Raw genomic sequence first — 72,089 nt, forward strand, 5'->3', positions numbered from 1 at the left:
AAAGAGGAAAGCTCTCAAATAAGCAGACTAACTACTGACTCTATACAATAAGAAAAAGAGCAAATTAAACCAAAAGCAAAAGGAAGGAAGATATAATAATGAAAGTAAAAGAAGCCAATTTAATTAAAAATAGAAAAGACAATAATGAAAATCAATGAAAGTAAAAGCTTCTGTTTTGAAAAATTCAATGATTAGTGAAATTCTATCTGGACTAACAAAAGAAACGAGACAAGAAACTAAATTTAATATCAAGAAGGAAAAGGAAACGTCACCATAGTCACCAGGAATATTAAAATGGTGATAAGAGAATATTGCAAGTAAATCTCTGCCCATAAATTGATAAACTGAAGTGAAAGGGACCAATTTCTTGAAGAACACAGACTACCAAAACACATCGAAGAAGAAACAAAACATCTGGATAGCCTCTTATCTATTAAGGAAATTGAATTTGTAGTTAAAAAATTTTCCCACAATGGCAACTTCAAGTCTTGATGGCTTTGTAGGTAAATTCCATCAAATATTTATAAGATAGATAATATGAATTCTTCTCCATCTCTTCCAGAATTGTTTTTCTTTTTAAAAATTAAATTACATTTAAAAATTTAAAATTGACACAGAATCATACATATTTATAGGGTATATAGTGGTATTTCAATACATAGAACATCTAGTGATCCGATCAGGGTAATTAGCATATCCATCATCTCAAACATTTATCATTTCTTTGTGTTGAGAACCTTCAGTATCCTCTTTCTAGCTATGTGAAACTATAGAATATGTTATTGTTCACTATAGTCATCCTGGAGTGGTATAGTACACTAGAATGTATTGCTCCTATCTAGCTGTAATTTTGTACCCTTTAACAAATCTCTTCCTATCCTTCCCTCCCCCCTACCCTTCTCAGCCTCTAGTATCCTCCATTCTACTTATTACTTCTATGAAAACTACTTTCTTAAGCTTCCACATGTGAGTGAGAAGATGCTGTGTTTATTTTTCTGTTACTGGCTTATTTTACTTAACATAATGTCCTTCCGGGAGATTCTTGGTCAAATTCTCCTTTGTAGGCCTAATATTCCCTTAACTCCTATCGTGTATTTGATGATTCAGTCACCCCTTCTTGGGGGAAAAAGAAGAAAGTAATATATCGATTGAGTTAGCTATTGTTTTCAAGTTAAGGCACGTCAAAATTTGTGTATGCTTTTCCCAAAAGATAAATTTTATATTATTACGACATATGGAATATATAATGCTTGTTAAGTATTCAAAAACTGTGGAAGCTTGATCTTTGAGGTTAGTTTATAAAATCTACTTCAAAGGAGAGAGTGGAACTGTCATTGGTTGTCTTCATTGCCAAATGTTTCTTTCTCAGGAAATTGTATAAAGAATGAGAGCACACCCACCTGCTGCCCTACTTTGTAGCAGTTGTCTGGTTATAGGCCAGACCTCTATGCCTGCTCCCCTCAAAACCAAGGGAGTCCAGGCTGTTTTGGGTGCTTGAAATCATTCATCTCACAAGCAAATGGCTAAAACCCATGAGTAATATCTCAATGTTCAGTCATCTATGTAGAGTCAAGGCCAAAGCAGTGGTAATAAACCAATTATTGACTGATCTGTAGGTCAGTCAATGGTTCAGGCCTGTAGAGACTGGTCTGTCACAGGATTTCTTAGAAACCACAGGATGTCTAAGTCTCTTAGAAGTGAGATGGTCTGAAACATCTGCCTCCTTGATTATTTTAAAAGAAACACAGTACAATCTTGTCCCAAAGATTTTGGCAAGCATCTAAAATACTGGGCTAGACTAATGGGAAAGGAAAAAGCAAATATAGTCAGGCGTATTGCTTGTCAATAGGAGAGTAAGAGAATTACCAGATCAGGGGAGGGACTGGGCACAAAGAGCTCCAAAAGAGGAAGACAGGCAAGGTCTCAGAGAACAAATGAGAATGATTATCCCTGAGGGATGTGAGAAGCCCCAATTGTGAGGGGTGTATTTAATGCCAGGATAACGAGTCAAAATAAAAGCCATTGGGAAAGCTTGGAGATTGAGATAGCTGTGTCCAATGTGCTATCATTTTGCACAGATTTAAGTTAGGAAGACCAGGGAGATGGGAGATGAAAAATTTAACTAGAATTAGATGAGTTTTGGGGTAGCCCAGAAATTGTAGGTGGGAATGTAGCCATTGTGTATCCCCTGAGAGAAGGTTCCTGGGAAATACAGTCTTGTGCCATCTAACAATGTTTTGGTCAATCACGGACCGTGGATATGATGGTGGTCCCATGAGATTATAATACTGTATTTTCACTGTATCTTTTCTATGTTTAGATATATTTACCATTGTGTTACATTTGCCTGCAGTATTTAGTACAGTAACATGCTGTCCAGGTTTGTAGCCCAGAAGCAACAGACCATCCCATATAGCCTCGGGCTCCAGGAGAATATGCAAGAATAGGTTAAGAGAGATGAGTATCTGGGGCAGAATGAGAAAGAGAAGCAAAAGGAAAGAAGACTCTGGGATCTAGTCCTACATGTGGAAGAGGAGGAATGGACTCAGCTTAAGGATTAGGCTGCAATGGGAATGACGCAGCTCACATGCCTGTTGCAATGAGGACAGCAGAGGGAAATGAAGCTCTAGCAGCAGATCCCAATACCACTAGTGGGAGGAGGAGCAAGGGGTGTTTCTTTTTGTTGCTGAAATAGTAAATGCTATTCTCCCTTTTGTGGATCTCAAGGTGTTGGTTGGTTTGAAGTTATGAGGAGTAGAAGGCCCAATTTGGCCCTAAATCCAGTCCAGTTTCCCCAATTACAAAACTAACATTTGATCCATTTTGAAGGCCTGAGTCCATTTCCCAGTTTGCTTAGAATTCAGCATGGTCAGTGATCCACTAACCTCAAAAATACCTAAGCTTTCTGTGTAAAAGACTTTATCCTAAGTTCTCTCTCTATATCCTTTCATTTACACTTCCCAAAGCCCTGTGAGGGGATTTCATCCCCATTTCACAGATGAGCAATATGAGACTCAAAGAGCTTCAGTCACTTGCCCATGGTTCATGTGTCAGAACTGGAATGAGAACATGGGTATGTGTAACTCCAGTGCCCTTCTACTCTCAATGCCTCTGTGAAATCACTTCATTGACATGTGATTAGCTTGAGCTCAGTGGTCTATTCTGTGATGGGAACTTCTATACAGACAGCTAGCCTTTCTATGGTTTCTCTTCTTCTTGTGGTAGTTTTGGGAGGAGCCATAGATAGTGCTGCTGATATGTGCTTCCTCTTCCCCAACCTTCCATCCCAGTATGAGCATCCTTGAAAATAATCATCAGGAACAGCTTGGATTATTTATTCCCTTCAAATTCACAGGCTCGTTAGAGTGGAAGACAATAGACTTTTAAAAAATCACACTTCTAGGTGGGCACAGTGGCTCACTCATGTAATTCCAGCACTTTGGGAGGCCAAGGCAAGAGAATTGCTTGGGGCCAAGAGTTTGTGACCTGAATGGACAACATAGCGAGGCCCTGTCTCTACAAAAAATACAAAACAGCCAGGCATGGTGGTGCATGCCTGTAGTCCCAGCTCCAGGGAAGGTAGGAAGGCTAAGATGGGAGGATTGCTTGAGCCCAAGAGTTTGAGGCTGTAGTGAGCTATGATCATGCCACTGCACTCCAGCCTGGGTGACAGAGCAAAACTCTGTCTCTAAAAAAAACATAATAATAATAAAGAAAGAAAATCTCGTTTATGTTGCTATCCTCTTTTGTTGGGTTGTGTTTGGCAGTTGACCTTGAGAGTTGAGAGGTACAGAATGCAGCAGATGAAATGATGTGACCCAAACCTCCTTATTTCTTGGCATAGGGTGAATGATGATTGGGATGGAGCAACTCAGGATAGAAAGCTGCTTGTCACTTAAAGCAGTCATCCATTCAGTCATTTATTCAGTCAGTCAGCTGGTCACAGAACATATTCTGAACTTTTTTGTGTACCAGGCACTGTTAGATTCTGAGGATAAAAAACAAGAGTGCTAATAACAATAGCAATAATAATAACAACATCATCAGCTAACAGTTTTTGGAGGCTTGTTTTGTACTGGGCATTTCTGCTAAGAGATTTTATAGGCATTAGCATCATCCTAACTTTTAAATGAGGAATTGCTGCACAGAGTGGTAGTAACTTGCCCAAGGTCACACAGCATTGTAAATGGGGAAATAAACAAACATCTTATTTATCCTTGAGGGATTCATAAAATATAGATTAAGATGTGAAAAAGAAATTTGTAGTGAAAAGTATATTTTTGTAAACAAAAAGAAGGGAAAGATAATACCAAAAATTCCCAGGAGAAATGGAGGATGTTTATCCTGCAGCATCTAAGAAAGAGGCCCAGGTACATTGACTGTTGGCAAATCTGATGAAAATTAAACATAAAGGACCTTATATGTGTTACAGGTGACGTGGTGGCTTGAATTACCCATTGAGTTCCAAGCTCACATCAGGTTGTACTGGCCTAGGGAATGGATCCAACCCAGCACACCTTGGTAATCTGGAGCAGGTAGACTCGCTGCATTGGGGGAAGAAAAGGAGCAGCCATTTACTCTCTCCTCTGTGCCAGGAACATCCATTACCATGTCCTGCCTGCACAGGCCAGAGCCAATGCAGCTGCTAAGAGAATGGCAGATGACTTCCAATGTAACCTCTCCTAACCAGTGCAAAAGCATTTTGCTGGCTGTTTACTGGTTTGCCAGGTCTGAATTGGGTCAAGGCACAAGTAGCCTCCTTCTTGTTGAATTTCTTTTAATTAGTTGCCTAATAGCCACTGTTTCTTTTTCTTGTTACTGCAGCATTCAGGAGCCCCGATTTCCTGTAAAGCAGCATATTTTAAGTTCAGCCTCAGTAGTGGCTGTCCCCTTGAAATGCTTCTGCATCTCCAGGGTGGGCAAACCAGCCTCCTGTTTGTGTAGGCTGGGCGGCTGTCTGTGCAAATTGATTGCTAAGTGCTCATTTTCCCACTGTGGGTTTCTGAAATTGCAAATATGGAGGTAGGATGGCAGTGTGTGGGTGAATGAGGAGTGAATTGGTGTGTGCTGCATATGACAAGTGCTTCCCATGTGTCTGCTTTTGAATGTGCCATCCTGGAGCTAATGACACTTCTCAATTAAATTGCAGTTTTGCTCTCAGTAGCTTTGCCCTATTGTCCAGGCCACTTGACCTGTCAGGCAAAGAGGAGAGGGTGTGTGGGAAAAGAAAATTCCCTCCCTGCTCACAGAGAGAGAAGCCTGTTCACATTCTGAGGGTCTCTCAACTTTTCAGAGCTGGAATGGCCTATCTCAAGACATCATCGGATGCAAATAAAACAAAGCCTTTCAGCTCTGGCTGTGCAGTATTCTCTATCTGCACTGTGAGTCACAGTGCTCATAGTAATGGCTTGCCTTGTGAGCCGCTATCAAGTGTGTGCGTGTTTTTCTTTCTGAGAGATGACAGTTCCCAAGTGAAAGGACACTTCAGCTCTGATAAAACTTTCCTTCTATTGTTTGAGTTTTGTGTTTGTTTTCTGGCAAAGTCCACTGCTGCCTGAGCATTGTGTGCAGTGGAACATTTTCCATTTTCGTATGGTGAGGCCAGCCAGGGTCTTTAGGGGGTTCTTACTAGTATTGCCTGAAGCGAATACCACAGCTCAATAGCAATTTAATATTGTAATCAGGGAGCAAACTGTGCAGTTTTGGCACATTGTGATAATTATTAACTACATCTATTAGTGTTATGGTTCTAGTAAGTAATATTTACAAAAGGTTCCCTGTGTAGGGGAGACCTTGCCCAGACACAAATGTCTGAGTTATTCCTAAGTGATTGTCAGAGGCCCTTTGAGTCAATGTTCATGTTCACTGTTTAAAGATAAAGCATCAATCCTGAGAAATCAGACTTCAAAAGGCCTGGCTCATGAATAACAAATTCTCAGGGTGTAAACCTTAGCTGAGGTTCGGAACATTTTTTGATGAGTTTTTGGGAAAGTTGTCCTGGGGTAAAAATCTCAAAGATAAATTGAGAAATAGAGAGAGAGAGAGAGAGAGAGAGCCAGAAGATAAAACAAGGAAATACTTCTATTTAATTGGTATAAGCCAGGAAAAGATTAGTGCAGGTTCCCCTTTATGTGACAGCAGAGTAGCTTTGGAATATCAGTGTTTTTGTTCTCCTGGTGTGCTAACTGGGTACAGTGGGCATTGATGGCTGGCTTTTGGGGATGGGAAGCTGTTTTATGCTACCAACACCACTCTTTGGCACTGAGATCCAACAAACTGGGTCACACAGGGTCAGTGAAGAAGCTGCCCAAAAGACAGACGCTTCCTCAAAGCTCCATAATTCTGCTATTGTTCAAATGATGTTCCCAAACAACATCGATGCCTCATATTTGTCAAGTTACAAAATAGCATCATATTTTTCCCTCATGAATTTTCTTCAATGGCTGTATTTAATGAATAGAGTTTACTGTTAAGTAGTATTCTTGGCTACAAGAATAATTTGATTTCATTTTCTGAATATTCTACTCTCAAACTTCAAAGAAAATACTATTTAATGATTATCCTTATTTGTGACTAATAATGAAGTTTTGTTTATTTGCATAGTTTGATTTTCAGACAGACACACAGACACACATGCCACACACACACACACCCCTCCCTGGCATATTTGTTAAAGGTTTTGGTTATGTGTATAGAGGATTGAGAAGTTGTCTGAAAAGTTTTGAAAAAAAAAATCTCAAAGAGGAAGCCTAATCATGGAATTGAAGTGATTGAAATAATATATGGTTGCAGGGAGGGTCTCACTTCACTCAGAGAGGTAGAGATTTGGGGTAGTTTTACATATTTGCAGTCAAGATAAGCTCATTGACATCAGGTTTTCCCCACTTCTGAAATGAAGCTGAGTGACATTTCTTTTTTACCCTTTCCAATGAAAATCTTGCTGTCTGAGTGCTGTTGGTGCAGCCCAGAGCTCCTTCCCCAGGTCCCCCATCCCTTGGCTACTGTGAGTAGTGGGTGCTCCTCACCACTGCCCCCTTCTCAGGAGGACTGCCCTGCACTGAGGAGGACTGGGGATTCTGCCTCCCACAGCGGGAAGCCCTGCAGCCAAGGATGGGCTGCCTCAAGGCAGAGATGACTCTGTAGGGTGTATTGTATTCCAGGCTCTTTGTGGATCAGGCCAAGGGAGGACTTGATCTGGTACCACATCCTTGCTTGCCTTTACATACTCCCCTGCAGGTGCTTTCAGAAGAGCACTCCCTCCACAAATCACATGGACCAAATCCCTGTCTCAGGCTCTGCTTCTGGGGAATCTAACCTACAACACTTGCCTAATATTGTTGCATATGGCTCCAGCTTTGGTCCTGAGGGTGTATGTCAGAAAGTTATAAACAAAATGGAATGACATTTCCATGAACTGTGTGCCAGACAAACTATCCAGCCATTCATCTGTCCACTCATTCACTCACTCACTCACTCACTCACTCACTCACTCACTCACTCACTCAGTATTTATGATGACCTAAGATGTGGCAGGAACAGGGGTATGCATTATGAAAGTACAAAGGATCATAAGCCATGGTCCCTGCCTTCAAGGAGCTTACAGTAGATGCGGGAAGACATGCATATGTGTGTAATAGAAAAAGCATAGACTTTGGGGTTGGAGAGGTCTGGGTTCAAATCCTGATTCTTGCCATTTATTACTGTGGAAACTTGGAGAAGTCACCAAAGCCCCATGAACCTCAGCTTTCTTACCTGCTAAATGGAAATAAAAATACCTACCTTGTAAGGTGGTTGGGAGAATTAACTCAGTGTTTGGCACAGTATTCACTCAATAAATGGTTGGCTAATACTAAAACAGAAAAGTAGAATGATGTTTCATAAGAAAGCTACAGCTACAATATTCAAGTATATGGTATTCTGAAGAGGTAGGTGATTTTTAGCTGAATATATCAGTTAAGATAAGGTTTGGCTTCTAATTTTAAAAAAGTGAATAATGGCTTAAACAAATTAAAAGTTTATTTCTCCTCCAGGTAAAGTCCAGAGGTCAGTAGGTGAACTGGTGTGGGAGTTCTGTTTTGCTGGGTCTTCAGGAACTTGGGCTCCTTCTGGCTCACAATTATGCCACCCTTAGGCTCTGACCTGCATCCTCATGGTTCAAGATAGTACCTAGAGCTCCAGCCATCACAACGGATTTCAGGAAGCTGGATAGAGAAAGAGATGAAAAAGGGAGGTAGGGTATACAAAAGCTTTTTATTAAAATGGAATCCATCTGAAAGCTGACACTACATTTCTGCTTACATTCCATTGATTAGAAATTAGCCACATGACCACATTTAGCTGCAGGGAAAATTGAGAAATGTAGCTGTTTTTCTGAAGGATTATGTGCCTAACAGCTCAAAGCTGGAGCTCTGTTTCTATGGGAGAAGGAAAGAATGGCTACTGAAGGACAGCTAGCAAACTGGCCATACTTCAAGAGTGTCTTCTTGGCGGAGGAGACATTTTAGTTAGAACTGAAGACTGGGTAAGATTTGGAACTGTGGAGGTTGGGAGGAAGATATTTTCAGTTGAAAGGAAAACTAGAATGAAGGGTAAAGCTAAAGGGTTTTATGAGCTAAAGAAAATTATTCATTCACAAACTTGTTCATGCACCCAGTATTTATTTACTGTGTAACTACTATGGTATTGCTCTAGGTATTGGGAATAGAGCAATAACAAGAAAATCCCCTGCCCCCATGAAGCTTGCATTGCTCTAGAAGACCCAAATAATTAGCAAATGAATGAATACAAAAATATACAATAATTATAGAGCCATAGCTGCTAGAAAGGCATAAAGCAGCCTTGGAGAGTAACTACCATGGCCATGGAAATCCTCTCTGAGAAGATGACATTAGTTCAGAAACCTGAAATGAGAATGAGCCAGACATGCCCCTCTTTGGAAAGTGCTTCTTGTAAATCATCGATAGTTGTGCATTGCTTAACGATGGGGATACACTCTGAGAAATGCACCATTAGGTGATTTCATCCTGTGAACATCATAGAGTGTACTTATACAAACCTTGATGGTATTGCTTATGATACACCTGGGCTAGACGGTATAGCCTGTTGCTTCTAGGCTACAAACCTATGCAGTAGGTTACTGCATTGACTACTGTAGGCCATTTTAACACAATGGTAAACATTTGTGTATCTAAACATAGAAAAGTACAATAAAAATACCATAGAGAGGCTGGCGTGGTGGCTCACGCCTGTAATCCCAGCACTTTGGGAGGCAGAGGTGGGTGGATCACCTGAGGTCAGCAGTTAGAGACCTGGCCAACGTGGTGAAACCCTGCCTCTACTAATAATACAAAAATTAGCTGGGCGTGGTGGCGGGTGCCTGTAATCCCAGCTGCCTGGGGGGGCTGAGGCAGGAGAATCGCTTGAATCTGAGAGGTTGCAGTGAGCTGAAATTGCGCCATTGCACTCCAGCTGGGTGACAAAAGTGTAACTCCGTCTCAAAAAAAAAAAAAAAAAAATACTGTAGAGGAGATAAAAAAATGGCACACCTATATAGGGCACTTACCTTGAATGGAGCTTGCAGGACTGGAAATTGCTCTGGTGAGTCAGTGAGTGAGTGGCGAGTGAATGTGAAGGCGTAGGACATTACTGTACACCACTGTAGACTTTAGAAACACTGTATGCTTAGGCTACACTAACTTTATAAAAAGATATTTTTCTTTCTTCAGTAATAAATTAACCTTAGCTTTCTGTAAATTTTTTACTTTATCAACTTTTACATTATCTTTAACTTTAACATCACTTGGCTTAAAACATAAACACATTGAACAGTCGTTAAAAAAGGTTTTCTTTCTTTACATCCTTATACTATAAGTTTTTTCTATTTTTAAAATTTTCAGTTTGACTTTTTTACTTTTAAAATTTTTTGTTAGAAATAAAGACACAAACACACACATTAGCCTAGACCTACACAGCGTCAGGATCATCAATATCCCTGTCTTTGCCTATGAATATCAATATCACATTTTGCCCCACTGGAAGGTCTTCAGGGGGAATAACACACATGGAGCTGTTGTCTCCTATGATAACAATGCCTTCCTCTGGAATACCCCCTGAGGGACCTGCCTGAGCCTGTTTTACAGTTAACCTTTTTTTTTTTAGTTTAATAATTAGAAGGAGTATATTGTAAAATAATGATAAAAAGTATAGTATAGTAAATACATAAACCATAACATAGTCATTTATTACCAAGTATTATGCACTGTACATAATTGTATGTGCTATACTTTCATACACCTGGCAGCGCAATATGATTAGTTTATATCCACATCACTCCAAATGCGTGTAATGCACTGTGCTATATTAGGACAGCTCCGACATCACTAGGCAAGAGGAATTCTTGAGCTCCATCATAATCTCATGTGACCACTGTCATATATGTGATCTGTGATGGACCCAAACATCGTTACATGGTGCATGACTGTACATGTGTAATATCTATTTATATAACATTTTACAACATATAAATTACATACACGTATATCATTATATAACATTTTATACACAAATAAAATGTTAGGTAGTGGTAAGTGCTATGGAGAAAAATAAAGCAGACAAGGGGAATGAAGGATACCAGGTTCTGTTTTTGCAGACAGCTTCTCCATGGAAGTGGCATTTAAGTAGAACCTGAAGGAAATGAGGCAATAAGCCATGTGGCTATCTCCATGGCAGGAGACCCAGAGGAGACTTCTGGTTGAAATGCTAACCAGTAATAAAGAGTGAAACTACGTAGTGAGACATCTAGGCCATACGTTTCTTGGAAACCAAGCGAGAATGAAGAACAGCTTCATGAAGATGCAGGGCTTCCAGATGACGACCACCCCATATTCAGGCATAACCAAAGTCTGGGAATTGTGAGACAAGCATCTAGACCCAAGATGCTGTGTGATTAGCTGAACGTGAACTAGCCACGAGTTATCTTCAGGTATACAATAATGGCTCATATTTTTGAGTGTTTGCTATGTTCATGGCACTATTTTAAGTGCTTTACAAATGTAGGCTTTATTTGATCATCACAATAATACTTTGAAGCAGTTTATTATATGCTCCAGTTCACAGACAAGGAAACTGAAGCACAGAGTGGTTAAGTAACTTGTCCAAAATTACATGCCAGTAAATGGCAGAAGTGGGATTCAAACCTAGGTAGTCTGACTCCGGAACTCTAAGTTCTCTTGTTTCTCAGCTTTACTGTATAGTATCCTGGAGTCTTAATCTTCATGCTTTTATTTCTGCACCTCATGGTGTATAACTCATTCTCTGGTTTGTCACAGGTAGCTGCATTTCCTTGAAGAGACAGCATTGCAATAGCAGAAGACAGACTCAATACTTGATCTATTTGGCTTTCAATACAGGCTCTTGAGAATCAAAAGAGAAGGAAAGCTGAGGATGGATTTTATGCCATCACAATACACAATAGATTGGAAAAAGAATACAGGAGAAATCAGGTCACCTTGGAGGACTTGTTGTGGGCAAGGCTGAGAAGGTAGGGTTGGAAATGTCAGGAAGCCATTCTTGAGCTAAGTAAGAAGTAGTAAGTTCATGGAGAGACTGCTGAGGCCCATGGGTAACATTATCAGAGATGCCTATGGAAGCAGAGCCAATCCTCTAGAAGGTCCCTGCATGTAAGAGAGCATGGCCAGTGGCCTGGGTGGAGCAACTGGGAAGGACTGGACTTGGTCTTCTTGGGACTATCAGCTGAGGATCACCCTCTGCTAGCTGCATGCACAGTGTGTATTGCCTATGGATCCTGCAGTAGAAGGAAGTGTACCTGTGCCCAGAAAATGTGTTAAATTGTGCTCAAATGGCATTGAGGGGACAGTCACACTGTCTCCTACTCTTCAGTGACACAAGCAGTGGGGATGTAGAAGAGAAGGTCCAAGTACTGGTGTTTGACGTGGTATGGGCAGGGGCACATGTGTGTCAGGGCTAGTATGGTGAAGGGCAGGCCTCTGCAATTACAGAAGACAGTATCATCTGTGGCAGAGTGGGGGCTCAGTTTCTTGCAGTGACATCACATGGCAGAAAGAAGCAAATGTAGGTACTTGTGTTCTGGGGTTTGGACAATGTAGAGGGAGGGTTGGAGTCCCAAGAGCTACTGGATTTTCCACAATCATGGGAAGTAGATTATCAATAAATATAAAAATATTCCATTTCATTTTTTTGTTTGCTTATTTATTGAGCACCATTAGATTGTCAGTGGGACCACAGCTGCAGGCATTGCCTGTCTTATACTCAAGGGAGCGGCCCCTTTGTTAAGTGTGGGCCTAGAACCTAGTAGCCATTAAATAATATTTGTTGAATGCATGAAGGCTGAGCCTTATATTAACAAATAAAAATACTATAAAATATTTTTAAAATTAAAACTTTTTTTGATTAGATGTTGTTTTCCTGGGTTGGTTGTTTCAAATCCTGTATCCTTTCAGAAAATTATTAATTGAACAAAATTAGAAAATGCAGTGGTACAAAAATATGTCACTTATAGTATGAATAAAACTATGAAATATTTAATAATTTATATGAATAATATGCATAATACCTTATAGAAGAATCTTATGAAAATTGAGGGCTGAATAGAATGAAATGCAAATTTAAACAGGAAGATCTAGAAGACTAGCAAAAATAAAACTATCTCAACTATACCAAGTACTGATTAAGGAATGGTGAAATACAAACTGGCATACATAACTTATGAGAAAGAAAAGCAGTATAACCACTTTAGAGTATAACTGGCATTATTGTAATAGTGATGAATTGTAAATAGCCTATGTCCATTAATGAACAGGGAAATGTAGAAATAATCTCTAGCTGTATTTATACAACAGATTAATACCACAAGGCAGTTAAACAGGAATAAACTAGACCTGTATGTATCATATTATGTCTCAAAATATAATAGTAAGTGAAAAAAAATCAAGTTATGTAGAGATAAACATACCACCATTTATGTAAACTAAAAACACAGAATATAATACATTCTTTATGATCAAATATATATACATATATACACATGTTTATAAATCTATTATCTATCTATTATCTATCTATCTGTCTGTCTGTCTATCTATCTATCTATCTATCTATCTATCTATCTATCTATCTGTAATTCAAGTATATAAAGGCAGGCTGGGACAAGCATGGTGGCTCACACCTATAATCCCAGCACTTTGGGAGGCCAAGGTAGGAACATCGCTTGAGCTGAGGAGTTTGAGACCAGCCTGGACCACACAGTGAGAGCTTGTGTCTATTTAAAGTTTTTTTTCTGAGGTAGGATTAAGGGAAATAAGACCAGGGAAGGAACTGAGGCACTTGGGCTGTTTTGTTTCTTTTATAGATTAAGAAATAGAAACATTGGGTGATGGTTACTCAGGTATTTGTTACATTTTTCTTTCTAGTAGATAATTTTACAGAACCTTTTCAAATTAAAACACACACATACATAGTTATCTAACCCGCTGTAATTTCTTATAACAAAAAAATTGATCTTGTCAGTTTTCTCTTTGTGTATCACATGATGGATTAAGGTCCTTTGGCAAGGTCTCCTCAACATGAAATCACAATTTACATAAATATATAAAATAGTATGACTGATTAGCAAGGTCGAAATAAAAAATATATACCTAGGAAGCATAATAGAAAATAAGAAAAGATATTCTTTAAATATTTTGTTCATCAAAAATGGACACTTAGACAATTTTACCTTATAATTGACAGATAAATATTCCCTGTCTGTCTCAAAGGGTAAAACTCGGGTCAGTGTGAGAGGACTGCAGGGAGAGAGATTTTAGATCAACATAAAGAAAACTTCCTATTAGCTAGTGGTTTAACAGTACCAGAGTGCATCTCTTATTTATGTCACAGCTCAGTGCAAGTCAGGTAATACTCTAGGGCAGCCTTCCTGAGTGTTCTCCATGTGTCCAATCTCCCTTCTCTTGTCTTGGTCCTGCATCAACATGCACTGACCACATTGTTACCAAAGGAGAAGAGAAAATATGGAAGATCATGCAGAGAGTTTGTGTTCAGGCCAGAAAGTGGTGTGCATCATTCTTTCCATCATTAGATTGGCTCAAACCCAATACATGAGCCCAATTTAATGCAAAGGAGGCTGGGAAATGCAGTCTTCCGGGATGGCCAAGAAGAGGAAAAGGAAATGGGATCTGGATGCATGACATAGTCTCTGCCCGACATGCTAAAGCAGAAGAGAGAGTAAAAAGTAAAGCTTTTTATTTTATTTATTTTATTTTTTTACAATGTCATCCTCACTCCCCTCCCCCAGGGGGAAGATAATAACACCTATAAATTGCTGCCTGGAATAAGTCCCAATTGTAATAGGAGGACAGAAGGCCAAAAGGACTGCATAGTTAGAAAACTTAGAAAAACCTAATATGTTCAAGTCAGCAGGACCTGATGGCTTGCCCTGTAGGATACTGAATGAATTTTCAACTTTCATCTTAGGACTATTAGACAGTGCTTCCCCCAAATCACAGAGGATTGGAAAATCCCCTAAGGATAGCAAAAGGGTAAATGAGGTGCCCATTTTCGAGAGAGAAAGACAGGATGACCCTGAAAATTTCAGACCTGCGAGCTTAACATTGATACCTGGGAAGATCTTGAAATAAATCATCAAATAATCAATTGAATAGCACCTGAAAGGACATAAAATACTAAGTAGCAATCAGTAAAGCTCTGTAAAGAGCAAATAGTGCCAGACCAATTTAATTTCCTCCCATGATTGTGAGAGGCTATGTAGACCAGTGGAATTGATCGATGGGATCTATCTCAATTTTAGTAAAGATTTTGATTTCTTAACCAAGGCACTGTCTTTGATACGTTATTAAAGTATATTTCTGTCTACACTTCTGCTAGAGGATAGAAGCCTTCACCCCAAGGGGAGTTATCAATCTAGGGGGACATATTGAGTGCTATCTCAGAGGTATTGGGGCCAGGATCTATCCTACTCAATAGCTATTTTGATGGGCTGGATGAAGGAATTAAGATTATCCTCCTGAAATTTGCAGCAGGCACTAAATTAGGTGGAGTTGTTGCTGCTCAGCAAGACAGAAATAAAATTCAGAATGGCCTTCACTCATTGAGAAAATGGCTCCACAAAACTGGGATAAATTTCAATGGGGACAAGTGTAAAGTAGCACGGGCGCCCCCACAGCCCAAGAATAGTGGTTTGGGCATACTCGGCACTCAGCAAATATCTGCAGCACCTTCCTTGCGGTGTTGTTGTGAAGATCAAAGTGTGATAATGATGCGGAAGTGCTCTGTAAACCACAAAGTGCCTTATAAATGGTAAAGGTCTGCCCCAATAAGAGGAAACTTATTATTAAAGGCAAGGAAATATGTCCTGTGAGGAAATGTTAAAGGAAGTGGAGCTGTTTAATCAACAGAAGAGAAGAATAAGAGAAGATTTCATGAATGTAACCATTTTATAAGGGTTTGAACAAAAGAAATGATTTTCTCATCTCTATTTGTGTGAAGAAAAAATGAACTTGAATAACGCAAGACATATTTCAGTTAGGCATGAGGAGGAACTTCTTATCTAGGTTGGGTCCCCTATGGGGACACCATGCTTCTCTCTCCTTGTAGATGTTACACTTGGTCAGCGTTGGCCAGCTCACTGCATAGGATCTCTGCAGGCCCTTGTTATGTCTGTACTATCTGGAATAGGACGCGACATCTAGTATATACACAGTAAATATTAATAATGGTTGAATGTGTGAATGTCAGGGGTATAAAATAATGGCTAAAAACTTGGGGAGTCAACTTTCTTAGAGATCTTTAAAGAATAAGGGTGATTTATTCTAGGAGACAAAATCTTTCCGAACATTGATTTCATGAGTGTATGTATTTTAAAAAGAAGTGAAAATACTTACGATACATTCTCATCCTAGTCTTAGCTTTGGCCCTCATGGATAGGACTACTAGCAAAAGAGGAAAGGAGGCAAAATTTTACGATCTCAGTCCCATCAATACCTTGTTTCTAGCTGCAGAACCCTCATGAGGAAAAAGAAAGAGTAAGGAAAGTACAGCTGGCTATTCATGGTATCTGCTAAAATTGGATCCGTTTTCTATATCTTAACTGTTCATTTCCACATCTGTTTTTCTAGAACCTCTGGTCCAGGCCACAGAAGACATAATCAGTGGGTTGATGCTGGAGTATTCTCTTCCCAGCTTTGCCCTAAGGCTTGGGAGGTGACAGGATGGGCCAGGAAGGTCTCTGCTCCCACTGTTGGGGTACTTATTGGTATTTATTCCCAGTTGGGATTGTAGACTAATCTCTCCCCAGTCCTTCCACTAAAACCTATTTTAAATGGATTATTGCATAATTAAGATGTATCTTTTTAAAATGACATGCATTATTTAGTTTCTAAGTAAAGCCATAAATTTTACACATGAGTGTTCTGGAATTATGCCCAGAAGGGGTCATTCTTTGAGGCAGTCAATCCAGATGGCTGCCTTGCAGCATCTACAGTTGCCATCAGTGGCTTGGACCTGGGGGTGGGTGTCCATGACCCTTCTTGGTTTCTGGGTAGGCAAGATGAACTGAGTGTGTGTTGAGCTGTATGTATCAAAGGCAGGGATTTCTAATCTGGAGTTCATGCATTGGCCTCTGATGGGTCAGTGAATCCCTGTGGCTAAAATACATTTCCCTGTGTAAATGGGTGTGTGCTTTTTACTGGGGAGATGACTCATTGGTTAAGAAAGAGTGTACTAGGTTTTTAGGAGAAAATCAAGTGGCAAGAGGGTTGGGTTGTCCCTACGAAGATGGAAGGAATGGCAGAGAAAGTGTTTTGGTACAGTTTGTACCATAGGGAGGAGGTGCTGAAACTGGCTGTTCAGCCACTGGAGTCAGGTGGGGAGTCACTTACCATCGGAGAGTTCTGTCCATTGGCAGCATCATGCCAGCCAGCAGGGACCACAGCAGGCCCATCCCAGGAGGATGGATGCTGGCAAAATGGCGGGGATTTGGACTGCAGCTCCAAACTCAGAGAGGCATGTAAAATTATTTTATTTTCTAAAATATAATTCTATTAGAACCTCTATCACTCTGTGCTTGTAGAGAATTTAATCTCAATTATTTCAGAGTTCCCCCCTCTCTAGGGCCATTAGATGGTTCTAGAGGGTTGACACAATTTCAAGGGCTAGAGAGACCTTGTGGATATTGGTCACATGTCTCCCTAAGCCACTGTTGAGATGGCCATTGTCCAGTGTGTGCCTGGGCAACTAGGAAAGTAACTGGTAAGAGTGATGGGACTCTTGGGGAGTATGCATGGGAGGCGGGCATGGGGTTGATGGCAGGGAAAGCTGACCCTGAGGAGTTTGGGAATCTAGGAACTGGATATGATAAATGAACAGCAAGGGAATTTGGAGGAAAGGTGTGAACTCAGCAGTTGTATCTGGGCCTATTGCTAGTTCGAGGTGATGCCCTGTGTGTTCAGGGTGGCCTGAGACAATGGATAGACTTTTGGCTTGAGGTAGAACTGGCTCAGGAATTGGAGTGGAATTGAATCTGAAAATGAGGGTCATTACAAACCTCCCTGTGAAGGACCAGAGACATGATTGCACACACCAGGAAGAGCCTGTACATGCATAAAAAGCTTGGGTGTCCATCAAATCATAAATTTACATTTATCTTGAATGGTGATGGCCTATTTCAGAAAAAAGTTAACTTGCCTCAAACTTCAGTTCTATCTTTCCTCCAACTATTGGATAGACATATCACACTTTGGGATCTTTTAAAACAGCATGAATAAAGTTTCTGTCTAAAGTAGGAAGGCTTTTTGACTGTAAATTCCTTGGAGCCAACAGTCATTACCAAGGGTAACAAAATGTAGAGCAAAAATAGCAAAAACCTTGAGAGTAATGATGGTGTCTATAGACACCTTGAGCCCCTTGGATGTTATGTTACATCAGTACTGATCATTGCTACCTTCATCATCGTTTATTATATTTAGAAAATGAAAACCAGCTGAATGAAAATGATGCCTTTACTCCAGCCACCTGCCACTTAAGGAACCTGGAGGATCAGACATTAGGGAAATTTCATGACATCCCAGGATAAACCAAGGCATGTAAGGATTAAGCAATTTGTTCCAAGTCCAGCTGTGGCTCAGTTGTGGAGAAGAGGCTAGGGCCAGTGGTGTTCCTATTTCCCAGCTCCTTTCTTGCCTTAAGTGTTTAGATGCCACCATGCCTCCCTCCTCCCAATCTAATAATGTGTAATAGTTTCCAAATATGCACTCTCTTTTTTCTTTATTTATTCCTTTTCCCTTGTTCCTTTTCTTTCAAACAAGTGCAGTTCCTCTTGGAGTAATATTTATATTTTTATCCTTGCTTTGTATTTGGGGAAATGTGGTTGAGAGCTTTGGCAATGCCCTTGTCTGAGGCAGGGCAAGAGGGAAATGTGCCTGGGATTTATTTTCATCCTCAGATGCCCAGATTATATAATATTCAGAGCAATGTCCTTTGAAAAGTGTGTCTCTTGGAGGCTTCTGGCTCTCTCGATGCATTAAGAGCAATGCTTTTCTACTTAAGAAATGATTTTAAAATCCCCTTTCAGCCAGTATCCCAAATGAAATTTCACTTCCATTCAAATAAACTAGGGTTAGAAATTTCAGGATGGGTGCATTAGGAGGTCTGGACACATGAGGGTAGCTGGGGAAATACACATTAGGGAAGCAGGGGCAGTGAATGGGGGCTTCATATCCTAATGGTAAATGTAAAATGACTTATTGTAATATATTCCTCCAGTTAATGGCTCCATTCCCACCAGAGCAATTTCTGAAAGGATTTAATTTTTGTCCCTACTGCTACTGGTCTTGATTTTTGCATAACAAGTGCAGCACCAACAATAGCTTCTAAACATACTGCTGTTGCCGGGTGCCAGGCACTATTCTCCATGTTTTAACTCAATATCACAACTACCTTATGAGCCATATATTACAGGTTGAGTGTCCTATCTGAAATGCTTGGGACAAGAAGTGTCTCCGATTTTAGATTGTTTCAGATTTTGGAATATTTGCATATACATAATGAGATATCTTAGGGATAGCACCTGAGTCTAAACATGGAATTCATTTATGTTTCGTATACGCCTTATACACATAGCTTGAAGATAATTTTATACAATATTTTAAATCACTTTGTACATGAAACAAAGTTTGTGTTAAGTACTTACATGTGGAATTGTCCATTTGTGGCACTACATCAGTGTTCAAAAAGTTTCAAATTTTGGAACATGTTGGATTTCACATTTTTGGATTAGAGATGCTCAACTGTATTATCATCTGCATTTTACAGATGATAAACTGATGCACAGAAACTCCAAGTGAATGCCTCTAATTTCACACAGCTGATGAGTGTGAAAGACAGAATTCAAACCTGGGCAGCTGGCTCCAGTCTTGAATCTTCTCTAGATTGCATGGCTAGTCTCTTGGTTCCTTTGGGAGTTACCTCATCTCTTCTTTTTTTCTCTACACCCAATCTGAGTCTAGAGAATTTTCTCACAACACTCCTTCCTTTCTATTCAAACTGCTGTTAAAATCTCCACTATTTCCCTCTGGCCTCCAGCACCTCATCATCCATCCAGGCAGCATATTTATGCTCTCTAAGATATTGCCCTCAACGTAGCTGTCCTCTCAACACAAATCAAAAATGGTTCCCAGTCTCACATTCACAGAGGAAAGTCCCTCTCCTGTCATTGTAGCCATCCCCGCATGCTGTCAACCCAACTTTCTAACCACATCTCCCATTGTCCCTGCATTGGCGAGTCCAGGAAGGGATTGAACCTGCCAGTGCATTTCTGTCTGTGCCTTTGCCCTGCTTGCTTGGAATATCTGTCCTTCTCATCACCGTTGTATGCCTTTTTGTTCCTCAAAGCTAAGCTGAACCCTCAACTTCTCTTTAAACTTGCCCATCTCTGAACTCCTTCAGAACACATTTGTCAAACTTGTGTTTTTCTTAAGATTCTCTTTGTGGCTATTGTAGCTCAGGGACTGAGATGAAAATAAAAGCTTGTATGTGAAAAACTCCCATTTCAGGTGCATTTTTCCTCTGTTTTGAAAAGACAGAAGGCCATAATATTGGAGATTCAGATGGTGATTGTGTATTGGTTCAAAAGGGTTCATGAGTCAAGAAATAACTTTGTACTGGCTAACTGGATGGACCCAACTGAATGAACCCAACTGTGACAGTGTTCTGATTTATTATGCTCCTGCCCTGCAGTTAGCTAACATAGTTGAGTTAAAAGGTAATTAGATATTTTATCCTCTGCCTATATTCTAGGAATGTATTGGCCAATGACAGAGAAGTGCCCTTTTTATGAAGCAATGGGAAGTGGGAAGCCAGTTTTCCTTGATGGATAAACTGAGACTGGGGGACATAGGATCATTTCTGAACCCTGGTCATATGCAGAGACTGCTGTAGAGGCTATTATCTCTATTGTCAAGATGATGCCCTAAGACCAAACCTTATTGTCCAGCATCCCCTGGGAAGGAGAGACAGGGATCTTTGAAGCTGAACTTCAACCATATTTTTTGTCATGTTAGTCATCTTTTCAAACGCATTTACTGTTCTCCTTCCCTAGACTGCTCCTCCTGTCATGGTAGAAACAGTAATGTGAAGCCTTTGTGCACCTGCCACAATTTTAGCACAGTGCTTTGTATGTATGTATTACATACATATTTTAAGAAGTAGGTGCTTAATGGATACATTTATTGATAATGGTCAGATCAATGAATTCTATCTTCTTTCCAGACCAATCTAAACTTAATGATCTTCATGCTTGGAGAACTCTTGCTCAAATTTAGACACTATTCTTCTGTCCTTAACATACCTTGGGAAGCATGTCTTCTGCTGTTATTTTATTTTACTTTTTGCCTTTTCCACATGTTCTAACTGCTGTTTTATTCTTGAGGCAGCATGTGAACAAAAACACAGAAAGCCAGCTGCCTCAACATTCAAATGAGAGTGCAAATTCCTATTGTAAGAGGTGTGGTTATATACTTACTCAAATGCTCACATTGTAAGAAGGAATATAGAATTCCTAAAGATGCCCAGATAAATGGCAGTGAACTCAAAATTCATATATGTTTGTTGAAAGATGCCATAGAAAAGGAGTTTTGATTCTGCAACCACAGTAGGAAGCAACTCGGTTGACTTGGGAGAGTTTTTAAAGGTCTATTACTTCAATGTAGAGATCTGACTGACATAAAGGCTGTGCATTTTATTTATGTATTCATTCATTTATTTATTGAGACAGGGCTTGCTCTGCTGCCCAGGCTGGAGCTGAGTGGCACGATCATAGCTCACCATAACCTTGAATTCCTGGGCTCAATTGATCTTCCCATTTCAGTCTCCTGAGTAGCTAGAAATACAGGCATGTGCCACCATGCCTGGCTAATTTTTATTTTTTTCGTCGAAATGGGGTCCTTCTATATCCCAGGCTGGTCTTGAACTCCTGGTGCCTCATGATACTCCTGCTTCAGCCTCTCAAAACACTGGGATTACAGACGTGAGCCACTGTGGCTGGCCAATGCTGTGCATTTAAAGCAGGCCCAGTGCAGCTCTGTGCAAGGCTATTTAAATTGAGCTGGCTGAGTACAGGGAATGAAAAGTGTCCAGAGGTGAGCTCCAGGACCTTGGTCCTCTGAGGCTTGCTTCTTTGAGGCAGGCTTGGCTCTTTGTCAGTATTTCTGCTGAGCTCAAGGTGTGTTTATAGAATTGATGCATGTGTTCCCAGAAAGCATTTTGAAATTTTTTGAGCAAAAGTTTTCTTCAAACATGTCTACAGAGCTGAGATAAATTTACACATCTATGAATTTCTAGCCAATAAATTCGTAGTGTGACTTTGCTCATTATGTGTTCATTCATTATTCATTCATTTGTTCACTCATTAATTCATTCAGTGTGCTAAATTCTGAAGCTATAAAAGATGAATGAGATCAACTTTCCTCAAGAATTTTATTACCTAGACAAAGAAGACAGTCACTTACAGAAATGCACTAAAATGTTATAGATGCTGATGAAAGTAGGTATGAGATTCCCCGTGTCAATGAAAGAGAGGGAGACAGGAAGGGAGGAAGACTGGCCACTGGGATTCAAGGATGGTCAAAGTAATGTTCATTGAGGAAGCAATTCTTGGACTGAGCCTTAAAAAGATAATGATCAGGTAAACAAGTGAGTAGGCATGTGGAGAAGACGGCAGAAGCCATGCCAGGCAGAGGGATGAGATATGGAAAGAGTAAGAGACAAGATGATATGATCGATGGGGGTTTCCTGGCCCTCCTTTGGTGTGGAATGGCTGGGGAGGAAAGCACAACGCAGGAGGTGGTAAGAGGGGCTTCGGGGGCTGTGGGTCACACTCAGAAGGGTGTTGTGTGCCCTACTCAGGAGTCTGTACTTTGTTGTTTAGACATTGGAAGCTTTTTTTTTTTTTTTTTTGAGACGGAGCCTTGCTCTCTTGCCCAGGCTGGAGTGCTGTGGGGCGATCCTGGCTCACTGCAACCTCTGCCTCCTGGGTTCAAGCAATTCTCCGGCCTCAGCCTCCCAAGTAGCTGGGACTACAGGCGTGCCACCACGCCTGGCTAATTTTTTTGTATTTTTAGTAGAGATGGGGTTAGCAACAAGTACACCCAGTGACCAGATATTGGTTTTTAAATATGTGTTAGCCAGGATGATCTTGATCTCCTGACCTGGTCATCTGCCCGCCTCGCCCTCCCAAAGTGCTGGGATTACAGTCATGAGCCACCGGGGCCTGGCCCTGTTTGTTTTTAAACTAAATATTTTATTCATATTTTGTCAGTTTCCCCAAGAATGCCCTTTTCCTGTTGCAGGATCAAATTCAGAATCCTACATTGCATTAACTGTCCCATCTCCTTACTCTCCTCCAATCTGTGACCATTCCTCAATCTTTTCTTATCCATGACTTTGACACTCTTGATGAGTCTGGGTCAGGTATTTGTAACATGTCCCTCAATTTGGGTTCATCTGATATTGTGTCATGATTAGCCCAGGCTTATGGATTTGGGGGAAGAATGCCACAGAGGTGAATCACCCTGTCAGTGCATGGTATCAGGGGATACATGAAATTAACACAACTTATTACTGGAGACATGAACCATGACCACTGGTTAAGGTGATGTCTGTCAAATTTCTCTACCACAGTGTTACATTGGTTTGTGTGTGTGTGTGTGAGACAGAGAGAGAGAGAGAGAGATGGGGATCTCACTCTGTCACCCAGGTTGGAGCATAGTGGCCCAATTATGGCTCGCTGCAGCCTCGACTTCCAGAGCTCAAGTGATCCTCTTCCCTCAGCCTCCTGAGTAACCAGCACTACAGGTGTGCACCACCATGCCCAGCTAATTTTCGCTATATTTTGTAGAGACAGAATTTCGCCATGTTGTCCAGGCTGGTCACGAACTCCTGGACTCAAGGATTTGCCTATCTTGGCCCCCCAAAGTGCTGGGATTACAGGTGTGAGACAACACGCCCGGCTATGATGATATTCTTTTTCCCTTTTCATACTCTTTTTTTTAGAAGTAAGTCACTAAATTCAGCCCACACTCAAAGGGAGGGGTATTAAGCTCCACTTCCTGGAGAGAGGAATATCAAATAATTAGTGGACATATGTTAAAACAACCGCAGTAATTAATAAATATTATAGAGGAGATAATTTGAGGCTATGCAGATATCTTGTTTTTTCTTAACATTTCACCTCCTAATTTTAGTATTCATCAGTGAATCTTGCCTGCAGCAATCAATACTGTGGTGTCCTAATAGTGATTTTCCTCTTTATTATTCCTTTTACATTTATTATTTGGAATTCTTCTGTAGGGAAGATTTGTCCTTTCTTCTTCATTTATTTATTTATTCAGTCATTTATTTATATCAGTATGGACTCACAGATACTCATTTAATTCTTTGGATATCCTTTGGGTTATAACCAATGCTAGTGCTAATTATTTTGTTTCTTCAATCATTCTTGCTCTGGCCATTGGGAATTCTTTGAGGTTGTCTCCTGTGTCATTTTGACCTGCCCTTGTCATTGTGCTGTGGTGTCTCTGAGTGTGTTTTGTGCACTTCCTTACTTTCTGGCATTGCAAGATGCTCCAGGCTCATATTGCGTATGTTGTATCTTCCCTGTCTCAGCCCTGGAATCAGCCATTTCTCCAGAGAGTCTTGGTTGCATATATTGAAGAATGGTATTTAAAAACCAATATCTGGTCACTGGGTGTGATTGTTGCTGCTGTGTCACTGCTTCTAAGTTTTTAAGTAAAGAAATAATATAACTGTAATTGGAGAATGTCCTGGCAGGCAATTGTCAGGGGATACTGCAGGAGATGGTGAGGACATCATGCTGATTGATTGTCCTGGCAAGACAGGAGGATGTACTGAACCTCGGCAGTGGCAGCACTAGTGGAAAGGAGGGTGAGGGAGTTTATGGCTCATCTAGACGTTGGTCTCCAGCAGTTATAGCCTGAGTCCTACTCTGCTACTTGCTGGCTATGACCTTGGACAATATGAATGTCCTTGGACAAGTCATTCAACCTTTCTTTGCCTTAGTTTCCTCATCTAAAAAAAAAAAAAAGCTAACAACACCTGTTGAGAGAATCAAATGAAAGAAAATGTGAAAATCCTTGGCGATTCCAAATCACTGTCCCAATGGGAGGAACTTCAGTGTAACAGCTTTTCCCTATGCTTTTTTTTGCTAGTGAGGGTCTAGCTGCTTAGGGAGGCAAAGAAGAGTGGGTGTTGTCATGGTACAGGCAGGAGAAAATTGCCTAGGAAAAGGCTGAATACATCCAGCCAATCTGGGTGTAAACCAGAAATCTGCAGGTCCTGGGGGAGCAGAGCAAAGCCACGGAACATATGCAAGGCAGCAGTGACCAGCAAAGGGTGACAACCAGGTGGGAGCTTTTGCCTGACAGCTTCTGCAGAGTTCCCAGGGCGTTGGGGGGTGGTTCCCCAAGCATGGCTGGCCTGGGGCAGTGCTGCCTGCTTTAGCCAGGCACCAGGAGGCTATAGAAGGATGTTCATCAGAGATGCTTGACTTCACTGGGGCAAAAAAGGTCACAAAGTATATTTCCGCTCACCCCTGCAAATTAGGATGTATGGTCTGGAAATGACTTTTTCTGATTTGTACTTACACGATGTGGAAAACATAACAGTATGCCCTCATGCTGTAGCCCAATATCCCAGGCTGCAGAGGTCTTGCTGTTAGCTAGCCAAGCGCCCACTCCAAGACCCAAGACGTCTTGTGTTTGAGATTTAAGTAATGTATTCCAAACCACTGTGGAGCCCTCAAGGAGGGCTTGAGAAGTGAGTGGCTTTTCTGTTCTGTTTCACGCCTAAGCCTCCCACTGTTTATCTCAGAAGTGTGGGCCCTGGTCCAGCACCCTCACCATAGGCAGAGGGACTTCCTCCTCCCTTCTTCCCATCCCCTTCTCCCCTATCCCTTCTGGGGGCCTTTCCTGTGTCCTTCATCTCCTCCTTGGTTCACTATGCTCAGGAGCTCACTTCTTGTTCCCTTGCTCTCTGGCTTCTCACTACCTCTCAGGACGCTGAGGGAGGGCTGGGGTGGGGTGAGGTGGGGAAGATGTCTTTAGTGGTTCTGCCCTCAGGATGAATTATCTGCAAAATAATTACATCTTCCCAAGGCACAGGCTAACAATCCTGTGGGGAATTAGGCTGAAAGGGGCCTCGGTGTCCTCCAGCAATATTTGTTTAGTATGTGCAACTCCTAGGAGGAGGAAGAGAGAGGAAAATATACATTATTTCTAAAGAATAAGATAATACCTAATTGTCTTAGGTTATTTGGACTGCAATAACAAAATGGCTTAGCTTGGGTAATTTATAAGCAACAGAAATTTATTGCTCACAGTTCTGGAAGCTGGGAAGTCCAAGATCAAGGCGCTGGTATATTCTGTGTCTGGTGAGGGCCCACTTCTCACAGATGATGACTTCTAGCTGTATCTTCACATGGGGAAAGGGGCCAACAAGCTCCCTCAGGCCTCTTTTTTTCACAGTTAAAAATTTTTAATTGACACAGAATTATACAAATATATTGGTTACCGTGTGATATTTCAATACTTGTATGCACTGCATAATGATCAAATTAGGGTAATAAGCTTATCCATCACCTAAAAAAAGTTACCATTTCTTCTTACTGGGGAGATTCAAAACTCTCTCTTCTAGCTATTTGAAAATATAGAGTAAATTGTTGTTAACTATAGTCACCCTACAGTGCTATAGAGTGCTAGAACTCATTCCTCCTATCTAGCTGTAATTTTGTATCCATTACCCAACTTCTCCCTATCCCTGCCTTCCCCTACCCCTCCCAGCCTCTAGTAACCACTATTCTACTCTCTACTGTGAATCAACTTATTTACCTTCCACATATGAGTGAAGATGTGCGGTATTTACTTTCCTGTGTCCCTCAGGCCTGTCGCATCAAAGCACTAATCCCATTCATGAGAGTGGAACCGGCATGACCTAATCACGTCCCAATGGTCCCCTCCTTTAATACTACCACATTGGAGATTAGGTTTCAACATATGAATTTTGGGGACCACCAGCATTCAGACCATAGCATTGAGTGTGTTCAATGTTTGAGGCTCTTTGTGCATGAAATAGTCTCAGTATTCCCATTATATAGGCACCATTATTATCCTCATTTTATCAATGGGGAAACTGAGGCTCAGAGAGGTGAAATAACTTACCCATGTCTCACAGCTAGTAAGGGAAAGAGCAGGGTTTCAAAGTCAGATCAATCTCTTTTCAGAGCCTACACAATGCCTCCATACAAAGCTACAGAATGATATGTTATATGGTAAGAAATTCTAGGATGGATGTGCATGTCTGAGATCAGAAATGTCTGAGAAAATTGGGGATAAGTGGGTGCCACGAGAGAGGGCATCTGCATCTGAGTAAAAGACAGATCGACAGCAATCTGGACAGAACCAAGGCCTGGCTGGGGAGGCAGTTCTGCTGCCACATGGGGGCCCATGACCCCATTCCCTGCACTGCTGGCCATGGCTCCCGAGCCCACTATTTTTCCTTAAACAACCTAGCAACTGTTCTTCCACAGCTGCTCCTTTGGTTCAACTCTCCAATATAGCATAGTCTTCTACATAATTTAGGGACTTCTTTAATTTGCTGGGTTTATAGTCCAGAAGGTTTCTAGGGGAAATTTCTTGTAAGTGGGCACTTGAAGTCCAAGGCCTAATGATTTCTCTTTACATTTTTTTTTTGTCTCTGAACCTGGATAGGAATGATCTGTTGACATTTTGATCATATAGAGGACATACCAAATTTTGCATTTGCTGCAAGCAGAAAATGCTTGCATGCAAAAGAACCAGAAGGTTTGAGATATTCACATTGTACAAACCTAATATTTTGAACAAATACCTTTTGCTGCGTAATAAACAAACCCAAAACTTATTGGCTTAAAAACAACTTACTATCATCTCTCCAAATTCTGTGGATTGACTGGACTCAGCTGAAAGATTCTTGCCAGGAGTGTCTCATGTGATTGAAGTTAGACACAGCTGAGGCTGGAATCAGTTGAAGGCAGGAGACTCAAGTGGCTTCTTCGCCCCCATGTTTGGCGCTGCAGCTGAAGGCTGGCTTGGAGGAGGCAGACCAGACATTTTTCTCTTTCCATGGGCCTGTCCTTAGCATGTTGTCACAGGGTAGTTGGACTGTGACACACTAGACAGCTTCCCCCAGAACAAAATCTTCAAGGTTGCTTATGACATAACTTGGGAAGCCATACCAAGTGATTCTGTCACATTCTCTGGATCGCACGTTCTCTGTGGAAAGGGACTATATATTACCCATGAAAGACAGGAGGCATGATTCACTGCAGGGGGGGGGGCATCTTTGAAGAGTGGTTACCTTAGTTTGCACCCTGCTTCCAATAATTCATGTCCTTCCACGTGCAAAATACACTCACCCCTCCCCATAACACCCTGTCCTCCTCCCCAAATCTTGTTTTATTTAGGCATCAGTCTCATTATCTGTTCTATGTAACAAATAATCCATGACTTATTCTCATTACCTATTGCTATATAACAAAGCACGCCGTAAGTTAGTGTCTTAAAAACAACTACCACTTTATTATTAGGATTCTGTGGATTGTTAGAGCTCTGGGCAGTTTTGCTGCCTGTGATCTTGGCTCAGGCTCTGGCCATCCAAGGCTTGGCTGGGCTGGAAAGTGCAGATGACCCACTACATGGCTGGCCTTTGAGACTTGCAGTCCAGGTCTTTAACAGAATGAGAAGCATGTGTAGCCCTAGGCTGTGCCCTGTGTAGTTCAGGACTGGTTTAGACCTCTGTCTGGGCCACAGTCAGACTAATTTCAGCCGGTAGACATGTGACTCCCAGGAGATTTCCTTCAAGCTGAATATATATATATATATATAATATATAATACATTAAAAAAGATAAAAATATATATTTTGTAATTGGTTGGTAGGGCTACAGGGCACCCAGAACCGAATGGGTGAGTACTTCCAATGGCTATCTTGCACACTCACCCTTACTTCAGCCTTCACTAGCTGCTTTAGAAATCACCATGGTGTATATTTTCTCTCTTTCACTCATGTGCTTTCTGTCTTCCATTCATGGTGACCAGCAGTGAGAAGATTTGGTGGAAAATGTGTGTATCGTAAAGGAAACCCATTAATGCTCAACCATTGCCACAATTGCCAGCCACTGTTGCCAGTGCTCCCCCACTCCATCCAGCTAACAAGAACTGTTAGTATCTTGTTTGCCCTCTTGTTACAATCCATAAACATATGTGGAGTTTGCACAATTAACCTTGGAGAGCACCTTGCTAGATATGGTGAGAACCAGAAATAGTTCTCCACCCTGAAGGGCTTATTGTCCCATAAGGGAGAAAAGACAAATGTACAAGTAACTTTATCATGTTGTGATAAAGAATGAGGGCTATAGGAAAGCTGCAAAAACTCCATGTTGTAGGAGGTCAGAGGACAGAAGAATTCCACTCCCGTATTTTGGCTTTGACTCTCCTTCTAGCTCTAAACAAATGTTTACATTTCACACGCCAATTTCCCCATATGGATAATAAGGAAAACATATCTCCTTTTACAAGTATCACCAAGGAGCAGTGAGAGTCTGGACAAGGTATCTGTAAAGGTTTGGGATTTTATTTTTGTAGAGTCCAAACACATCTTTAATCTTAGAGGTGCTTGGGATGGAAAGAGCAGGTAAAGTGGTTTAGATATGTGTATGTGTGCATGTGCATGTGTGTGACTGTCATGCTCCAAATGAGGCCTCAGGGGGTAAGAAAAAGAGGGCCTGCTGGGACCACCAATTTCTTTTTCCCATCTGTGATGGCTGGGGCCCTGTGCTTCACACTGGGAAGAGTATTACTGAACTCTCCTCAGTCTTGTGGTGTGGTCGCCTTTAATTCATATTTGCATGTGTCGTGAGACCAGCCGGGCAGCTGAACACTGCCCAGGAGTGGAGCTTGTGATGATGGAGAGAAATGAAATCACTGTTTAATGAGAATTGGTGAGATAAGGTCCACAGATGGACCATTCGGAGGGCTGTGTTTGAACCACGGTATCCCATTCATTTTATAATACACCTTACTGTGGGCTTAAATTGCATTCTTGGAAAATTTAGCCCAGCATGACTAGTTCTTCTTAGAATAGCATCACTCACCTAATGTTGTGTTCAATAAGCCTATTGCATAAAACGTTATCATGTAATTTTTATCATTATAAGTCTCCAGTGCTTCTAGAACTTAACTTCAAAATAGTGAAAATGATATTTCATATATCCACAATTGTATTTCAAAGTAAGTTCTAAAAAGCCACATGCCTCAGTTTACCCTTTGGAATTTGCCTATCTTTTTTTTTTTTTACAGAGTTATTGTTATAAATCAACTTTCTAAAAGAATATACCAGTGATATTTGCCTATAGCTTTCAATCTTTGATTAATGTTTTAATGGTGTTTGTCCCTATTTTAATCCATGTAGTATATTGAACTAAGCCTGGGGTTTAGAGTTAGATGAACTAGGGTCTGAATTCCAACTCTTCCCAATTACTAGCTGTGATCATGGTTAAATCACATAGTGATTCTAAGCAATCATTTTTAATGGAGTTGAAAGGATTTAAATTAAGGTAGGTACAAAAGGCATAGCATACTGCCTATCACATAGTCTGTACTCAATAATCAGTTTGAGCTATTATTATTGTCATCAGCAAGAATGACAGAATGTCTGCTTTAGACCTCTAACCAACTCGACTAGATCTTTCTCTGAAAATTTCACCTTGCCTTGTTTCATTTGTATCTGTAGAGTCACTGTTCTTATCAGAAGAACCATTATGCACAGCTAATTTCAGGTTCATGAGTTCTTAAGCACAGTAGGAAACTAATAAATCAATTAAACATATATTTCATAAGAGATTGCTATATTTATATGTGCATACATAAATATAATTTTAACAATGAAAAGTAGCTTGTCATGAATAGTTTATTTCATGAGATAAAAATAAAAGGAAAACAATAAACACTACTTCAAAACGCAATTCAATGTAACACAGAAATGAAATTCCACAAGATCTTGTGGTTCTCTGTGTTACATTCAAAAAGAATAACGGATAACAAGATGGCTGGCCACAATGTGAGGTATACTGTTGGAGAAAACTGTCCAGTGTTTTGGAAGGAAAGGAAAAGCCTTCTAGGAATTTCTCATCACAGAGAATTTAGACTGAAGGAATTTGCCACGGTGTTTTCTGAATAGCCTTAGAATTTTATATTGGATTTAAAAATTGGGTTAGGGAGGGAGTGGCTCCTCAGAATGAAGCTTTTCCAGGCTCCCTCTTACTTTGTTTTTGCCTGGGGCATTATTTTTTGTTTGCCAAGACCAGCTGCTTCCTCGCTAGCCAGGTTTCCGTTTAGTGGCCCAGGGCTGCTTCTCTGATGTCGGGGAATTTGCCCCTCTGAGGTTGGAGCGGGCAGCTGTGTGTCCCCAGGCTGGGCGAGGGGGCTGAGCTGCCTGGAGGCCTGGATGGCTGCATTCTGCTGCCGCACTTTCACCGGTATCTCTTCGCGGATCCTCAACAAATGTGACCTCTGCCAACCTCGTCTGAGCTCATCAGCTCTGCTGCCTCTGGGACCCAGGCGGGAGACAAAGGGGGCTGGCTCAGCGTTGGATGCCAGCTATTTTTTTCCACATGGTCTCTGGGAACAGTTACTAATCATATCAGACCCAAAAATGATTTAAGCCTTTCCTAGCTACTAAGCACGGGAACTGTTGCTGGCACACAAACAAATCCCAAACTATCTCAACATGATAACACACGCTTTTTAAATTTTAGAGTAAAATGTACCATTAATCAACCATCAAAAAGTATTCATTCATTTATTATGTACTGTGCTCTGTGATGTGGGGGAGACAGAGTGGAAAGCTCAGCCTTCTCTGAATGAGCAGGTTGGATCATTGTGGGTAAAGCTGGTCCTCCACCCATCCTGGATGGACCCCTTTATTACAGAAATGTTGTTAGGGGTTGAATTGCATCCCCTGAAATTTATTTGTTGAAATCCACACTTCCCCTTCCCTGTACTGCAGAATGTGACCTTATTTGGCAATAGGGTTGTTGCAGATACAGTTAGGTCAGGTGAGTCATACTACAACAGGGTGGCCCCTAATCCAATATGACTGGTGTCCTTATAAACGGGAGAAATTGGGACACAGACATGCACACAGGGAGAATGCCGTGTGGACAATGGAGTTGTGTTGTTCTAAGCCAAGGAACTGTCAGAGCTGGAAGAGAGGCGAGAGCAGATCCTTCCCCAATGTCTTCAGAGAGAGCAGCGCCCTACTGACACCTTGATTTTGGATTTCTGGCCTTCAAAACTGGGCGAAAACACATTTGTGTCTTTTCAGCGACTGTTAGTGTTACTTTGTTATGGTATCCCTAGCAAACTAATACAAATGCGAGGCTATGTGTCCACCCAATTTTATTGGGGAAAACTGTCAGCTTCCCACTGACTTGGAGCACAGTCTGGGCAGCCTCTTCTCCATTCAGCTGATGCTCAGCCCAAATGTCACCACTGAGATGGGCCTTCAGGACTGCCTTACCTAAGCAGGCCCTGCGCTCTCCATCCCAGCACCTTACTTCATTTCCTCTCCGACTTGTCACTACCCGAAACAACCTTGCTTATTTTTCTTGATTTTTAAAAACTGTCTATTTCCCACACCAGAGCTTCTGCTCCAGGAGGCTCCTGTCTGTTCTGTCCCATGCTTGGCACATAGTAGGTGCTCAAAAAACACTTGCTGCAAGAAGAAACAAATGAAGAGGTAAAGCTTCATTTGGGAATATGATTTTTTGTGTGTAGACAGAACTGTGCATCTGGGCACTGCTGATCCCACCCCCCGCTCCCCCATTTCTTTCTTTTTCTCTCTGTTAGGGCTGGGAGCAAGAGTCTGGGCTCATTGCATGGACACAGAGAACACGAGCCTGAGTTGCTCTTGCTGTGCTGTGGATGAGTGTGGTTTTGTTTGGTTTCACACTTCAGTTTGTCTCTGAGCTGCAGAGGACAGCTGGTCAGCTCTCAGTCCTGCTTTGCCACCTCTTGGAGAGGAAAGGCAGTGAGAGGAAACTAGATGTGCCAGCCAGGCTAAGGATGAAGGCCTCAGGTCCCCCACATGGAAGAAACCCACGGAGGAAGGAGGTTCTGCCAGATCTGCCTCCCTGTGTTCACACAGTCTCTGGACCTTCAGGCGTTGCACCCAGGCTTTTGTAGTTCACTCTTGAGAGGAAGGAGCTGCCAGGCTCCTGGGCTGTGTAGGCCCAGGAGTGAAGGCTGGGGGCCATGTGTGGGCATATTTAAGCCAGCCAAGACCTCAGAAAGTGAGGAAGAGGGGCTTTGGGAGACTTCGGCTTCCTGCCTTTGAACCTCAGGCAAACCTAAAAGGGCCTCGGAAACACTATTTGCTCACGGGATGATAATGTGGCTGTGTTTGTGTTCACCGGCTAGTGAGATACGGAAGGTTTGGACTGAAATGACAGGCAGTGGGCGGAGGGGCCTCCTGAGGAAATACTTCAGATAAATACTTCTGGGATAAGATCCTTGACCAGGGGTGAAAGCGGGAACAAAGATGGAGAGGTTTACATTGACTATATGCTGATTAAATACTGTTTTTTATTTGTATGTGATTTACATTTTACCTACTTCCAAAAAGGATTGGAGGGGGATGACTAGTTGAAGGTGAGGGATGAGGTAAGAATGACTCCAAGTTCTCAGGCCTGAGTGATGGAGAAAAAGAGTGTGTCACTATCTCAGGCAGGAAGAAGGGCTGGGAGGAGAAAATATTTGTGAGCAGACAATGATGTGTTCGCTTTTGGATTTGTCTCTTTAGGTGATGAAGAGACGTTCAAATAGAAAAATTTACTAGACTGTTGCAAACATGTTACTCAGAGAATCCCTGTCTTTGATAGGCAGGCTGTCTGCAAAAACAAATCTATGTGATTAGTACAGAAATAGGAACTCCTTCATTTATAGCCGTAGCTATTGTTTGCTTCTCACTGCTTTTAGTGTCCTATCTTTGCTCCGAAGGAGTTGTAATTTTGAGTATCACATGCATGTGTACGCACACACACGCGCGCACACACACACACTCTCTCACACAAACACACAAAGCCTATTTTCTGCAGTTGTATCCCGGGGTCTTGATACTAAATTGCTCAAAGTTTTGCTTTCCTGTGTCCTGGGAGAGCCCTTTGGTCTTCTATCTTGTCTCCCTGAAGCCACTCGCTTCAGCTCCCCGACAGGCACCTCCATGTATTCTTCTGTGATCTCTCCCTTGTTTGTGTCTTGAGTAGCAGAAATGCGTTCCGGCAAGACTCACCCCTTTGCTGTGACAGATTGCTACACTGCAGAGCCCATTCAAATAACTTTTCTTTTGCCTGCCTGCATTCTCAGAGAAGCTTTTAGTGTCCTCCTTGGAAAACCACATGAAACAATGTGAGCTATCCAGAGTAAGAGCTCAGCAAATGAGTACCAAGTTAGGACTTCGAAGCAAAATAAAGAGGTTATGGCCAGGAGAAGTTTCCAAGGTTGCTGATGTGTAAAAATGTCTAATTGGCAAGTGTATTCTCCTTAAAGACTCAGAAGAGGAGGGTATTGATCTATTGCTGCCCTCTGGAACAGATTCTTTTGTAGAATCCAAGACAAAGTTTTATTTTTATTTTCTCACTGTGTGTGTCAGAATTTAGAATATATTAATTTTCACTAGTACCTAAATCTTAAACTCTCTTTGCTTTAACTGTGACCCCCCCCAAATATATTTCCCTTTTCTGTTTGTAACTCTTTATAAGCATAAATTAAAAAATTACACAAGTAAAACTTCCAAACAAATAGAAGGATTTAGGATAAAGCTTTTATCTTTTCCCACTCTTGAATTGTGTTCTCTCCAGAGGCAGCATGTGAATAGTTTAATATGTAGCTTTCCATGCCTTTTTCTGTATATTTAAATACATGCCTGGAATGCTCTATCTAGGTGGTCACTTGCTGGTCACCCATTTCATTTCCTCAGGGAGGGCATCTCTGATGACACAATGTAAATGAGCTCCCCTCATTATCACCTTCGCCTGTCACTATTTTGGTTTTCCTCCTGGCATTTATTACCATCAGTAGTAGGCAGAATAAAGCTCCCTTCTCTACAGAGATGTCCACGCCCTAATTCCTGAAACCTGTGGATGAATATGTTCTCTTCTGTGGCAAAGGGGACCAAATGTGATACAAGTAAAAGCATGAACCCAAAGGAAGGGAGATAATCCTGGATTATCCTGGTGGGTCCAATCTAATCACACAAGGCCTTAGAAGTGGTGAACCTTTCCTGGCTGAGTCAGAGAGAAGGGCAAGAGATTCAGAGCATGAGAAGGACTTGATTTGCCACTGCTGGCTTTGAAGATGGAGGCAGGGGGACACCAGGCCAAAGGATGCAGGTGGCCTCTAGAAACTGGGAATAGTTCTTGGCTGACAGCCAGCAAGGAAACCGGCACCACAGTCCTATAACCACAAGCAACCGAATTCTGCAACAACTCGAAAGAGCAAGGAAACACATCTTTCCCTAGAGCCTCCAGGGAATGCTGCCCTTTCTGGGCAAAACTTGGATTGAACGTTTGACCTACAGAATTGGGAGATAAATTTGTGTTGTTTAAGCTGCTAAGTATGCAATAATTTGTTCTGACAATAAAGCAAAACTAACACACCATTTAAATTATTTTGGCCTTTTATTGGTTTCCTTGTTTGTTTATTGTCAGCCTGCCCAATAGAATGTGAACTCCAGGAAAGAGAGACTTTGTCTACTTGGCCCACTACTTTATCTCCACTGACTAGAACAGTTCCTAGCAAGTAGTAGGTGCTAATTTTGTTGTTGTTGAGTGAATAAATGAATATGTAATGTGGACATGTTTGTATATGATATCAGATTACACATATTACCTTATGATTTGCTTTTTACACTTAATGATGTATCTTAGATATCTTTCCTATAGATGTAACTCACTCTTTTTAACCGCTACACTACATACAATTTATGATTGTATATATAATCATTTTTGTTAACCATCCCCTTATTGATGGACATATAAGCTATTTTCAGTTTTTCACTTTGCACATCTCTGGGCACGTGTCCAGATATTTCTATGAGATAGAAATGAAGTTTCTGAGTCAAAGCATAAGTTTTTTTTTTAAGTTTGATGGATATTGTTAAATTGCCCTCTAAAAATTCTATACCAAGGGACATCCCCAATAACCGATGATGAGAGAAAACGTTTCCCAACACTCTTGGTAATGTTAGTCTTATAAATCCACTTAAAAAAAAAAACAATGACTGGTAGGTAAAAATACCTTATTGTGTTTTAGTGTTTGCATTTCCCTGATAGTTACTAATGTTGAACTGCTTTTCTAAAGTTTATTAGCTATTTGTTTTCTTTTTCACTGAATTGGTCTCTGGCATCAGAATTTAAAAATCTGAATCCTGAGTATAGCATTTACAAACTGATAACTCTGGACAAGTTCCTAAATTTCTCTTTGTCTCAATTTGCTTGTCTGCAAATGGAGATGATAATAGTATCTGACCAAAAGAATTATTATGCAAATTAATAGAGTTAATAGATAAAAAGTGCTTAAGATACTGCCTGGCAAATAGGATCCTATCAATCAATATCAGCTGTATCTTTGTCCATTTTTTGTCTCTTGGGTTGCTTTATTATTGATTTATAAAAACTCTTTGTTTATTAGAAAAACTCATCTATTGTCTGAAACACATTTATTGCAAATGTATTCTTCAAGTTGCTTGCCTTTTAGCTTTGGTTGTGATGTATTTTATCTTAAAGAATTTTAAAATTATTTCCAATCTGTCCATCTTTTTCTTTGTGTAGACTATATGCAGTCACAAAATTATAAAAGAATTTCTCCCATATTTTCCTCTGCTATATTTCTATATTTTTTGTGTTTAGTTCTTGAACTGCATTGAGATTTATTTTTGTATATGGAGTGATGTAGGAATCAAGTTTTCTTCCAAAGTAAAGACATAATTTCCCCAGTGTCATTTATTGCATATATTTCTCCACTGATTTAAAATGCTTGATTGACTGTATGTATTAAATTCACATATATATGAGATATTTTGTATTTATTCCTCTCTATTTTTTTGAGCTGGAGCATACTCCTTCCCAAATACCACATCATTTTAATTTCTATGACTACATAACATATCTAATACTTGTTAGCACAAGTTCGGTTTGCTATTTTTTCTCTAAATTTTCTTGGATATTTAAAAATCCTTTCTCTTTTATATAAACTTTACAATCAGTGTGTTAAGTTTATTCTGGTTGTTTTTAATATACAGGTTAATTGGGGAGAATTTTTACATATAAAATATTGAGCCTTTTAGCATATTATGATTAGGTCTAAACTTAAGCATTTTTCTGTTATCATGATAAGAGCCTTTGTTCATTACATTTTCTAAGCGGACATTGTTGATAAATGAAGATGCTAGTGGCTTATGTATATTGATCTTGTATCTGGCAATCTTATTTATCTCTTACATTAATCAAAACAGTTTTCCAGTTGATTCTTTTAGATTTCTGGGTAGATAATAACATCATATACAAATAATTGCAGTTTTGTCTCCTTCCAATTTACCATCTCATTTATTTTCTGTGACTTCTTGTATCGGCAAGGACTACTGGTATGATCGTCATACTTGATGACATGATTTCTTATCCTTTCCTTGACTTAAATGGAAGAGGTTTTATTTTTCTCCTTACTTAACTCATTTTGCTCATGTATAAATAGATTTTTAAATTTTCTATGGCTTGTTCAAAGAGATACCTTTCTTTAGTCATTAGAGGGAATATACACCAGGAAGTAGATGATGTCTTGATATAAAAAAACTGAAAATAGGTTTGTAAAGAATATGCTGTTTTATACAGTGATGTAAGGAGGAAGAATGGAGGGATAAAGTATAAGAAAAACAGGATGAAAAAGGAGAGAAGAGATAAGAGAGGGAGGTTATTGAAGCAAAACAAAACAAAAACAGGAGGGTGCATGTTCCTAGACTTCAGTGGTAGAAACGGTGGCCGGACTGCTTTTTACCCTTTGGGTGGAAGAAAGGACACGTTTGGCAGAAGGAAGGGAAAGGAGATGATGGGTACTAGGTATGCATGGTTCTGGCGGGCATCAGGACTAAGGTGGAATAATGAGTAAAGCCTTAGCAGCAAAGCTGTACCAACACAGTGTTGGAAACCCTGTGCCAGTCCAAGCAATGACAGTGCCCTGCTCAGACACCACTTGACGTTGATGTGGCACAAATGTGTGGCTGCGGCACTGTCAGCTGTGTGCTTAAGACTGGAATGCAAGTGTGACCTATAGAAACAGCCTTGGGGTCGTCAGGACATTTTCCTTCCTAGAGTCTATTTGGCAGGCACCGCACCCTCTGCCAGTCTGCATCAGAACACATTGTAGAAGGCTTTAGAATGTTCTGCTAATTTGCACCTTTCCTCAAGCAGGTAAGTGACTTGTAGAAAGATAAGAATTTTCTTGTATAAATAAATTCAGAATAACCATAATTCTAGTGTCCCTCTCTAGCACAATACTATATCATAGCATATCTTACGTGCACCAGCCTGTCTCTGAAGGTGCAAACTATGACACCTGAAGGTTTCCATGTCCACATTATTTTAAGGGTCTTTCCCTCATAATCACTGATTGTTCTTTCCTTTAAACTATTTACTAAGAAAATAGTTTATTTTAAAATGGCATGGTGTTTGTTCTTTGTCTCTCTGTCTCAAATACATCTCTGTTAAAGTTCCTTTCTCTGGAGCTGGCACTCTATTTTGCAATATCTTTATCATAGCACTTATGTTGCTGTTAATGCCAGTTGCCCTCTTAGACAGTGTGGTCTCTGAAGGCGGACACTGTGTGTTTTTGTCTTTCCTTCTCTCATTCTTAACACAGTGCCTGGCATGAAGAGGATGATCAATACATTTGTTGGCTAGATTAGTATGTGAAAGAAATGAGCAAGATAGCATATTTAAATGTATTTTTCTTAGTCTCAAGATAATAGTAAGAGTGGGCTATCATGGCAAACATGAAGATGGAGGAAAAAGTTCTACCAAATATATTTTAGTAATTTTGCTTAATAAGATGCTTACTTGATTAGTCATGTGAATATTGGTTGATATCAATCTATAATGTCATGGAGTATATCATCATCATCACCACTAGACTATTTTTCAAAGCACAGGAGCCCAAGTAATGATGCTTAACTCATTATTTTCCTCATTATTCCTGTGAAATTGTAGGTGGCAGGGCATTATTTACTTCTGGGCTCTGTGTGTCTGGAAAGTCGCCCTTCTTGGTGCAGAGCTGAGCAGATTCCCTTTTTGCCTACAGTCCTTTGTGTGTAGGCATCACACCAGCTGAAGAGCAGAGTCCTTGCAAAGAGGCCAGAGATCACCTGGCTGCTAACAGAGAAGCCTTTCTGGAGTCCTTGAGGAAGGGCACAGGGACGCTCCCACGGAGAGGAGCCGGCAGGGAAATTGTCCATGCATTTTCAGGCACCAGTTCCCCTTTTCTCTTTCTTTGGCCGGTTTCCCTTTAGGGCCTCTGGAGCTCCAGAATAGATATGTGAGCACCACAGGCTGCTAGTCTCTGCTTAAACCCAGGAGACTCCTCCTTATTCCCCAGAGAGCTCTTGGGAGGGAACAGAGAGGAAAGTGCTGCTTGCTCTTTCTTAGTAGGGAAAATGAAGCAGGATTAATATGGATACAGCATTTAGGAAGAAAGCGTAATATCCCCAAAGACAGATTTTAGATTCATAAAATCTACACTTAAAGAAAGGTACCTTATGCATAAATTGGGTTAATCCCCTTATTTTACAAAGAAGAGAATTGATACCTAGAAATCTCACAGTAGTAAAATCAGGAGTAAAACTCAGAGCCCCTGGTCCTGTGTTCTTTTGGTTATAGTGACTTGGATTAAATTATTCAGTTAATCATTAAAATTCTTTGGTTATAAAATTTACTTACAACTTTTGAAGAAAGCAAGAGATAACTTTATTTCTAATCCAAGAATAAGCACTACATTTTCAAGATGTAGTTTTGAGGAATCTGCTACTTTAGTTACTCAATTATATATATATACACATATATATATGTGTATATATATATATGTGTATATATATGTGTATATATATGTGTATATATATATAAGTATATATACACATATATATGTGTATATATATGTGTATATATATATATATATATATATTTCACCATGTTGGCCAGGCTGGTCTCAAACTTCTGACCTCAGGTGATCTGCCCATCTTGGTCTCCCAAAGTGCTGGGATTACAGGCGTGAGCCACCACACCCGGCCCACTCAATTATATATTAGTCATACTTCTCCAAAAGAAGTAGGGACACTGGGTCAGCGGATCAAACTGATGTATTATTTGAGCATGAGATCTTAGAAAGATGTGGCCACACATAGAGCAGAGATCAGGCACTGGCAGATCTGGATTCTGGAGCAAATCTGCCCCAGCTTTTTGTGGGGCCATCAGATGCCGTTCAACTCTGGTAGCTTATCTGTAAAATACTTTCCTTCCCCTGTAGGATCATGAAGACCCACTTGAGACAAGAGATGCCAAGGGCTTTGAAACACGCTTTTACTATAGAATGGAGTTACTTCTGGTTTATGTTAAGATGCAGAGCTATTAGCTTGAGAGGTATTCCTGAGGACTTTGTTCCAAAGTGCAAAATATTAGCTTAATTTGTATCACTGAGAAGAGAAGTCTTCTCAACTCTTGTTAACTTTGGAAAGAGCATTAATGAGGATAAGGTAGCCGTGCAAGGCATGGGTTTCTACTGCTCGCCTGATGTCTCCAAATCACACGCCTACCCTCTGGCTGGGGCCATCAGCATTAGCGAAAGTTCACTCTTAGACCTGAAACTTAAAATGCTCAACTCTTTAACTTCAAAGCATCCATTCCGTCAAGTATAGGAAGTCTCTCAATTTATGATGTCAGCAGTTTCTTAAATTTGCTTTAAAATAATTCAAATACTTTGGTCTTGATTTCATTTTTGAAATTGTTGAGTGAAGATTCTTCTATCTTAAACATCTTAAATAGGTAGGATGTTCTGTGAATTTGGGCTAATCCACTCTGTCTGAAACGTGTTACTAAGAGTGACAGAGGCTGGGTGTGGTGGCACAGGCCTGCAGTCCCAGCTACTCAGGAGGGGAGGCTGAGACTGGAGGATCACTTGAGCCCAGAGTTCTGGGCTGTAGTGTGCTATGCCGGGTGTCTGCACTGAATCTGGCACTGATATGGTGACCTCCCAGGAGCAAGGGACCACCAGGTTGCTTAAGAAGAGGTGAATTAGCCCAGGCTGGGAACAAAACAGGTCAAAACTCCCATGCTGATCAGTAGAGGGATCATGCCTGTGAATAGCCACTGAACTCCAGCCGGGACAACATAGCCAGACCCCGTCTCTTAAAAAAAAAAAAAGAGTGACAGAGGGTGTGTTAAATAAAAGGCTAAGGAAAAAAAAGGACTGTGATTAGAAAGGAGAAACAGTGTAGCCAAAGAACTCCAGGACAGCTGGGAAGCCGGCTTGGGCTGGGAAATTAGGTTGCCTGCTGAAGTCTAGCTGCTTTGTCTTAACTGGGAGAAGAAAGTTCTGAGCAACAGGTTGTTGATCCATGAAGCACATCCCACATTTTCTCATTATAAGCTGTCAGCTCTTTCCACACCTTTCCTGTCAACATATAGGTCACCGTGTTTAATTTTTGTGATACATTTCCCCCCTCACTGGCCCTGAGTCAGATGGTAGAGAGAGTAGCTAAATGGTCTTAGCTGCCCACATAACTTTTCCAGTTTTTTTTTTTGTTTTTGGCTAGGGTTGTTTCTATTTCTGACAGTTCAGACAGTTGTTCACATAAGTCAGTGGTAAAAATCTCTCGTGTTAGCAGGCGGTGAAAGGATTAAATCATTTTCCATGAAATCATTTACGTTGCTCCATCGCTGGTGTTTTATCACTTCTTTTTAGCTCTTTCTTTGGTGAGGCAAGGATATCTATATTAGGTAAATGAAAAATGAACTGCACTCTTATTCTCTTGTTAATACAGCTGGTGCTCTTCCAAAAATCATACACTACCACTGACAAATCACTGTAATAATCACAAGCCTAAGCTTTAATTTCTTGGACCATTTTTACAAAGCATTCATTTTTCAGCTATTAGGATGAACAAAATTGATTGTTTTGGAAGAATGTCTAGGGCTTATAGCTTCCTTCCTTGGGGTCTGAAATGTATCACAAGGAACCTCAGTTCTAGTGCTTGTGATAATGCCTGGCTCCAGGAAATTCTCTCTATTCCTTGTGCCTCAGTTTCCTCATCTCTAACATCTCTTATCCTCAGTTTCTGGGGCTGATTAAGTGATAGAGAAGTACAATTACTCTCTTAAAGGGAGAACATTAATGCAAGGTATTACTGACACTCAGATATTTACTTTTAAATTGAGAACATGTTCTCGTCCTTCAGAGTACATCTTTGAGAATTTAAAATTCTCAAATTATATTTCAAAAATAAAACGTGGAGATTTATCCCCCAAGGGCCTCCCTGAGAGAATCACTTTGGCTCCAACATGAAATACCTATTTCTATGAACAAATACCCAAGAAAAAGCCGGGCACGGTGGCTCACACCTGTAATCCCAGCACTTTGGGAGGCTGAGGCTGGTGGATCACCTGAAGTTGGGAGTTCAAGACCAGCCTGACCAACATGACCAACATGGAGAAACCCTGTCTCTACTAAAAATACAAAATTAGCTGGGCATGGTGGCACATGACGGCAATCCCAGCTACTCGGGAGGCTGAGGCAGGAGAATTGCTTGAACCTGGGAGGTGGAGGTTGCGGTGAGCTGAGATCGTGCCATTGCAGCTCCAGCCTGGGCAACAAGAGTGAAACTCCATCTCAAAACAAGCAAACAAACAACAACAACAAAAAATACCCAAGAAAGAGAATGAACATTACCCAGTAGCCAAAAAATTATAGGAAGCAAGGTCTCTGATGGGCAGAGGCCCCATTATCCCTTGTCCTATTTCCCAAGAAGCCGCTCAATTATCTCATTGAGCCAAATTTGTGAGAGAGGCAGGTCTTGTTTCTGAAGATGCTCTATGCTCCTTTTCTTCTTCTTTTTGTATCATGTTTGCTGTCCTTGGACCCTCCACCCCTGGGTAGCTGATGTCCTCATGGTGCTTCTTAGAGCTCCCTAAGTGTCCTGCCCACGCCTGTCATTCCAGGGAGTGCCTTGATTCAGTCTAACCCTATTTCCCAATAAAATTACCCCCTTTTGTTACTTTTCTTCATTACCTTATCATATAATAGTAACTGTATAATGGTAGCTGAAATCAACTCCATTTAATGAAGGAATATTGTGTTAGTTGAAAGATGATGGGTATGGGGTGTAACTGACTCTGTAACAGAAAAGCTGTTTGGTATCAGACCACTCCCGATCTGGTTCACCACTGCTATTCCCGACAGACATAGGAGCCTGGTCATGGAAATCCTTCTGCTAGGTCCCAGGAGGACACAGGACTCTAGATTCATCCCCGCATCTCAGAAGGAAAAAAGGTAACCAGGAGCTTGTGCAACTGATAAGCAATATACACCTCTTTACTTTCCTCTGTCTGTGAATAAAGGGGCCAAGCCAAGGATGTTCGAGCCCAGCCTGCCATGAGTTCCAGGAAATGACTGACCCAGAAGCCACAAATGCTTTCAGAAGCCCTGGAATTAGAAATGGTAATGAACTCATAAATGGGTGAGGGGAAGGATTAGCATGTGAGCTGCCCATTTCCATGGATACAAGGCTCCTTTCATTTATTTTTACTGGGCTTTTACGGGGACTCAGAGCTCCAAATCTGATAGGACATCTGTGCTTCATTAGCTGTGTTTCATTAGCTTTATAATGTGATTTAAACAGACCCCTCAAAGTTGCAACAAGGGAGGCTCCTGACGTCCCTAGTTCCTGGCCTTGCCTTGCAGGGGGCCCACGAAATGGCCACATGAATGGAGACGAGTGTTCGAAGGTCATGGGGCCGCTGGAAGATGGATCTCAGGCTAGGATGAGGTCAGACACATCTTTTCCTCTACAATTAAGGTCTTAGAAAGTGGGCCTGCTAAATACAAAAGTATCTCTACAGGGAAAAAGGAGAATTTGGCTGTAGGGCCTGGAAGGCTCTGCTAATTCTAGCAATCTGGGTACTCTCACCTACCCCAGTAGCCTTCCCTCTTCTCTGCTTTGGAAGTCAGCACAATTAACACATGTTTTCTAGGTTGAGGGAGGAAATGTAAAACATGAGGGCAGTTTGGTGGACTGCAACAGGAAGCAGGAAGCAGCCACTTTTTGAGTGTTCCCTCCAGCAATGATTAAAGTAGAAGCAGGTAGTCAGTCATGTGACAGGGCTGAAATGTATAAACTGGGTATCACACTGCTCTGAGAATAGTTGCTATGGTAACCCAGACAGAGATGGAACAGCAGTAAAGGAGAGCTGCCCTGAAAGCAAATGTTATTGATTAAATGAAATTTTTTAGGGGGCGGTGGGAGGTTGGCAGTTGCGAGAATGAGAGGAGGAGGCAGGTGAACCTACTCTACTGACTGTACAGAAAGTGTGGTTCGGTTGAATATTGACAAATCTTGTCAGGAGTCCTCACAGAAACTGGAAGTTAAATGATCATCTGCACAAGCTACCGTTTCAGTCCATGGCTGAACTTTTTGATTTCAACATTACATAGGCAATTCATGGTTTCTTAAGAAAGCCTATGATGTTGGAGCCAGGTAGCACTGCTAACCTTGAGTTCAAAACCTGGTCACCTGAAGCAGGATTATTTTCTGAAGGGTTTACGAATGTGTCCACTAAGCAACCTGGTTATTTCTAATTGAGTTCCACATTCTGCCTTCTGTTGTTCCCATTCCCACTCTAGAGGTAGCTGTTTGGTGTTGGAGGTAGGGTGGCCCTCTAAGTGTGACCTTATTCTAACTTTGGAATGCATACTCCCTGAGAACTTTAGGCATTATGACCTCTCTGCACTTCTTTTTCCTTGACTATGACATCAAGAAAAGAACTCTGCCCTACTTTTTGGGATAATTGTGAGAAATAACTTATTAATGATTATAAAGCAGCTTGAAAATACAAGCTCTTTACAAATGCAAGATGATAAAAAATGCATATGAGTAGCACTAACAACAATCACATCAAGGCCACTGAGAAGGTAGCTGGAGTGTGCTCCAAAATCCAAAGGGAGAATGAGGATCTATACGTAGGAAATATCCTTTGATAGACCAAGTAAGACATGAAGATAGACAGCATCCTGGACTTCCTGAATAGTCATCTGAATGTGCAGCTCACTTTCATTTATAGGGATGAGTTATGAGTTGCAGATTTGGCAATAACTTTTTTTTTAAAAAAGGAATTGTTGGTCGAATGTTTATTATCCTCAGCATGCCCTTGCCTTTACTATGAGCTGGTTGCAATGACCTTCTGAAACAACTGGTACCCTCACTCCCAAGGCTGATGACCTTCCTTTTGTCCCTTGCCTTACCTTTTTTGCAGCAAAACTGTACAATACAATACAGCCCTCTGCCAGCAGATCCGTTACTAAAGGAATTCATGCATCTTGCATCTTGAAGATGCATTATTAATGCCTGGACAAATCACATCAGGTGAAACCCAGCAAGTCCCTGGCACTGAAAAAAAGGAACAAAGGCTGGCTCTACAAGAGAGCGATGGATGAGACAAATTATAACAGCTGGGAGTTTCTTGTAAGTAAGATGGCATAAAAACCAGAAATGCTAAAATTGTGTGCATAGACAGCAACTTTGTATTTCTGTGGTAAAACAGATTACACACAGTGCTGGAAGAAAGCCACTCTAATTGTGGCTTCGTTAAAGTCATGGTGCTGCAACTCTTTGAATTTCTCAACAAAAGAGGCCAGCTTGCTGGTGACCAAATTACTTCCAAGCACAACCTGAGGCTCCTGTACATGATTTCTGAGATGGACTAGGAAGGATGAATTTTTCTAAGAGGGCCAGTAATCAACTCTGTCTGCACAGGGGAAAAAACAAAATGTGGCTTGGGAGAGCCCACCAGGGAACTCTGGAGCAAGAGAGACCATGGGGGACAGGGGGAATGGAGTCCCTCAAGTCCCTCATGTCATCTCTCCTGGCCGTGGTAGGGGATGCCTGGGTAGGTGGGCATGATACAGCAGTTTGCTTGTGTGTGATTCATCCTTCTGCGTTAGAACTTACAGATACTTTGACTTCTAAACTGGGTGATTGGAGATAGATAAATATCAGGTTTATTTCAAATGGATTACCAAAAGCCATGAGTGCACAATCATTTAGCTGTGCAGATCCACGACTGTGCCGACTCCCAGTGGTCACTAATGACACATGAGCTGCTTCAGCCCTGATGAGCCTCCCCACTCTTTTTCTGTAGGGGCTATGGCAGGGAGGATTTGTTTTAAATTGCAGGCAACGGCTAAAGTTTATGATGACATTAAAGGGATGCATTTTTCTATATAATCAGTTTATTAAATAAGGTTTCTTTTGACACCATGAAAGAAATATTATTCTTTTTAAATATGAGAGCTGCTGATGTGTTGAAGAAAGGGACTCTCTGTGTGTGTGTGTGTGTGTACACGCACGTGTGAGTGAGCATGTGCTCACACTTGTGCCTCATGCACGCAGTTCTCTTATGGTTTCTGTGTAATATTGCCCACAGTTTCTATTTGGAGAATCACTTTTCCTTACATGTACTCAACAACAAACATGAAACCACCTAATTATATTTTCATAATCATGATTAAAAACCATCTAAATTATCCTGCTTGATGTACTCAAGGAGTTTGTTGATTGCTTTTTGATGTGTATTAGAGTTTTATGCAGAGCCACATCAAATGAGTTGCTTCATAATGAAATAAAGGGAAAAATCCTTTAATATGCATGCACACTTACTTAAAATATACATTATAATTCATATTTGGCTAATTAACCAGCATCAACACAAAATCCATGACCATGAAATAATTGTGGAAAGGCTGATTACCTTCAAATAGTACATTAATTTCCGTTTCATATGTATTTATATCTATATCTATATTTGCACAATATTGAGTCTACCTTTTACAGAAGCCACTCAGTCTTTTGAACCATCAATGCCTCAGCGTATTTTTCCACATTCTGGGAAAGAGTTGTGAAATTAGGATGTGAATTTCAGATTTAATTTTGTCACAGGAATTTCATGTAAATACTCCCCTTCCCTACTATCTGTTCCCTTGGACAATGGAGGGATTCTGGGCCAGTTCACATGAGGGAACAGGAATAAACAGCAGGCCAGTGTGATTTCTTCCTGCTGATTCTCCACAAAGTGAACAAGTGTCCCTTCCCCTCTTCGTTGGAACATCAGTGTATGGACTCCTTATGGTTTTCCTGTTTATACACATTCATTTATCCCAGGGCAGGAAGAACTAACTTTTAGGCCATTTTTCTCTAATTCTTTTTTTTTGTTTGTGGAAACACTATGAGATATGCTTCACCTTAATTTTCACACTCAAAATTACACATCATCATCAGATGTGTAAAACATGCACAGGTTATTTTTAATGAAGGTGTTTGTGACTATTTACCCGTAGAGTGTTTTGCATGACTGATGAATCCTCACAGCATTGGAGGACTTTCAGGTGCTTTTGGAGACCATGATTTGGAAAAAACAGGTGTTTGACAGGTGAGGCAAGGCCTGCAAGAAGTGTAAATCAAAGGGGAGAGATGGAACGTTGTCCATGTTCAGACATAGGTGATGATGGGTCTAAACAAAAAGTCAAACTGAGGAGGGGTTTCAATTTTAATATGAAGAAATAGTGGCTCATTTATTCATTTAACAAACCTCAAGGATCTATTGTTTGCCAAGTACTGGGTAATTCTGAAGAGTAATGGTAAGTCAAAGAAAACTGAGATATGGATGATCCTCTGGGTGGGGAAGTTACAAACACCAAATATATTGTGCAAATTGATGAGTAGAGATTTGTATAGAGGACTATGGGGAGATGGAGGAAGGACTTTGTAGTCATGTTGGGAAAGGCTTTACTGAAGGTGAGTTGGATCTCTCTCCATGAAAAGCATTCCAGGCAGAGGAAACACTAGGTACAAAGGTCAGAGGTGTGAGGAGGTGAGGATGTGAGGGGATGTTGTGTATGTATGCATTACCAGGCTGCATTTTCAGCTGTGAGGTTGGAAGAGTTAGCAAATCAAGTTAGAAAGGCAAGAGGCCAGAATGGAAAATGTTCATGCTCTGCACCAAGAAATTTGGACTTTATCTCATAGGCAAAGATTGAATTGGAGAATGACATGATCAGATTTGCATTCTGGAAAGTGAAATCTTTTGAAGTGTAGAGGATGCATTGAAAAGTGGAAAGAAAGATTGGCAGGAGGGAGCATAGTTAGGAAGTTATTGTAATACCTCTGGAAAGCCTGAGGGAGAGCCTGACACACATAGAGACAGGGAGGATAAAGAGTAGGAAAAAGTCCTTGACTGTCCCTGTTCCAAGCTAAATGACCAGAGTGGTTAGAGCACCTCCTTTCAATGATCCATAAACTTCAGCCACACCAGATTGCCTGCAGTTCCTGCCATGACTGTGCCTTTGCGAATGCTCTGCCTTATGCCAGAAACAATGGTGACCCATTGTCTGGCCAGCTAACTTCTACTGTCAATTCAAGATTCCTCTCCAGCATCAGCTCCTCTGGCAGGCCCCGTTCCCCTTTGTTTGGATTCCCATAGAACCCGATCTACTGCTAATGAAGCAATGACCACAGTACCCGGTCCTTGGTTCTGGCCTTCTTGACTATTAAGGGGACTATGTTTTGCAGTGTATGTCATCAAAGTGGCCACCATGCAATGGGTACTCTCTGAATATCCTTTGAATGGACAAATGCAACAGTTTGTCATTTTATCAAATAGTTCTACAAAAGGAAACAAAGAGCATGTCGTCCTAGGAAATACTGCTGGGTAAAACTGTTCTGTTGATCCTGGACCTATGGACTGTAACTACAGCGTGCAAAGTCTCATAATGGTTTCCTATTTTTTTTTGTGATTTAGATTAATATAGACCACCAGTAGAAATAAGAAAGGCCCTAAAATTGATCGTCATGATATATGTTAATTATATGTATATGCAGAGAACCAGGCCAAAAAAATCTCCTTTATTACATTCTACATCTGAATTTTTATTTGACCAAGGTAACCAAGTGACAGTAACTTGCCTACTTTTCTTTATGTTGTAGAGTTATAGACACTGAACTTTAATGAGTTGGCTCAGTCCTTTGAGGAGAGCCTTAACATATGATGCTATTGTTATTTTTATTTTGTCTATCCCTAATTTACTTTAGGAAATGCAATGATCAGAGGCCATTGAATTGAACTTCGATTCCACTGTACAAAACACTGTATGGATCATCTGGAAATACAATGAACCTCTGGTTCTCTGTGCTGTCTCTTCTGATCCTGGTGAACATCCCTCTTGGATTTACTACCGTGATGACTTGATCCCTTGGTTTTTCACTATAGAGATGCTTTTGATGTCCCCAAATGGTCTAGATGTCTTGAGTCCTTGGGTTTTTTGTCCTCAGTTGTTTCCGTAAAGAGTCTTTAAGGCAACCTAGACTGGTGGAAATAGCAGTAAACTGTGTAAAGTCTTGGCTGTGTCCGCAAGTAGCTGGATGACTTTTGAGAAGTCACCTCAATCTTTGGGAAATAATTTCTTTTTGTGAAATAAGATGGTCAGACTGAATATATTCATTGTTTTCATTTCAGAAACAATCTACATTTATTGCAGCCATTTATTTATCAACAGTTATTAACTGTCAGCTTGGGCAAAGCTCTGTTCTAGGCAAGGTAGGAGATACCAAAAGAATAAAACCAGACTTCAGGAGCTCACTGTTAAGCGCAGCTATTGTGCCTCTGGAATTCTGGGGCTGTGCACTTTAATTTTATGTTAAAAGGTGATATGGCTTTGAATTTAGAGTAGAGTTAGAAGGGAGTTTAGAGGCCATCTAACTGAACTTCCATTCCACTGTATGGAACGCTGTATGGATCATTTCATTTTCATATTCTTCTTGAACACTTTTAGAATGAGGAATTTATAATTTCTTTCCTAATTATAAGACAGTTCCTCCTGATATTGAGATGAAAACCACATCGTTGTGAAGCACAAATTTTGAAAATTCCTTTACTTTCTCATCCATTCATTCCACTGGCAAGTATTTATAAAGCACTTTCCACGTATGGGGTCTGGTATTAGACCCTGGGGATAAAACAAACTGAAAAGATAGATTTGGTCCTTGCTCTATGGATCTTACATCCCACTGGAGAGGTTGGCAATTAAACAAGCAATCATAATACATTCTGACAAAAACACTACAATCGTGGAAATGTTAATGTGTTACAGCAACATATAGCAAGGATTTCAACTCTAAACCCGAGTAATCAGAGAGATTCCTCAAGTCATTTGGGCTTAGATTTGAAGGGTGCAGCAATGCTCAGTAATTTTAACTCCTTGTAATACATGGTACATGTGCAGATTTGTTACATGAAAATATTGCCTGATGCTGGGGTTTGGAGCACAAATCCTGTCACTCTGGTAATGAGCATGGTACCTGATAGGTAGTTTTTTCAATCCGCCCCTGTCTCTCCACCCTCTAGTAGTCCACAGTGTCTATTGTTCCCATATTTATATCCATCTGTGCCCAATGCCTAGTTCCTGCTTGTGAGAACATGTGGTGTTTGATTTTCTGTTCCTGCATTAGTTTGCTAAGGATGATGGCCTCCAGTCTTATCCACGCTGCTGCAAAGGACATAACTTCATTCTTTATTATGGCTGTATGGTATTCCATGCTGTACATGAACCATATTTTCTTTTATTTATTTATTTATTTTTAATTTTACTTTAAGTTCTGGGATACATGTGCAGAACGTGCAGGTTTGTTACATAGCTATACATATGCCATGGTGGTTTGCTGCACCTATCAACCCTTCATCTAGGTTCTAAGCCCTGCATGCATTAGGTATTTGTTCTAATGCTCTCCCTCCTCTTCCCCGCACTGCCCGACAGGCCCCGGTGTGTGATGTTCCTCTCCCTGTGTCCATGTGATGAACCATATTTTCTTTACCATGATAGTCTTTGAAACACTTGAAGATAGCACTTCTCTCAAGTCCTATCCCTCTAGTCTAAATATAAAATAAAAAATAATTATTTCAGTTCTAATTTCTAGATCTTATAAGTATGCTTCTAGCATCTTCTAATTTACCAATGCAGTCACTTTTTAAAGAAATAAATAAAATTTGTTTGGCCTAACATCTTCTTAAGTGAACCCATTTTGGTTCCTAGTGATGATAATGTCTTCTCTCAAAATGCTTACCAATCATCTGTTTGATTATCCATTAGAGAATTTAGTTGAGTATCAGTATCAAGATTTATCAAGCATTTACTATTTAAAAATCATTTTTTTCGCCTATCTGTAGTTTTTTGGCTTCTCTGGTTCTATAAGATTTTAAACAAATTACTGGAAGTGGTTCTCCAGTTGTATTGGCAAACTGTTTCTCCTGGGAGTAATTATCTGAGCCAAGTTACAATTTTCCTATTATCTCCGTAATCTTACTCTTTGGTTGTATCTTAATTATGTCTATTCTTCTGTTTTCTGTTTGATGATCGCCCTTCTTGGTAAAGATGAGTGCAAAGTAAAAGCAGTTTGTTTTGTACCACCTGACAATATTGCACATCCTCACCAACCAAAGATAGTATTCCTTTTATTTTTCACTTCTTTGTTTTGAATACAGCACAGTAGATGTGTTTCTGTCTTTGCACTTTTCTCCAGGCTAAGTTTACTTCTTCTTTTTTTTTTTCTTTCTTTTTTTTTTTTTTTTTTTTGAAAAAGAGTTTTGCTCTGTCACCCAGCTTGGAGTGCAGTGGCGTGATCTCTGCTCACTGCAACCTCCGCCTCCTGGGTTCAAGCAATTCTCCTGCCTCAGCCTTCCGAGTAGCTGAGATTATAGGCGCCCGCCACGATGCTCGGCTAATTTTTGTATTTTTAGTAGAGATACGGTTTCACCATGTTGGTCAGGCTGGTCTCGAACTCCTGATCTCAAGTGATCCACCCACCTCAGCCTCTCAAAGTGCTGGGATTACAGGTGTGAGCCACCGAGCTTGGCCTAAGTTTCCTTCTGGCCTGTGGTCTCTGTGGCCCTCTTTTGTGGTCCATTGTCTCCTCCTCTTCCTCCTCCTACTCTGAACCTTGGGTTATATAACTGTCCTTCCTTTTTCATTCACACACTTAAAAAATGGATTTATTGGCTGGGTGTGGTGGCTCACGCCTGTAATCTCAGCACTTTGGGAGGCTGAGGTGGGTGGATAACGAGATCAAGAGATCAAGACCATCCTGGCCAACATGGTGAAACTCTGTCTCTACTAAAAATACAAAAATTAGCTGGGTGTGGTGGTGCACACCTGTAGTCCCAGCCACTTGGGAGGCTGAGGCAGGAGAATCACTTGAACCCAGGAGGCGGAGCTTGCAGTGAGCTGAGATCGCACCACTGCACTCCCTGCACTCCAGCATGGGCAACAGAGTGAGGCTCGGTCTCAGAAAAAAAAAAAAAAAAAAGAGACAAAAAAGGATTTATTGGAGGATACTCTAAGCAACTACTGTGATTTCTTAGGATAATTCCTCTTTGTTAATACTATTCATAATTATATGATCAGGTTTTCATGTTTAGTGCATCTAACACTTCTTGGGCCACATTTCCTTCTAGTGTTGTATTTTCCCTGATTGTGTTTTAAAATATTCTCTTCTAAAATCTAAGATGCATTAATCTTATGGGATAAAGAAAGGGGAGGAGAACTAGTATTTATTTTCCTCCTGTGGTGGATGCCCAAGTTATGTATCTTATTCATTTTCTCTCGACACTGTTTGGGGTTGGTCTGATTGTTTCAATTGTTTGAATGAGTAAACTGAAACTCAATATATTGTCCAAGTTTTGTAAAGAGAAAAACTGGGATTTGAACCTCAATCTGTCTGCCTCCAAAGCTCCTTCTAATGTACCATAGGCTACATTACAGACACATCTATGTTCTTTTATATTCCACAGAAGATGGATTGTTACTACTTCTTTAGAAAGTCAGAATTCATTCTCCTTGGAAGATAAATGGAGATCCACAGGTGTGAATTCTATAATTTCTTCCATGTATTACATTGTTCCATTCAATGATATCTCGACATAAAATCTGGCCCTCTATAACTTGTTATAATCTCCTTTGGATTTTTTGGTAGCACATGTGGGTGATCACATTGCATAAAGTAGAAGCCCTTAGGGATGAAAGAACCTAGTCAGTCTGGGTGTGCTGTAATCCTAGCACTTTCGGAGGCCGAGGTGGGAGGATCCCTTGAGCCCAGGAGTTCCATACCAGCCTGAGCAATACAGTGAGAACTTGTCTTTACAAAAATAAAACAATTAGCCAGGCATGGTGATGCATGCCTGTAGTTCCAGCTACTTAGGAGACTGGAGACAGGAAAATTGCTTGATCCCAGGAGGTCAAGGCTGCAGTGAGCTATGATTGCACCACGGCATGTCAGCCTGGGTCACAGAGTGAGATCCCATATCCAAGAAAAAAAAAAAAAGAACTGAGTCAAAGTCAAAGCCTCTGGCATCAGTGTTAGTTCTGTATTAATTATTTATTGCTGTGTAATAATACTCGTGGCAAACTTAGCTACTTACATACAACACAGACTTATGTCAGTTTCACTGGTCAGGAGTCTGGGCAAATCTTAGTTGTGTCCTGTGCTTCAGAGTCTCAGGAGGCTGCTTTCAAGGTGTCAGCCAGGTCTGTAGACTCATCTGAGGCTTGACTGGGGAAGAATCCACTTCTGGCACTCAGTTCCTTGCAGGCTGCCGGACTGAGGGCCTAAGATTCTTGCTGCCTATCAGCTGGAGGCTGCCCTCAGTTCCTTGCCACATGGGTCTTTTCAGAATGGCTGCTTTCTTTCTTGAAGCCAGCAAGGGAGATACTCTCCTCTGATGACAAAGAGTACAGACTTATGTAAAGTAAGCACATACACGGAGTCATGGACATTCCAACACTTTTGCCACACGTGATCAGTTCAAAGCGACTCACAGTCCTGCCCACACGCAGTGGGAGGGAACAACACAAGGGCATAAATATCGGGAGATGAAATCATGGAGCCCATTTCACAACATTTCTGGCTCAGCGTTCATTCTTTTGGATATCAAGACACATTTGGCAGTCCTCAGGGGATTTTCCTTGCCAACATTCTCTGTAACTACCATCGACATACTTGTTCACTTTTTAAAAATCTCATTTTTCTCAAATGTTAAATGTACTATCCTTCTGTGAACTTTCAGCATAGAACAAATTCTTTTGGCTAGAATGTTTTAATCTTGCTGTTTTAGCATGCACACACACTTGCATACACATGCACGTGTGCACACACACACAGCACAGCACACAGCACAGCACACCTACAGCATCTCCCCACAGTCCTTACCAAAGATTAGTAACCTGTCTGGTCCCCATGGTCACATGTGACATTCTGCCCCTGACCTATTGCTACTGCTCAGAAGTCACTTCCCAGATTAGAATTCTTTTCTTCCCATAAATATTAAAGTAAGGAAATTTGCTTCTTTCACCATGACCTTTCTAGTCTTCAAGGTTTGTTTATGTGTTTTAAAGAATTCATGTCAACATTATATCTCTTGCAGGAACTTTGGCCAATTTCTTCATTATACCCTACAAGAAATAGCCTGTGGTCAAGTTAATTCAAGGGAGAATGCATGAAGTCTGCAGTGCTGGCAGGCGGGAATGACGGTATTGACCCAAGTCTCTGCTGCTGTCAGCCAAGTAGACCACTTATGTCGTAAAGAAAATCAGCATGGCTGGAACCTTAGTTTTAACGGGCTTGAGTTGGTATTTGCCTTTTTGGACTTCTGTTCCCACCCAATACATTTTACTTTATTACAGGAAAAATAATTTAGGACTTTGGCAAAAACAATGAAATAATTCAGAGACTGGTGATTTTTTTCATATTTGTAGCTGGATCAAATATTCATAAGATATAGATTTGTAGGTACATTTCTTAGATGGGGAGTGTGTTGGACCACCAATGCTTCATCACAGTGTATTTGACAGAGCCTAAAAGTCAGGCACCCCTGGGCTTGGTCTTCATGTAAAAAAGCTCTTTGTACCATTGCCTTCAAATCCATTCTCTCCTATCTTGACCCCTGGTGCTTGACACTTGATGTGGCATCCTTGACAATGAATGGAGTGTCAAACACACCTTTTGTCCTTTATAGTGTTTCCAGTATCCCCTTCAGTAAATTTTTAATGACCCTTTCAATTAAGGGCCCAACAAGATTTGACAGAATGTACCCTTGTCTAATACTAGCACTTAGGCTGGAGTGGTGTTTTTAGACAGCAATTAGTATCCACAACGCTGTCATGATATTTGTGAACATACTTTAGGGCTGATCTTAATGATCCCATTACCATATGCTCTGCTTTTTTCACAAATGTGATGATGGTTTTGCTTTTATGATATTGTGGAGAAGCTCTGGATTTTGGTTTTGATTAGAAAGGAACAAGCTCTTGTGCTTCTCTCTTCTGGGCCTATGACTCGCCGGAGTCAGATCTGTCAAAGGTCTTTCATGGATTCCCCATGCAGCCCCATGGTGCAGTGCGAGACAGGGCTGCAGCCGTTATAGGTGAAACCATGAGGAGGTGGAGATGCTACAGCGATGTCCTTTGTGAACCATTAGGTAAGATGAAAGGTCTCGTGGAAATTTCCAAAAACGGTAGGGCATGACACAATGTCTCAGACAATGTTTGCCTCATCCATAAAACAATTTTGAATGCCCTCAACTGTGTGTAAGCTCCTTCTAGATGTGTAACTTCTATCACCTTTGGCTTGAGTGGGTTAAATGTACATAGGCAAGTTGAGATGAACAATTATTTGGAAAATATAGCCCCAAATACTCTTGGAAGTGAGAGAAATGGAAATGTTTTGTTGCAGTTATTTATAATTATTCTGGTTGGCATTGCACAGTCTTATCTTGGGGCTGGGTTTTTATGGGAGTGAAGTAGCTACAGGTGATAGCTTACACATGGCAGAGCCAGGTGCCATTAGAAGTTGGATATTGAGGACAGAGGGGAACTAGGAGGCTAAAATACCCTAAATGACTGCGTGACCTCCTTTTGGATCTGAAGAGAAAAATACCATTTATCTTTTTTATTCCTGAATCTCAAGTGCTTTGAGGGCATTGTATAGTTAAATACTTATGAAAATAACATATTCTTCTGTAGTATGTCTATATTGCCATCTAGCTATGGTGTTGAAGTCTATCTTAGCGACTGTTTTCTCACTTTCTCTATGAGGAACATGACGTTGCACAGCTGCGGGGAGTGCAGTAGTATTCAGTGAAGTTATTCTTATATTAATTTGTTCTGTCTTCAGACTATATTTATGCTTTCTCTGTTCGTTTTCCCACCAACTGGGGTTTGAGTTCTAAACAAGAGGCATAAAACCTCAGATGGCATGGATACCACACTTCTATATGACAATCAGATTTACTTAATATTTGCCCAAAGAAAGTACTATTTAAACTTAATAAGTTGGCATGTTTACATACATTTCTGCTTGTTCCACTAACTTGCTTTCATAGTCTGGGGTATTCTACCATCCTTTTCTGCCTCAGGTCCTTTGCATATCCAATTGCTTCTACCTGGAATGCTCTTTTCTTCTCTTTGCCTGGTTAATTCACCTTTAAAATTTACCTCAAAGTAGCTTTTCAGAGAATCTTTCGTGAAACTCTAGTTTGCCACTGAACTCGTTTTGTTTCTCCATTAAAAGCTCTACATCTCTTCTTTGTGGTCCTAGTCCCAAATATAATAAAACAATATATTGTGCAACCAGTTTAACATCTGAATCCCCTTGTAGAATATACATGTTTTGAGATGGGTGGCTTCTGTCTTTTTCATAGTTCTACTTGAAGCTTCTCGCTCAGGTTCTTACACTATAAGGTGCTCAGTTACTATTTATTGGATGAATGAATAAATATTGTGTGAAGAATTTGATGGCAGGGTGCAGTGGCTCACACCTGTAATCCCAGCACTTTGGGAGGCTAAATGGATCTTGGCTGAGGCGGGCGGATTGCCTGAGATCAGAAGTTCAAGACCATTCTGGCCAACATGGTGAAACCCCTATCTTACTAAAAATACCAAAAAATTAGCTGGGCATGGTGGTGTGCTCCTGTAATCCCAGTTACTTGGGAGGCTGAGGCAGGAGAATGGTGTGAACCCGGGAGGTGGAGGTTGCAGTGAGCCGAGATCGTGCCATTGCACTCCAGCCTGGGCAACAGAGCGAGACTCCATCTCAAAAAAAATAAAAAGGGAATTTGATTTTGATAAAATCTGATATACCACTAAAGCACAGCAATTATTCTTGAAGTCTCATTTGTGGCTTCAACTGTCACCAATTCTCTGATGTCTCACAAATTTCTATACCCCAATTGTCCTCTGAACTCTAGATCCATTTAACCAACTCCCTATAGGACATCCTCATCTGAACTTAAAAGACACCTCTCAATCTCAACTAACCCCAACTGGAATTCATGACAGCCGATTGCGCCTTCTCCTCAAAATCTATTTCTACTCCTAATACGTTGTCTTGATTAATAGCACTATTATCCACCCAGTTGACTGTAAAAGTGATGCAACCCTGACCCCTGTGCTTCCATATTCATGCCGTGTTTTGTTTCCAAAGTTCACTGCTTAACAAGATGAGCTTCTCAGATCAACAGGGATATTTTCCCAACAAGAACAGTAAGTGACAGAATTTCCCAGACAGATCCTCCAAACAAGAGCTCAAGGTCCATCAAGAGATCCGCCAGTCATCTTAATATCTTTCTTCTCTCCCCACATTCTTACCTCAGTCACTGAGTCTTGTCCATTCTACTTGCGAAGTGTCTATCTGGTGCCTTCTCTCCCTTCTGTGTTGGTTCATATCCTGATGAGCTCAGCCAGTATCACTGCATCAACTCCCAGTTGCACTCCCGGCTGCTAGTCTTGCTTCCCTCCAGTCCAGCCTCCCAGTTGTGATGGGAATGCTGTATAAAAGACAATTCTGGTCTGGGCTCTACCCTACCCTACTTAAAACCTTCAGGGACTCTCCTGAGACAGCCACTCCTCCATGTTCTTCATGATCTTCTCCTCGGCGATATTCGTGACTTCAGATCCCAGCACTTCCTTTCATATGGAACCGCTTGTAGTTTTCCATGCATTTTATCTTCTTTCCTGCCTCTTGGCACTTACACATGGAATCCTCTGCTAAAATGCAATTTCTCAATAACCACGCACATTATTTTTGTTTGTTTGTTTTTGAGACAGAGTCTTGCTCTGTCACCCAGGCTGGAGTATATTGGCACAATCAGGGCTTACTGCAACTTTGACCTCTCAGTCTCAAGCAATCTGCTCACCTCAGCCCCCCAAGTGGCTGGGACTACAGGAACGCGCCACTGTGCCTGGCTATTTTTTTTTTTTTTTTTTGCATTTTTGTAGAGATAAAATCTCACTATGTTGCCTAGGCTGGTCTCAAATTCCTGAACTCAAGCGATCCTCCTACCTCGGCCTCCCAAAGTGCTGGGATTACAGGTGTAATCAGGCGCCCATCAGCCCCTCACATTTTAAATATAGTTTTATGTCATGTTACATCCTCTATGAAACATTTCATGATTCTCCCCACATTCTTAGGCACCTTCTCTTCTCATCTCCATTAGCTCCCGTACATACTGCAGTCTCACTGTTTTGTAATTGTCTGTTTATGTTTACATCTCTCTCTTCTACATCAGACAAGAGTCTCTTGAGGTCAATGACTGTGTCTTATTTGTTCCTAAGTGCACAGCCCAGTGCCCGACTCCAGTAGGTAGTCTATAAGCATCTGTTGATAGACAGAATGGATGAAAATGTAGCCAATAAAACTTTTCAATTGGTTATATCTTTTATATTAGTTAAAGTAATTTAATAACATTCTCTGAAGGTTTCAAGGGCAGGGGAATCTACAAATTAGGGTTTTGCTGTTTTTGTAAGTTATTTTCTTTTTAAATTTTTTTATAAGAGATGGGGGTCTTACTATGTTGCTGAGGCTGGTCTTGAACTCCTGGGTTCAAGTCATTCTCCTGCCTCAGCCTTCTGAATAGCTGGGACTACAGGCACGCACCACCATGCCCAGCCTAAATTGGAATTGTACAGTCATGGGTCCATTAGAATTTGTGGTACGAAGGGGCTTATATCAAAATTCAAATGCGCTTTTGATTATGTATTTCTAATTCATAATAATGAAAGTATAATTCTAATTTGCATTAAAATAGAGCTGAGAATAGCTATTGGGAGAGGAGTCTTTTCTCATACATTTTTGTTCAGAATGGAAAAAACGTGTTTGGATCTTGTATCTGAAGAGAAATTATATATTAAATAAAATTTAATGTGTGACAAGCAAGCAGTGTCTCATCTTATAGAAGAGGGGCACTGTCTGTTCTGAGATAGATTTTGAAATAGACCAAGATACTAAGGTTGGATAACTATTTTTCATAGCTACATTTGGAGGACATTGCTGCTGATGGACGTTTTAGTCTTACACATTTTAATGGAAAAACTTGTTGAATAGGATCCCATGTAGTTCTATTTTAATGGGCTGGACTCCAGAAGTGTATCCAGCCTCATGTGACTTAAGTTACATTACAATGCTTCATTCTCTGAGGCCTTTCCATATACCAATTGTGAAATCACTCTCTACAGCTGACACTTTTCTAAACATTTGTAGCAAAGTATTCTCCTGAGAGATGAGAAAAATCATGATATCTTTGGTCTTGCAGGGGATATGCTGAATTTTAGTTTTTGCTAAGAATACGTGAAAAATGAAATATGTCTGGAGCAGTTATCATACTCCTGGAGCAAGCATTAGATGATGAGATATCCAATTATGTTACAGTTGATGGCGCCATCTTGGATTTATTCGTTACCCCCACATTTGTCAGGTTGGACTTGAATTTTTGAATGCCCAAGTGCCTTTAATAAAAGCAGCGTTTTCTGTTGGAGTTCTGTGGCAGAAGTCTCCTCCGGTGAACTGTTTATCCCTCAATGCTAAGTGGACTTCTCATCTCTAAATTCTTAGCCCAGGACATGGCAGCATATAAAGCCTTCAGTAAAAAAAAGAGCTTGTAGAGGCTGGGAAGAAACCACAGCATCTTTAAAGTTCCATGCATTTGTGTGGTTAGGTGATGAGAGGACTTACCAGAAACATATCTTTTAGTAGCCATAATGTAAACCTTCCTTTCCTTTGTGTTCATTTGTTTTTGCTTTGCTTTGAGGGTGAGAAGATGCAAGGACTCGTAACTGCAAACTCTAAAGGGAAGTAGCATTTCTGTCCTACTTCAGAAGTAGCCAGGTATAAATGAGCTCTACCCTCATGGACTACAGATCCAATTTCCTGGAGTTGCAACCAATTAGTGCTGGTGCAAGAGGTACATGTTTAACTTTGAAGAGCTTTAAAGTAAGAAAAATGTGTTTTTTTCTTCTACTATAAAAACACCATATGGTCATGTAGAAAATGTTAAGACATAATTTTGTTCATTATCCTCTAATAGCATTTAATTATTATATGATCACATTTTGATTTTGATTTTGTGCTGTCTCCCTTATGTGGGTGAGATATTTTCAAGGCAGCCCCTTTATTTTGATCATCTGTCTATCTTTTGTGTCTTTATATCACGAATAATTGTGATTTGTGATTATGGACTAAATTAGCAGCCGAAGATACTATAAGCATCATATCAAGTTTATAGTTACACAGACAATAACGGCATACACAGGAGGTTTTAGATTATTCTGTAAAAAGCAGCATAGTTCTTTAGAGCAGCGTTAATTGAGAGAAGGCAGAGATTCATTTATTTTTCTTCTAGATCCAGAGCAAATGAATATGCAGCTACAAGTTTTCTGTCTTGATGTCAGTTTGAATATGCAGCTAAACATTTTCTGCCTTGATTTTAGTGTGATAATTGATTCATTGACAGAAAAAAGAGTAAAATAAAATAGCATTAAGAAACTCAACATTTTTCTGGAATGGCTAAGAGGATGTGGCCCTTATATGATCTCAATTTCAGAGCAAGCTGTTAAAAAATTGGAGAATGGTAGTTCAGCCATAGATGTCACATCAAGCTTCTTCATCATTTTTACCAGCATTATCTAAATGCTGTAATTGATATCAAATTGCAAGACAGGAGGCCTGGCAATAGAACCTTGCAACTCATCTCTCTTTAGATGGCATATGGGGAAGACTGATGACAGCTGGATCCTGGAAAACCATTGCACAGTGATATAAACAGCTGCAAGGCTGAGTAAGGTACTTTCTATTAATATAAAGAATTTTGGACTATAGACTCCAGGCTTAGGCTTCTGGGAAGTGGTGAATAGGCTAATTGCATGCATAGATAATCAGATTAAGGATCAACTCATTTGGAGCAAAAGCCTCAAGGCAGAGATAGAGCCTCAGAATGAGACCCACCGAGAATGGCCAGGAGGTGGGCCAACTGCCTGCAGATGCAGCAAGGGGAGGACGATGGACTTGGCCATGGTGGTGGTGACAGTTTCACTTAGGAATAGGAAGGTCATTCTATGTATAGCAACTCTAAGTTCCCAAATGAATTCTTCTGCAGGTCTCAGTTTACAAGTGAATTCAAGAGTGTTAATTCTACATCCTGACTCTCGGAACTCTTAAGAACTGAACTGTAGATAAGTTACTTAACCTTTTTGTGCCTCACTTCCCCCATCTGTAAAATGGGGTAATAATTGCATCAAAGCATGCAAAGCAGGGTTGTTTAGAACATTGAATGAGATAACATAAGTATAAATACAAAAGTAAGGGGCTTAGAAGTGTGCCCCGGGCACAGAACCATCAAAATGAACCACTCAACAAAGGCCAGTTATTATTATTTTCAGAATTTGATGAATGGGAAGAAATATTTCCAAACTGGAAGGGTAAAATCAGCAACGTTCTTTATGTAAGAGGACTTAGAGAAAGAAGGTTTAGATATTTCTCCTCTAGTACACAGATATTTTAAAATTATGATCCCTACGTTCCACAAACATTTACTGATAAATGTCAATGTGCAAGTTGTTGCTGGGTGTTAATGGCAGTAGAGTTGAATCAGCCTTCTACCCAGTAGAAAGAAAAGACTCGTGTTTATTTATCTGGCTTTTGTTCTCTCTTTTTCTTTCATTTGCCTCTCAAATATAAAATTTCTTCATTTTCCTTTTTGATGGGGCAGCAGAAAATACCAGAGTTGGGCAAAAAGCATCATGTTGCTATTCACAGCTGATTAGTCGAGAACTGAGTATCACACTTGCCTGGGGTTATTTGGAACCTATTATGGAATAGTTTATCTTGCCATAGTAGACACTTTTTCTAAACCTTTACCACCCTTCAGCCCCATACCTTAGTCCAAAAGCACTTTAGTAGCACACAGTAGGTTCATGGGTGATACTCAGTAAATCTTCGTTGAATGAATAGGAGGCCTTGCTAATGGCTCCTGTGTGACCACATGATTTTTTTTTGTCATCTAAATCATAGGAAGGGCTTTTATTTCCATTCATTCCTAGAGAAAAGTCACTCTTTTGATGAAAGGGAGTCAAGGTTGGTAACAGTAACATCACCAAGGGGCTTTCTGAGGTGAGCACTTAGAAAAAACAAATTGTTTCCCTACATGAAATATGGAGCTGGTTCTAATGACCAGAACCTTGGAGATTGACATCACATTGTCAAAAATCCAAAATGTTGAAAGTATTCTCTCTTGGTAAACTTGAGAGGAAATAGGCACTCTCATACATTGCTTGTGGGAAGGAAAAATGGTATAAACCTAATGGAAGGAACTAGGCAATAGCCAGGTAAATTATATACACACTTATCCATTGACTAGGAAGCCTAGAAAGGGGTTGCTAAGTGTGTATGTAATTATCCATTGACTAGCAATCCCCTTTCTAGGATAAATCTTTGCCATGTCAAAGATAAACTGGCAAAAATACGAAAGCATATATATGCATGCCTGTTAATTGCGGCACTATTTGTAATTTCAAAAGACAAAAAAACCCCTACTGTATATCCACATGGATTTAAATGAATAAACTATGGCACAATGACACAGTGACACATAGCACTCCAGGAGTACTATGCAGCTGTAAAAAGAAATGTGGAGTAGCTATACAGACTGCTCAGGAGTGGTCTCCTGGGTAAATGGAAATAGCAAAGTGCAGAACACTATGTGATAAGCTATCTCATATCTAAGAAAGATGTGGGATAGGAATATATAAATATATTTGCTTATACTTAAGTCATGGAAGGATAAACTAAAAATTATGAAAAATGGTTACCCCTAGAAGAAGAAAAGGACAGAGAATACCGGACCAGTGCTTGGTAGTATTGACTTTTGAACTATGTATATGCTTTGCATAATTATTAAATAAGATTAAACTGAAATGAGCAAGCTCTACAAATCAAAAGCAAAATGAAACGAATTAATTTTTAAAAATGCATTCCTTATCATGCAGCTGAGCTGAGGCCAGGATGATCCTAAAAACCTTATTTTGTTCAGACCCCGAAACTGAGGCAGCAAGAGCTGAACTCTGGCTGATGAGAGAAAGCATCCTGGAATGCTGGTTTGCATGCCTGTCTTAGCTGATTGACCAAACACTTGTCATCACCCCTCCTTTCTTTATTTGGAAGATAAGCATCTCACAGGCATGAAAAGTGAGTCTCTAACAAAGCCAATGATAATGCAGTTTGAAAAAGCCATGATGTAATTGTGTCATCTGGTCAGATTTACTAATGAATGAAGAAAAAGTGGAGAATAGCAGCTTAGGCTTCCTGAAACTGTTCCCTGTGTTCCACGGAAGATGGATTTGGACCCACAGGACTGAAGCTCTGTTGATGAAGAAACTGTTGGTGCATCTGAGCTGTCCTTCCTTGGACATTGTCCTTGGAGCTGTGTTCCTCATGTGAACTTGCCGTGCTGAAAAATGGCATCTGGCTCCGCAGCAGAGCTCGCCAAAGGAGTCAGTCCCAACTTTCAGGACCGCTTTCCTCAAAGTCATTCTGGACGAAGATTCCAAAGCATTGCTTCTAGCACTTTAAAAAAGTTTCTTCAGCCATGGGTAGAGAGTGGATGGAGCTGCGTAGCTGCCAAAACAGTATTCAAGTTTCCCTCTTGGAACAGCTAGAGGAGCCAGCTTCTTAGGAGGCAGCCTGCTGCTGCGGGAGGATACGGGGCCCCAGCAGCATTGAAAAGTCTCTGACTACCCTGAAGTTGGAGGCCGTCCCGGGGAATCTATGCAGCGTAAGCTCGGGTGGGCCAAATGGCCACTCGGAACTGCCAAAGGCTGCCTGGATCGCTAGTTCACATAAGCTCGGGCTCAGCAGGCTAAGCTGCTGGCATTTGTTCAGTGGGGGAAAAATAAAATAAACTTTGTGTGGCAAGTGATAACCCTGACATTTCAATATATTTACCACAATGTTGTTTCCTAGAGTCGCAGAGTAAAACAAATTAGAATTATAAATACCATCCAATTTTCCTAACAGCTCTTGTGAGTTATTAGAGAAAATCAAATCACCTTAGTCAATCAAAGGCAGCTTAAATGCCACTATGTTGCTCTCCCTGAAGAGCTAAAAGCACCTATCATTCCTATGCAGTCGTACAACTCCTTCGGTATGGTAGAGACTAAACACTTTTTTATAAATATAAAAATACACATATCAAGTGTACACAATACTATACTGAAACATGGTTACGATTCTGAGCTTGGACCTAAAATCTGATGCAATGCTTAAGTTTGCTTGAGAGTTCTAGGAAGGAAGAAAAACACATAATTTTCCTTTTTTTGCATGGAAAGTCTTTGCACTAATGTCAATCTGCAGGTGTATAGGAATTTAAAATTGATGCGAACTCATGACTGTACATGAGATGTTGCATTGGGGGCCTATGAGTGTTTTATGAGGAGACGCTTTCTCGGTGAGAAGCTGGATGCTCAGAAGGCTGCTGGAAGGAAATACTTCATTCCAGTCAGCCTTCACCTAAGTGGGAAACAGAGAGGCCCACACTCCTCTGATGGCCATGGGTTGTGGTAATTGCTGATACTTGGATGAGCTGTCAACGTGATAACTGTTTGTCATGTCCCACTTAATTGGAGCCCCACAGAACAATAATGAAGTACCCTCTCCATGCAGATGACTTTGTGATTGATGACCTAGCTGAGGAAATCATTTACAAATACAGGCCAAAATTCAGCCTGGTGATGGATCTCATCTGATATTCTCTTGGTCTTTAGAGTGTGGCTCTTTGATTGACACTCATAGTATTGAAATAACCCAAGAGAAAAATCTTGCCTCTAGACACAACAAAGCCCCCTAAATTGACTCACTCTTATTGAAATGGCGAGATTTTGTTAGCTTCTTTTCAAGCTGACTGAAGGTTTAGTGCATATATATATTTAATGCTGTGTGAGTGAAAATATTACATTGGAAGTAATATCAGTTGATTGACATAAAAAATTGAGTTCCATTTGTGCAGGGTCATTTCTCAGTTAGATGTGCAGAAGCAAGAGGGTGCTGGTGGCCCTGGTAGCCTTAGCATAGTGACAGCTCCTTTGGGAGGAGGTGTTGTGAAGGGCACAGAGGATGTGTTGGTTTCATGATCAATTTCCACTCTCACAAGCTTTCCCAATTCCTTTCAACAATGAATTGAGTAACACAACAATTCCTTTTTTTTTTTTTTTGCTGTTCAAGATACTCACTGTTAGAAATAATTGGGTTAATTTAAAAGTTATAAATGAAGGATAGAATATTTCAAGAAAATGTGACCTAATAATCTGTGGCAGTCATTTGTAGAGAAAGGTGCTATTAGTGCTAAGAAGGGTGATTGAGTGCTATTTTAAAAAAATAATCAAATGGGCTAGTATTCATCAGGGGCTGCTCTCAATAGCATATTCTCAATAAAGGCAGAGGAATCACTCAAACAAGAGGGTTCAGTAAACAATGAAAAGAAGAAGAACATCAAATTATGTGATTAACATTGTTGCAATGTAAAGTGCAATGCATTTATATAATGTAGACAGGTTCTTGTATTTGTATTTTCCCTTTAGAACCATATTAAATTGAATTACTGTTTATCTGTTACATTCAGAACCTAGAAGTGTGTTCCTAAGGATCTTTAGGAAAGAACATAGAGCAACCAACAATGATGTACAGTGACCTGTGAGGTCTCATTCAATTACAAAGCGAGTATAGGAAAATCCATTCCTTCGTTTACTCAGTCATCCACTAATTCTCACAATTACGTATTGAGGGACTACTAGCTAGCAAACATTTGGGCTAAAGTTAGGTTTATATCAAATCTGTTATAAAAATTCATGTTGTTATAGGTATTACATATATAAATGCATGTTTATATGCATTCATTGGAGTATTGTTGAGCACCTGTTATGTGTAAGGTACAGTGCTAGATATGACTGGAAGGTAGGAATGAATTGGAAACAATACTCTGCCTCTTTAACAGAGTAGTGAGGTGCACATGTCAGTTCTGAGATGGGTAGATCTTGCTTTAGAGAAGTTGCCTTGGGGTAGACAGCATTCGAACTGGTTCCTGAAGGCTACATTGGATTTCCCCAGGTGGAGATGGCGAAAGAGAAAGTAGAGTGAACATTTTAAGGAAATGTTCAGGGGTAGAAAATGGCAGGGGATGTTTAAGGATGACCATTTAGTGGGGACAGTGTGGGTGCCTAATGATCGCCATGAGCTGAGCAGAACAGCTGCAGGAGATGAGGGACCAGATCGTAAGCAGGCTTCCTTTCAATCCTGGAGTGGAGAGTTTGAGCTCTGCATTCACACAATGGTGCAGCATTTATGTTTCCTGAGGAAAGAGTAAGAAAATCAGAGCTGGGCTATAACAACCTTTATCAGATGGTGGAATGGGGACTGTCTTTAAGGGGGGCAGCCTTATGCAGGGAGACCAACTGTGCAGGCAGTTGGTAGCGACCCAGGTGAGAGGACGTGATAACCCTATTGAACGCGGAGGGTAAGGAAGGAGAGGCCAAGATGGCGTCACACTTTCCGTGCCTGAGTGGGGAGAGGGACAGAGATGGGGAATGTTTGGGACTAAAGATGGTAAGTTCCACTTTATATTGTATGAGCAAAATACACATCAATTTCTCCTGAAAGCAGAAATGGCTTTACTTGCTAGAATTAAATGGTCAATAGTTTCCTAAAGTTGACGTTGCTCGGGGAGCGATTTACCATGGCAGGGAAAAGCAGTCTTAGGAGTGCTAACATGTCTTTCTCATCATTAGATTTCAGGAATCACAGACAGGTGCCTAAGTGGAGACAGGTAAATAAAGCTTCCTCTCCCCAGCCCCCCTGCGCTCTGCACTAATAGAGATCCAGCTGCTGGGAGCAATGAGAGCAGAGGTGATGTTCGTGGGATCAATGCAACCCTGGATTCTCTTGCCACCAGCCCTGTCTCCTGGGAAGCCATTGAGTTAGTGGAATCAGCAGTGGAAGAGAGGATGAAATGGTATTGGCATGCCTTCATTCCCTCAGACATTAGCCAGCGGCGGCTTTCTTTTGTCCATTTTCTGCTCACCTTCGTTGGCTCGCACGTCCTTTTTGTTTTACCTTCTCGTATTTGTTTTCCTTCCCCCAGTTTCCAGATAATTCTAACCTGATTTGCTCCCCCATCCTCTCTTCTTTTAGTTCTTCCTTTCGCTATATTCCTGCCTCCTGCCTTGTTTTCATTTTTTATTATGAAATACTGCAAACATACAGAAAAAAAATCATTGAGAATAAGTAATGTAACAAACACCCACTCACATACCATGGAACTTTAACAAATGTTAACATTTTGCCTTATTTGCTTTGGATCTTTTTTTTATTTCTTTTTTTTTTATTATGCTTTGAGTTTTAGGATACATGTGCACAACGTGCAGGTCTGTTACGTATGTATACATGTGCCATGTTGGTGTGCTGCACCCAGTAACTTGTCATTAAACATTAGGTATATCTCCTAATGCTATCCCTCCTCCCTCCTCCCACCCCACAACAGGCCCTGGGGTGTGATGTTCCCCTTCCTGTGACCTTGTGTTCTCATTGTTCAATTCCCACCTATGAGTGAGAACATGTGGTGTTTGGTTTTTTGTCCTTGTGATAGTTTGCTAAGAATGATGGTTTCCAGCTTCATCTATGTCCCTACAAAGGACATGAACTCATCATTTTTTATGGCTGCATAGTATTCCATGGTGTATATGTGCCACATTTTCTTAATCCAGTCTATCGTTGTTGGACATTTGGGTTGGTTCCAAGTCTTTGCTATTGTGAATAGTGCCACAACAAGCGTATGTGTGCATGTGTCTTTATAGCAGCATGATTTATAATCCTTTGGGTATATACCCAGTAATGGGATGGCTGGGTCAAATGGTATTTCTAGTTCTAGATCCCTGAGGAATTGCCACACTGTCTTCCACAATGGTTGAACTAGTTTACAGTCCCACCAACAGTGTAAAAGTGTTCCTATTTCTCCACATCCTCTCCAGGACCTGTTGTTTCCTGACTTTTTAATGATCACCATTCTAACTGGTGTGAGATGGTATCTCATTGTGGTTTTGATTTGCATTTCTCTGATGGCCAGTGATGATGAGCATTTTTTCATGTGTCTTTTGGCTGCATAAATGTCTTCTTTTGAGAAGTGTCTGTTCATATCCTTCACCCACTTTTTGATGGGGTTGTTTGTTTTTTCTTGTAGATTTGTTTGAGTTCATTGTAGATTCTGGATATTAGCTCTTTGTCAGATGAGTAGGTTGCAAAAATTTTCTCCCATTCTATAGGTTGCCTGTTCACACTGATTGTAGTTTCTTTTGCTATGCAGAAGCTCTTTAGTTTAATTAGTGGATCTTTTTTTTTAAGGGAATAAAAATACTATCTGTCTATCTATCTATCTATCTATCTATCTATCTATCCATTCATCCATCAGCATAGCTAAAGCCTGCTGTGTATTACATCTCCTTGATAACATAACAATCTCTTCTTCTCCAGATGTTAGCACTGTCTTGAGTGCCAACATTGTTATTCTTATGCATGTTTTTATACTAATAGAATAACTGCATATACACCACATACAAACATTAAATTGTGTTGCTTTGTATGTTTTCAGTCTTATATTGATAATATATTGTATATATTTTATAACTGGCATGCCTCCCTTTTTTTTTTGCTTAACCTAATGTTTTTGAGATTTATCCATGTTGATAATTGCAGCTCTAATTCATTTATTTTGATTGTTGTGTAAAGTCCTTTGTATGAATATACTACAATTTATTTAGCCAATTTGTGCTTAATGAACATTTAAGTTGTTTCTGATTTTTTCCCCTGCTACAACAAAAATTGCCGCAACGATCATTCTTGAGCATGTCGTGTGCCAGAGAATTTATCTGAATTATATACCAAGAATTAGACTTTTTAGGCTGTTAGCCACGCTATCCTTACTTATTATTGCCATATTGTGCTCCAAAGTTGTAGAACCAGTTTATAGGTTCACCAACCATATATGAGAGCTTAGCCTTTCTCAATATTCTTCTCAACGTGAGGTATTATGAGGCTTTTAGATTTGCCAATATGTTGGGAATAAATTGGCATCTCATTGTAGGTTCACTTTGCATTTCTTTGATTACTAATGAGATTAAGCCTTTCTTTAAAAGCTTATTGTCTATTCTGGTTTTGTGAATTGCTTGGGTATATACTTTGTCCATTTGTTGCATTAATTTTTCCTTTTTTCCTGATTTTATAAGTTTTTCACATATTCCTTTGTTTTTTATAGACTGTATATGCAAATAACTTCTCCCAGAAGTTATTTTTCTGGGATAGATTTTTCATTTTGCTTATGCTATCTTTTGATGTAGAAAAGCTTTTAATTTTAATGAACCAAGTGTATCAATTTTTTTCCTATATGGTTTTACTTTGCTTTGTTTGTTTTTCTACCTTTCCTTCTACTGTCTTTGTTCTCTTTGGGTATATGGTATAAACTTAATTGGCTTGTCTTCCCACTTTCTCTTTTATAAAATAGTTTTTAAGATGGGGATTATGGGTTCCTTAAAGGTTTGTTAAGCCTCATCTGTAAAACCGTGCCACTTGTTTTGAGGGGAAAAATTGGGAGTGGAAGAAATTTGGCTGCTACTTTTTTCAATGCGTAGTTTAATTAATTTAGTTAGGTTTTCTATTTCTTCAATGTTGATAAATTTATTTTTATACAATATTATCCATTAATTGGCACAAAGTTATGTAAAGTACTTCTAATGATTCTGTCCTCATCTGTATGTAGTGTTGTCCTTTTTATTTGTTAATATTACTTAATATCTTGTTATTCCAAAGATAACTTTTATTTTATAGATGCTTCCTATTCTTTGTTTCTATTTCATAAGTGTCTCTTGTTGTATTTTGCTTGCTCCCTCATGCATTTATAATGTACTCTGTTCTCATTCTAATTTCTTGATTTGAATGCTTAATTATTTTTCAAAAAATTGTTTTGTAGCAAATTCATTGAGGGCCATACATTTAACTGTAAGTAATACTATAGATACACAGCACAAGTTTTGAAATGGAATACAGTAATTTCTGTTCTAATTTTCCTTTAACCCATGCATATTTAGAGGCCCAATTTTTGGTTTCCAAATATGTATTTCTTAACTTCCTGTATTTTTATTGTTGACTTTGATTTTAATTTTGTCATGTTCACAAAAATACAGCCTAGATTCATGAAACGTAGACCGTATTCATTGGTCCATATTCTATATAGATTCGTTGAAATTTGCTAGAAATGATGGATAGAATCTATGATATAGAGTCATTGAAATGTGTTAGAGCTTCCTTTCTGATTTAGTGTATCATTAGTTTTCATCAATGTGTACATATAAAAGATATATATTCTCTATTTGGGGGATATAGGGTTTCATGTATATTTTGGAGCAAACATTAATTTGTTGTTTAAATGTGCTACATTCTTACTATTTAAAAAAATCTGCTTTATCTGTCACACTTGATATAAAGAAGGATATAACTTGAAGATTGTGAGTTTCTTTTGAATTCTCTCAGATTTTGCTTAAACATTTCAAGGCCTTGCTGATTCCGGGGGATTTAAGAGAGAATGACTCCATGCCTCCTTGCTATTAGAAACATACAATTTCATGATAAACTCACTGACCTAAGTATTCGTTCCACCAACAAATGTTGACTGAGTACCAAGGATGTGTCCAGCACTGTTCCAGGCACAGTGGACAAGACCAAGAAACTTGCTACTTTCAGGGAGCTCTTATCCTAGTGGGAGAGACAAATTTTCTAATAAGCAAATTTCACCTAATATCAGATGTCACAACCAGTGCTGTGCAGTAGGATAAAGCAGGGCGAGGGGAGAGATGGTCGGCTTGCACGGGGAGCCGCACTACAGGACTGGCCAGAGAAGGCACTCTCAGGAGGCCACTCAGGTGATAGACTAGACAAAGCAACAAGATGAGTCATGTGGGTGTATGGGGAAGATCATTCCAAGTGGAGACAATGGAAAGGAAGGCCCAGAGGAGGGGGATGTTATGTTGAGAGAGCACCGTGAGTGTGTTTGAAGAATCGCAAGATCAGGATGACAGGGGATGGCTCTCATTTTGAATGGATCCATTTGTCGGCTGTGTGGAGAACGAACCATAGTGAAACAAGATGGGAGATGGGGACCAGTGAGGAGGCGAATGGAGTCATCCAGGCAGGAGAGGGGGCAGTGGCTTGTACTATAGAGGTGATGGTCAGAAGTGGGGGGATTCAGAATATATTTTGGATACTTGGCCCACTGGATTTGCTGATGAACTGGATGTCAGAGAGTGTAGCAACAAAGGGATCAAGAGTGGCTCCTAAGATTTTTGCCTGAGCTATTGAGTGAATGGGATTGCCATTTAGTGAGATGGGAAAGACCTCAGTGAATCAGATATGGGGATGAAAATGAAGAGGTCCCTTTGCAGTACAGCCTTGTGATGCCTGTGCATGATTTTGTGCCCGTGTGTTTGCTTGGTCCCCTGTCTGCTCCCTGCCCTGCCTTCGCTCTGCCCTGCATCACAGGGGACAGTTATTCCCACATCCCCCCACACCACCACTGCAGCTGTTCTCAGGAAACAGCCGCAGCCTCTGCTCTGCCTTGAGCATTCGGGTGGAGAGAGAAGGTGTCAGAAGCCTGCACCCGGCACCTCTAGCTAGTATTTAAGGCTGGGAAAGGCAGAGCAGCCAGTGAGAGGGAGAAGGTGAGGA

Source organism: Nomascus leucogenys, chromosome 4 (genome assembly GCF_006542625.1).
Source record: "Nomascus leucogenys isolate Asia chromosome 4, Asia_NLE_v1, whole genome shotgun sequence".
NCBI lineage: Eukaryota > Metazoa > Chordata > Mammalia > Primates > Hylobatidae > Nomascus > Nomascus leucogenys.